We start from the raw sequence: 72,089 nt of genomic DNA on the forward strand, positions 1-72,089 counted from the left end.
TGTGTGTGTGTGTGTGTGTGTGTGTGTGAGAGAGAGAGAGAGAATGCCTAAATTGTTTACTGTATACCGTATACTAATTTAGATTTCTTTTTGCAGGCCACAGTTCTCAGGCAAAGACGAAACCCCCCTGTCTCAGCCCCACTGTCCCAGGCTACTCTGGAAATAATACACATCAAGGTGAAGTCTTGTGTTGAAGATCAGGTGTCCAAAGTTCAGCAAGGCCTCTCTGTAGTCCAGAGTGACTTGTCTGCTCTCCAGGAAGCACACACTTTATTGCTGAGTGGAGATCATTTTGCCAAGCTCCAACAGGACATAACGCAAGTTCAGATGGACCTGTCTGCTGTCAGGGAAGAAAATGGTTCTTTGCGGAGGGATGAAATTAATCTGCAACAGGACATGAGGCAAATGCAAAAGGATATGTCAGCAGTCCAGGAGCAGAATGCTTTTTTGAGGAGGATGGTAAATGATCTGCAGGAGAAAATGGACCACCGACCATCAGTTAACATGTCCTGTTCTCGTCAGCTACTATTTTCACCATCAATGCATTCTCCTTTGCAAATAGCAGCCTCTCCTGAACCATACGCCACTCATCCCAGCACATCCACTCCAGCTTCTCCTTCGCCACATGCTCCTCGTGCTCGGGACCGGGTGCGGCACCAGACAGCGTCACCCAGACTTACTGACATACCTTTTGAGACAGTTCATGCAGATGTGGAGAAAAAGGTGTATGATTCTTGTCGTGGCAAAGACACTCAGCCACGTTCCAGTGACTATGCTGCTAAGATGTTCTTGTTGATGGTGGATTTTGTGACATTCACAAGATGGGCTAGAACTGTAAGCTGGAAGGGGGGTGATGGCAAACAGGCTCTGCCAGAAAACATTATCATTGAGCTGAAAAAACATATAAGTATTCGCTTTGGTGATATCGGTTCAAATGGTTGGAAAGGAGTTCGTAATCGAATCAATGACTTGTTGAGAAATCCAAGAATGACAGATATAAGACTTGATGGGGATTACCTGAGTCACTATTAGAAATTATTAGTTAGGTTAAATGGACTATTGCACTAGCCTACTGATAATTGGTGGTTGTTTTTCTTGACAACACTGGTACTGATACTGCATGATACTGCATGGTTGTCTTATTTTGTACATAATATAGTTTTACCTTGAGTTGTATGTGTGTGTGTGTGTGTGTGTGTACATGTATCTTGTGTTTTATTTTTCTTATTTTTATTTGCATCTGTTCAATATTGCATGTTTATTATGTATTCTGTGAGTAAAATAAATATATCAATTCTACCTTTCCATTGTTTATCATTACTATTACTCTTGTTGCTGCCCTTATAATACCTGTGACTCCTTAGCAGTCACATGTATATTCTGCCCTGTTTGTTGTAAAATAAAAGGTAAAACTGATTCTGACTTCCCTAATATTATAGGTGGCCAGTAGCCGCAAATTGCAACACTAGATTGTTTTTTAATTTGACGAATCTAGGGTTGCAATACCTCCCATAAAATCTCTACAGTGGATTTTTAGGAAACAAACACTTGCAGATAGAAAGAGGATAATTCAAGCTTTCCATAGAGCCGCAATGTTGGTGAGTTTAACGTTGTTTAATACAATCAGATAGCAAACCCCTTTTTTTGCATTGGCTGCCTATGGGAGGTATTGCAACCCTAGATTCAACAAATGTAAAAATCTTGTGTTGCAATTTGCAGTTAGGTGGCCAGTGTCATGAAGAGGTAATTTTGATTTCCTCATTCACACTCTGTTCAAGAGCTGAATGGCCGAAGCAACTTTACATATCAAAAGCCCCCCAAAGAGTTGACTACTGAAAGTCTGAAAGCCTGACCCCCCCCCCCCCTCTTTGTCTGTCTGCCTGCCCTGTCTGTCTGCCCTGTCTTGTCTGTCTGTCTGTCTGTCTGTCTGTCTGTCTGTCTGTCTGTCTGTCTGTCTGTCTGTCTGTCTGTCTGTCTGTCTGTCTGTCTGTCTGTCTGTCTGTCTGTCTGTCTGTCTGCCCCCTCTGTCTGTCTGCCCCCTCTTGTCTGCCCTGTCTGTCTGTCTGTCTGTCTGTCTGTCTGCCTGCCCCCTGTCTGTCTGTCTGTCTGTCTGCTTGCGTCTGTCTGTCTCTGACACTAAATAATAATACATATTCAGAATAAGAAAAATAATACAAGGGAACAAGGACAAAATGATCAAAATGATCATTATAGAGAGAGAGAGAGAACTTGTAAACTTGCTACCCCTTGTGGCAGCAAAGGGAATCATAGATTTCAAAATAATTCAGCATTTTAAATGCCCTTTTTTGTCCCTCTTATTGCCCTGGGAATCCCCTGAAAATTTACTGTTTTGCCGATGGCAGGACATGTGAAGTTTTGAAGTGGCACATCTGTACTGTACTCGACTATTCCGACAACAATTAGAACGGTACAAACTGTACAGGAAAATAGGCCATGTGAGAACGCCTCTCCCACTGCAAAAATGCACAAAAGCTGTCTTTTATATTGTGTTTTTTTTAGTAACAGGGTCCTGTCACTAACTACGTGCCATAACAAATTATACAACAGGTAGTTCCGACCAAGCAATCTGATTGGTTGGGGAACTCGGCTCCGCCTCGTTCCTGACCGCATCACTGGCGTGCCAATAATGACGGTAAAGCACACCCTCTCGTGTAATATTGCTTAAGGCCCACCTGTACCTTTCCGGAGTTGGGCCGCGCGACCCAGAAATGACCGTAATAACCCTAAAATGGGAGCAGATAATATTGACCCGCTGCGGCCCACCGGGCATATGCCCGGTATGCCAAATGGCCAGTCCTCCCCTGGTAGGATCTGTTCTTATCATGAGATTAGAATTTGCGTCGTGCGGTCGACGTAGTGGGTTACAGTGGTGGAAAAAGTACTATTTTTGTTTTTACTTGTGTAGCAGGGCTATAAGCAATGACTACGCCACCCACATATAGGAGTGAGGGATCCTTTAAACAGATTAACCATATACTGTATATAGATAAATAGGAATGAACACGGTAAGGTTCCCCAGAAAGGTACGGGTTCAGAATGAACAGAACCAGAGGCTGATGTATCAAATGTGTGAAGTTTATTCAAACAGTTGGTATAAAAAATAGTCTGTTGAAATACAGTAAGAAGAAAGCGGTTAGTATTACTGGGAGTTCTGCAAAGGGACTAAACTCAAGAGGCAAAGGGGCATTAAGGAAGGGCTTCAGGGCCTACTTGGGCCTCTAAACTAAATATACCGAAATTAAACAAATCAAATCCAAATAATGCAAAACCAAAAGCAAATAAAGTAAATAAGTAACCAAAAGCAAATCAGCAAATAAGCAAATCAAAACTAAATACAAATACGCAAAACCAAAATCAAAATCATGCAATGCTACTTAATGGTCCAGTATAGTTCTGTCCTGAGTCAACCCTATTGCACACAGTCCAATAGCAAAAACCCAGTCTAAATAGTATATATGGCACGATGGGAAAAACAGTGATGGTTAGTTCAGCTCCTACAAAAAAATCAAATAATAAAGCATTAGACCAACCCTCCAACAATTCATCCCAGACATTAGGCCCCTATAGCAAGATGACAAAATACAGCAAAATAACAAACATACCCAATGAGTCAATATATGCTCATGGCTCCCATTGAGATACATGTAGGCCTACATAGCCACAGGGTACTGCTGCTCAAAGGCTTCTGGAAATACAGATATGCATTAGTATAATTAACTTATCTGTATTTCCATATCTGTATTTTCAATTAGCACAATTTTGTGTATGTAAGTAATGCATAGGCCTGATATTGTCAGCCTATCTAAACTCATATATATACTATTGCTACAATGAGTTATAAAAACCTTGTCATTTGTTTCAGATTGTCTTACCAATAATTAGTCTGTACTCTGTACCCCTCCCTCATGCCTCCAGGTCTCTCTCACAAACACTCAAGCCAGGCTTCTGGCTAGACAGGAGGCCACAAACCTGGCCACCCCTCTTTATGCACTTTCCTTAAAGGGCCAGTGCTACACTTCTAAAAGTATCCTATACTTATATATATATATAATAATGACATACTCTGTTTACAAGTAAAAGTCCGGAATTCAAAAGGCACTTGAGTAAAAGTAGAAAAGTAGACACTAGACAGCACTCGTTAGGCAGAATGTCCCATTCCACTAGTTTTCAAATGTGTAAAATGTATAAAAGATCTTTTGAAAATAGCAGATCTACAAGCTGTGAGCTTGTAGATTGGCTATTCTCAAATGGCCGAAATGTATAGGGCTGAAGTGGTTACTATGTTTTGTAATAATAAAAATCTACAAAGTCTACAAAATCTACAAAATCTGCCTAAACACTGACCCCCTCCTAGGGGTCAGTGTTTAGGCAGAGCACATCACACTTCTAAATATTTAAAGGCTATATTAAAGCTGGTATAAGTGGACTCATCTGACCTCTCACTACCTGCATCCTGATGTCTTCCCTGCTTATTACCTAAATGCACTTCCCTTTGACCTGTAGAAAGATACTATTTAGTTAACTGTAGTACAACTCTAATGACATATTAGTAGTTGTGCATATCAGGACATCAGAAAGTAAACTTTTACTACAAGGAAATGTAGATTTATGGCTGGAGCCAACCTTTCACAATGTCAAGCATGCACAACCTACTGTAAATATTACTGTTCAGCAGGAGTTACAATCATTCACCATAGAACTGAAATACCATGATGTGGATAAATAGTGACAAATGTCAGCATTGAACATTTTTATGCGATTTTATTTCAGGAACTTTAGCTTAGCATGTGACTATCTATTGAATACATAAGTAAAACTTAATCAAAATGTGTTGAACTAAAGAAATAAAACAAATATAATTATGCAAATATACAAATGTATATTACCACATTTTGGAGGGAATCAGAGTAGACGGCTGTTCCAACTTTAACTCCCTAACAGTTGACCTTGCTGACCTCTGAAATATTAATAATATAATATGAAATATTATAACAGCACTTTCAAGAGAATCTACCTTTTTCTTTTTCTTTTATCAGGCAGAGAGGAACAAAATAAAAACAAAAGAGCAGCTAAAAGTTAGCTAGGGGAATTGTAGACAATATATTGAAGGATCTTGCTAAACGCATCCGTAGCCTATATTTACTAATGTTTTTTTGTTATAGTACCTATCCACTAGTGATGCGCGGGTCGGGTTTTTTCATGAACCGCCCCGCCCCGCCCCGCGACGGAACCCAACCCGCCTCAACCCGCCCTGCGAACCCATATATAAATCTATGGCTCAACCCGCCCCGCCACCCGCGATTTTTTTTTTATTCTGTAAAATCATGGTTAGAAAATAATCCCCAAGTGTATTCAAACTGTTTTATTGTTATTAATCTTATTCTTATTAGGAATAAAGACAAAACAAGAGCATGCGATTTTTTATTTTTTTTTGCGCGTGTGAGAGCGGCTGACCCGCTTACCCGCAGCCCGCATAATTGCCTCCGAAATTCTGACTTGACCCACCCGCGCCGTGGGTTGACCCGTGGGTCCCGCGGGTTACGGGTCAACCCGCGCATCACTACTATCCACCCTAGCTCTGGGTTTCTTCATAACATATTTACCACATTATTTCATTTTTCTATTTCACCCACAACAACTCCTCAGCTGATTCCTCAATGTGTGTGTGTGTGTGTGTGTGTGTGTGTGTGTGTGTGTGTGTGTGTGTGTGTGTGTGTGTGTGTGTGTGTGTGTGTGTGTGTGTGTGTGTGTGTGTGTGTGTGTGTGTGTGTGTGTGTGTGTCTGTTCATCTTCATCTCTCCTCTCTGGTCAGTATGGGTGTGATGACTCTGGGAATCTCACTCTTTCAACACAGTTTTATGACAGTGTAAGTTTTCTATTTGTTCTGCCAATCAAATAACAAGCTAGCTGATCTTGGCTTCTCAACTGTATTTCAGTGTCCAGGCAGCAGACACTGATAAGCACCTGGTCTATTGTAAATGTAAAGGAACGTCTTCATGCTTCTGTCTTTCTTTACACGTTGCTTTCCTCTTCTACAACCCTGGTGTCCTGATCAGCAGAGGAGATGAAGCCTCGTCTACGACCAACACTTCCACTGATGTTCACATAATCTGCACTGTCCTCCTGAAACACAGTGAATCATATTCATAATCGTCAATAAATCATACTGTATAGTATTCATCATCAGTATAGATAAGTGCAATCAATTAAAATAATGTAGCTCTTCTTCTTTGTCCATGTCAGAATCTTGTTTCCTTTAAAAAAAAAAAAAAAATGTTTAAAACAATTGTTTTAAGTTGTAATGTGTTGCAATACTGACAAGAACATAACTTTCATTGTAGAGTTGACAGGAAACTCACCAGGCCCACCACATAACCAAAGGAAGCAGCAGCACTGCCAACACCTTGACTCCAATACCAACACGAAGAATGACAAGATGACCTGCAGTAAAATGACACCATATTTAACATTAATTATCACCAGAGAATGAAATCAATCAACATTACTTTAAGTGTGTTTTTTTGGTTCTTTATATGTTTTGAATCTAAAACTAAATCTGAAACTGCATTATACACTTTAGTATATTCAGTTATCAGGTTACAGACTGTAAAGTACATGTTATTACAATCATTCCTTCCAACATCTTCCTCTGTCTACTCACTGTCTATTGTGTCCATGTGCAGCAGCACCTCAGTAGAGTTGTTTTCTCCCAGTGAGTTCCTGGTGTGACAGAAGTACAGTCCAGTGTGGGAGGGCTGCAGAGAGGCCAGAACCAGCACCTGTCCTGACCCTACCTGGACCAGGGAGCTGGAACCAGGAGGCCCAGTCCTCTTGTACCAGGTGTAGTTGTGTACTGGTGGGTTAGCATCACTGCTGCAGGTCAAGTTCACACTGCTGCCCTCTGCTGGACTCTCTGGTGGACTGAGCTCCACCGACACATTTCCTGGTGCATCTTGATATAAACCAGGGGTCATCAACATGTCCGTACACAGACAAACGTGTCCGTGGCAAGACAAAAAAATATCCGTGTGCTCATTTTTTATTTAGATTTTTTTTTAAATATAGTCTATATTTTCTTCATTATAACATATTAAAATGTGTTTGAATAACTTCAGCGACTCGTAAAGTAACATGCTCATTAAAATGTTGCAGGATATTTGTAGTGTTGCACATTATACCTGTAAACACAATTGCATGAGGTGAAGACAACTGTTTAGGCAAAATACAAAACACAAAATAAGCAGTTATTGATATAATAAACACAATAATCGAACTTGGCTCCCACACTTAGGGTGCCACAGCCCCCACTTTGAGAAACCCTGGGTTAGAGGGCTATAGAGACACTGGATGAAGTCATTTGGGATCAAATACAGTAACTACAGCAACTACAGTTAATACAGTAATTACAGTAAATACAGTAAATACAGTAACTTAGGTTCATGATTTAAGCAACAAGCCAAGACGACATTAATGCAGTGTGGTTGTAAACACTGCCTGCCTGCCTGCCTGCCTGCCTACGTGCGTGCGTGCGTGTGTGTGTGTGTGTGTGTGTCGTAAAACGACGTAAGGTCCCCCTGGCATGTGGCTCGGATCCTAGCTTCCTAGGCTTCAGGAGGAAACCTAGTGGAAAGCTAGACAGTCGCTCTCCCGGCTTCGGTGTGTGGTCAGACTGGCCGGACTTAAACGATCTGTGCTGTTGGGCTGATATTACCTTGAAGTGGGTAGGGTCTAACTCTGAGGCGATGGCTGTCTCGGAGGACTTTATATTTGACCCCAGTATCTCTGTCAGAGCATCTATGACTGTGTGTGGAACAGAACACCAACTCCCACTGACTACTGCCCAAGGTCGCCTCTTATGGGCACAACAGCAAAGGCAGCGGCAGCATTGGACTGAACTGAGGTTGCAAGGGAAGACTGCATGTCTCCCTGCTGCGGACCATTCTGTCTCGCACTCTGTGCTCAAAAATGTTGCTTTAGACGAATGCATTGTTGTCCTTACTCTGAAAGCGAGGTTGCAGGTTTTACCATCTAAACTTAACCTCTCGATCTGGTTTCTAGGCAACCATGCTCCTCACTGTATACATCATGGTCGCGTGACTCCATAGTCTAAACCAGTTGTGCATGATTGGCCAATACGCTTGTGCAAGGACGCGCTGCGATTGGCCAGTAGCCACTTTGAGTGACAGTTGGGGCAAACGCTCTCACCAAAACATTATTTACTATTCTGTCCCTATCGGTACATAACTCGAACAGCGCTGAGTCGACTAGCAGACCATCGGCCGGTCGACGCGGGCACTCGCGCCTGGAGGCGCGTCTCCTCGGCCTCAAGGTCTGCTGAGTCGGCGCGCCTCCGTCATGGTCCAAAACTATACTTTATCGGCGAAAAAAAGAGTCCACGGTTGTTTGAAAAAGGCACTTCCGCGTTGGCCACAGAAGGGGGCGTGTTTATAGCACAACTGGTTTAGACTTTGTAATGTCGCATCATGGTCATGAACAAATAGCTGAAACCATGTCCCACATCTTAAATGGATGCCATGTATACAGGGGACTCTACATAAGTAGGCATGACAGAATAGTGGATTTGATATCTAAAGATATCACTTCTACTTCCAGGTCCTCCACCATGCTGTATAAGCATTCTACTGTGAAGCCGAGCATGTTTAACCTGTGTAACGATGATTCTGTGTTCTCTAACATTTCAGCTAACACCCCTGATGTCATTGTTGTTAATGAAAACCATAGGGAGGTGTTCATTCTCGAGGTCGGCTGTACTTTTAATTACAGCTTAGAGGAAGCCTTCCTAACCAAAGTGCTAAAATATCATCAGCTAGAGCAGACCATCTCTCAGCTAGGCTACAGATGTAAACTTTTGTTTTTTATCTTTGGTAGTCTAGGACACGTGCACAAGTTGGTTGTGAGGGGCCTGCAAATGGCCGGCCTCTCCAAAAGGAGGGCTAAACAATTAGCAAGGTAGGCTACTGCTCAATATCAGCTATTATAGGAAGCCGCTCAATTTGCAGGAGGCGTTGCTTCCTTTACCCATGATTGTTGTCCGCTGTGTTCGACAAGTATGCCATCTTTTGTTTTGTATGTAACAAGCTCTGCTTTACATGCACTTTGTAACTGGCTGTTTTCCCTTCATCTGACTGCACTGGCAGTATTTATGTCCTTTGTACATCCTGTACTTCTTATTATGTGGACATAAATAAATATTTCAAATGTGTGTGTGTGTGTGTGTGTGTGTGTGTGTGTGTGTGTGTGTGTGTGTGTGTGTGTGTGTGTGTGGGTGTGGGTGGGTGGGTGGGTGTGTGTGTGTGTGTGTGTGTGTGTGTGTGTGTGTGTGACCATTCTGCTATGTTCAGAATGTTGTTAGGTGAGTGACAAATTGCAAGCCTTTGTACACACACAAACAACTGGCACGCAGTCATTCAACCCTGTCTTATGGTAGACAGATACAGTAGAGATCTGATCTTTATTTTATGAAATAATGAGTGATGTCTGAACCTCAGTGAGCTCTGAACTGTCTACTGTCATGATAAACATGTATGTTGTATGAAGATGAAGCCATGACCCACTGCACACATTCAGTGATTTCTATATTTTTACACCAGTTGTTTTGACTTATTAACAAACTTCTCCACCAACAAATACCATGATGCTACGCCCCATTCTGCTTGTCCTTTTTCTTTTTTATAAACAGCTTATCTTTCCATCGTGCCTACCTGAATACACTCGCCACGCCTGATCAGAGCTCTAAACCAATCACAGTCTCTACTGATATGTTGCCTTTTATCAACAGGTCCTGTGTCCAATCATGTGAGAGCTATACTGTAAAACGTGTCAGTCTCTACAATACCTGCGCTGACACACTTCTCTGCAGCACAAGAACCCAGGTAAGACTTTGTGTGCTTGGAATGGAAAATATAGAATAAATGCACAACAAGATTTATATTAATATTCAACCTGGTTTTGTATCGTTTACATTATGAGTACATTTAGGGAAGTTTAGGGATGTGTAAATATGGATCAGCAGATCAGGTTTAATACTTTTTTGTGAAATCACTTTAATCAAAATGTTTTATTGTAGTATTCTACTTCTACATAATTATACACACAATCTCCACCCAGGTTGTATACAGAATGTGTGATAAATACCAGTTTTAATTATTCATGTATGTTAACATGTCACATTGCATGTTAGTTGACTGTGGTTGAGGTCTGCTATGGTCATGATCGTTTGTTGTTGAAGGACTCAAACAGTCTTACTAGTTTACATGGAGAAAGAAGACATTAGTGGATTAACTGTGACTGACTAGTCAGAGTGATCATTGTGTGACAATGTGTTTGGACTCTGTGGCATGGCGGAGGATTGTTGTCCGAGTTCCTCTTAAGTTACTCCAAATGCTGCTTTACAACAATTATTAATGCAATGAGGGGGAGTTGACTATTGCTCAGTTCAACTAAACCGTAATTTGCATTGTCTCTGTGTCATCACTCATCATTAACACTATGGGGGGGGGGGGGGGGGGGGGGCTTGAGTGTCATGTCAGCAACTAGAAGCATGAATGTTCAGAATGTGGGAGCGACTCAAACCTACTTAGTGGAAAATACAGATTTACAAACTCACAATGTGTTGTGCTGTGAGGAGTTTGGGTTTGTAGATCGGCTGTTCTATTGAGAATATTTAGATTAAAGGCTGTGTGTGTGTGTGTGTGTGTGTGTGTGTGTGTGTGTGTGTGTGTGTGTGTGTGTGTGTGTGTGTGTGTGTGTGTGTGTGTGCGCGTGCGTGCGTGCGTGCGTGCGTGTTACTGCCCCACCAGTGTAACCACTGGCCTAGGAACATTTCTAAAGAATTGACCTCTGTAATGAAGAAAATGAATTAATTTGAGTGAATAGTAATTTATAAGCACATTTATAATGCACATTATAAATCCCATATAGACTTGCCTAGTTGGGGCCCCAGGTGGGCCCCAACTAGGCAAGTCTATATGGGACCGAGGTGGGTCCCTCCCAACTGGGATGCCCATGTGGGCTTTAGGTGGGTTCTACCTGGGCCCCAGGTGGGCCCAACTAGGCAAGTCTATGTGGGACCAAGGTGGGTCCCAACTGGGATGCCCATGCGGGCTTTAGGTGGGTTCTACCTGGGCCCCAGGTGGGCCCCAACTAGGCAAGTCTATATGGGACAGAGGTGGGTCCTAACTGGGTTTGTTTGTGCAATGGTTCCTTTGATTTCCAACGTGGGTCCTAATAAGATTTAAATATAAATAAAATAGATTAAGCAGCAAACATGAACCATGTTAATTCTTGTAAACGCACCTAAAATAAAAATTGGGTATAACATTTTACACGTCTTCAGTTTTACCAGGACAATATATATTTTGACAAATGTATTAAAAACAATATATATAATATAGCTGCAAGCAGCGATAATACGGGGCCAGTGAATAGAGAGAGAGAGAGACATGGAAATGGAATAGATTGAAGAGAGAGAGAGTGACATGGAAACAATAGATTGATGAGAGAGAGAGATGGAAACATAATGGTTTGATTGGACATCTCAACCTACTGCCATTAACAGGATTCGAACTCTCAACCTTCAGACTAATAGGCTGCAACACTACCTATAGTGCTATAGCTTTGTCCAGGCTGATATTGTCTGTTGAAGATCATAAACTCTTGCCTTCTTTCATGAACCAAGCCCCTGTTTCACTAACACTAAGATCACTCGTTCACAAGCCATTTACCAATGAAGAAATTGTACATCTCCTCAGAACCAAAACTAATGAAAGTAGCCGATCTACAAGCTCACAAACCATGAAAAGTTGTGAGATTGTAGATCAGCTATTTTCAGAATGAAGTATGTCATACGTAAAAAACGTACTCTCAAATAAGCATTTCAGGTTATCTTTACCATTTGCACATGTATTCATTGATACAGTCATGTTGTTTGCAATTCAACTTAAATTAAGTCTACATCAAGTGAGGCTTGAACTGGCGACCTTTAGATTGTGAGGCATTCATTTAAGGGAGACGCCATTGGCCCAACAGACAAGTAACTGTGAAAAAGGAGATCACACAGATGATACAGTTTCACGCAAATAGCTGAAAAATCCTGGGTTTAAGTGTTTTTCAAACTGCTCAAAATTGCGGACAATCTAAGGGCGGAGCTTAATGGTCAAATCGATACGTGTGTTCCTCATGAGTCAAGGCACATGTGTAAGCAAGTTTCACGACTTTCGGCCAAACGAGGCATGACTTATGCCTGTTTAAAGTCTGCATTTTCAAAAAATTGCTATAGCGCCCCCTTTTGGCCAATTGGAGTAAGATTGGTTTCAGTGATATTTGGAATGACCCTGTACATTTCTGCAAAGTTTCAAAGAAATGTGAGTCTGCATGTATGTTTTGGCACAGATGAATAATTTTCATAAAACTGTAATAGTTAAAATCTATCTCCTCCTGGGATTTTTGAGCAATCTGCACGAAACGTTTACCACTTGAACTTTGGACCTTTGCCTACAAAAATTTCCAACGGATTTTCCATAAGTGAAAAAATGCAGAAGTTAGGAGCCAATGACTGTTTTTCATATAATTCAAAATGGTGGGAGATCTAAAGGTCAGAGGTCAAAAGTCAGACCACGAAAGTTGTCGGGCATGAAGAGACGCATGTGTGTATCGAAGTTTCATGGTTGTAGGTCAAACAGGGCATGAGTTGTACCTGTTCAAAGTTGGCACTTTCAATTGAGTGCTATAGCGCCACCCTTTGACAAATGAGTGTGAGAATTATTTCTTGGTAGTTTTTCATGAGCATCTACCATATGGCCGAGTTTCGTAAAAAGCGTATGCACGGTTAAGCCAGAACTGGCAAAAACAAGTATTTTTCAAACTGCTCAAAATTGCGGAAAATCTAAGGGCGGAGCTTAATGGTCAAATCGATACGTGTGTTCCTCATGAGTCAAGGCACATGTGTAAGCAAGTTTCACGACTTTCGGCCAAACGAGGCATGACTTATGCCTGTTTAAAGTCTGCCTTTTCAAAAAATTGCTATAGCGCCCCCTTTTGGCCAATTGGAGTAAGATTGGTTTCAGTGATATTTGGAATGACCCTGTACATTTCTGCAAAGTTTCAAAGAAATGTGAGTCTGCATGTATGTTTTAGGCACAGATGAATAATTTTCTTTAAACTGTAATAGTTAAAATCTATCTCCTCCTGGGATTTTTGAGCAATCTGCACGAAACGTTTAGCACTTGAACCTTGGACCACAGCCTACAAAAATTTCCAACGGATTTTCCATAAGTGAAAAAATGCAGAAGTTAGGAGCCAATGACTGTTTTTCATATAATTCAAAATGGTGGGAGATCTAAAGGTCAGAGGTCAAAAGTCAGAGGGTGAAAGTTGTTCAGCATGAGGAGACGCATATGTGTATCCAAGTTTCATGGCTGTAGGTCAAACAGGGCATGAGTTGTACCTGGTCAAAGTTGGCATTTTCAATTGAGTGCTATAGCGCCACCTTTGGACGAAAGATTGTGAGAATTATTTTTTGATCGTTTTTCATGACCATCTACCATATGGCCGAGTTTCGTAAAAAGCGACAGCGCGGTTCAGCCAGAACTGCGAAAAGTGGCAGAAGAAGAAGAAGAAGTGACAGAATACTGCCAATAACAATACGTGTACAGAGCAGAGCTCTGTCCCCGTAAATATAGCTGCAAGCAGCGATAATACGGGGCCAGTGAATAGAGAGAGAGAGAGACATGGAAACGGAATAGATTGAAGAGAGAGAGAGAGTGACATGGAAACAATAGATTGATGAGAGAGAGAGATGGAAACATAATGGTTTGATTGGACATCTCAACCTACTGCCATTAACAGGATTCGAACTCTCAACCTTCAGACTAATAGGCTGCAACACTACCTATAGTGCTATAGCTTTGTCCAGGCTGATATTGTCTGTTGAAGATCATAAACTCTTGCCTTCTTTCATGAACCAAGCCCCTGTTTCACTAACACTTAGATCACTCGTTCACAAACCATTTACCAATGAAGAAATTGTACATCTCCTCAGAACCAAAACTAGTGAAAGTAGCCGATCTACAAGCTCACAAACCATGAAAAGTTGTGAGATTGTAGATCAGCTATTTTCAGAATGAAGTATGTCATACGTTGAAAAAACGTACTCTCAAATAAGCATTTCAGGTTATCTTTACCATTTGCACATGTATTCATTGATACAGTCATGTTGTTTGCAATTCAACTTAAATTAAGTTTGCATCAAGTGAGGCTTGAACTGGCGACCTTGAGATTGTGAGGCATTCATTTAAGGGAGACGCCATTGGCCCAACAGACAAGTAACTGTGAAAAAGGAGATCACACAGATGATACAGTTTCACGCAAATAGCTGAAAAATCCTGGGTTTAAGTGTTTTTCAAACTGCTCAAAATTGCGGACAATCTAAGGGCGGAGCTTAATGGTCAAATCGATACGTGTGTTCCTCATGAGTCAAGGCACATGTGTAAGCAAGTTTCACGACTTTCGGCCAAACGAGGCATGACTTATGCCTGTTTAAAGTCTGCATTTTCAAAAAATTGCTATAGCGCCCCCTTTTGGCCAATTGGAGTAAGATTGGTTTCAGTGATATTTGGAATGACCCTGTACATTTCTGCAAAGTTTCAAAGAAATGTGAGTCTGCATGTATGTTTTAGGCACAGATGAATAATTTTCATAAAACTGTAATAGTTAAAATCTATCTCCTCCTGGGATTTTTGAGCAATCTGCACGAAACGTTTACCACTTGAACTTTGGACCTCTGCCTACAAAAATTTCCAACGGATTTTCCATAAGTGAAAAAATGCAGAAGTTAGGAGCCAATGACTGTTTTTCATATAATTCAAAATGGTGGGAGATCTAAAGGTCAGAGGTCAAAAGTCAGACCACGAAAGTTGTCGGGCATGAAGAGACGCATGTGTGTATCGAAGTTTCATGGTTGTAGGTCAAACAGGGCATGAGTTGTACCTGTTCAAAGTTGGCACTTTCAATTGAGTGCTATAGCGCCACCCTTTGACGAATGAGTGTGAGAATTATTTCTTGGTAGTTTTTCATGAGCATCTACCATATGGCCGAGTTTCGTAAAAAGCGTATGCACGGTTAAGCCAGAACTGGCAAAAACAAGTATTTTTCAAACTGCTCAAAATTGCGGAAAATCTAAGGGCGGAGCTTAATGGTCAAATCGATACGTGTGTTCCTCATGAGTCAAGGCACATGTGTAAGCAAGTTTCACGACTTTCGGCCAAACGAGGCATGACTTATGCCTGTTTAAAGTCTGCCTTTTCAAAAAATTGCTATAGCGCCCCCTTCTGGCCAATTGGAGTAAGATTGGTTTCAGTGATATTTGGAATGACCCTGTACATTTCTGCAAAGTTTCAAAGAAATGTGAGTCTGCATGTATGTTTTAGGCACAGATGAATAATTTTCTTTAAACTGTAATAGTTAAAATCTATCTCCTCCTGGGATTTTTGAGCAATCTGCACGAAACGTTTAGCACTTGAACCTTGGACCACTGCCTACAAAAATTTCCAACGGATTTTCCATAAGTGAAAAAATGCAGAAGTTAGGAGCCAATGACTGTTTTTCATATAATTCAAAATGGGGGGCGATCTAAAGGTCAGAGGTCAAAAGTCAGACCACGAAAGTTGTCGGGCATGAAGAGACGCATGTGTGTATCGAAGTTTCATGGTTGTAGGTCAAACAGGGCATGAGTTGTACCTGTTCAAAGTTGGCACTTTCAATTGAGTGCTATAGCGCCACCCTTTGACGAATGAGTGTGAGAATTATTTCTTGGTAGTTTTTCATGAGCATCTACCATATGGCCGCGTTTCGTAAAAAGCGTATGCACGGTTAAGCCAGAACTGGCAAAAACAAGTATTTTTCAAACTGCTCAAAATTGCGGAAAATCTAAGGGCGGAGCTTAATGGTCAAATCGATACGTGTGTTCCTCATGAGTCAAGGCACATGTGTAAGCAAGTTTCACGACTTTCGGCCAAACGAGGCATGACTTATGCCTGTTTAAAGTCTGCCTTTTCAAAAAATTGCTATAGCGCCCCCTTTTGGCCAATTGGAGTAAGATTGGTTTCAGTGATATTTGGAATGACCCTCTACATTTCTGCAAAGTTTCAAAGAAATGTGAGTCTGCATGTATGTTTTAGGCACAGATGAATAATTTTCATAAAACTGTAATAGTTAAAATCTATCTCCTCCTGGGATTTTTGAGCAATCTGCACGAAACGTTTCACACTTGAACTTTGGACCACTTTCTACAAAAAATTCCAACGGATTTTCCATAAGTGAAAAAATGCAGAAGTTAGGAGCCAATGACTGTTTTTCATATAATTCAAAATGGTGGGAGATCTAAAGGTCAGAGGTCAAAAGTCAGAGTGTGAAAGTTGTTCAGCATGAGGAGACGCATATGTGTATCCAAGTTTCATGGCTGTAGGTCAAACAGGGCATGAGTTGTACCTGGTCAAAGTTGGCATTTTCAATTGAGTGCTATAGCGCCACCTTTGGACGAAAGATTGTGAGAATTATTTTTTGATCGTTTTTCATGACCATCTACCATATGGCCGAGTTTCGTAAAAACCGACTGCACGATTCAGCCAGAACTGCGAAAAGTGGCAGAAGAAGAAGAAGAAGAAGAAGAAGTGACAGAATAATGCGAATAACAATACGTGTCCAGAGCAGAGCTCTGGCCCCGTAAAAATGGTCCAAAAAATAAATAAATAGTGTATAAGAGGTGCATCAAAAACTTCCATTGTCCATGTAACAGGGCCGAGGGATTCTGAGATCCAGTTTCATGTTGCAGATGAATCTGGGCCCTCTGTGTGCCTGGGTGTCTCTTGAGCCTTTCTGTTTAAATCCCCAGTGACAGAACCAACCAAGTATTGTGCTGCTAAGGGGAGAGAAAGAGAGACAGAGACTTTGTCTACTGGGGTGGTGCATCATCCAGTTGTGGAAGCTGTCTCTGAGCTCAAACTCTGTTTCCACTTCTATCACGAGCCCCAGTGAACCACTTGGAGAGAGCCTTCTCTGCATCCTTGTGTTCTTCAGTCCTCCTAATAGAAATGACAAGAAGCCAACTGTTAGAAATTATAGAATTATGAAACTTTCCATTACTGTATATGCTGTGGCATGCCTTCTACTGGTATACATCAAATGTGTTGCCAAATTACATGTACAGTTAGACAGATAAAGGAAAATTTATCAAACACACACACACACACACACACACACACACACACACACACACACACACACACACACACACACACACACACACACACACACACACACACACACACACACACACACACACACACACACACACACACACAATGATTCACCAAGACAAGCAGGAAGAATGCCCAAACTGAGCAGCATAAAACAGCATGAAAATAAAGTTTAGCTTGAGAACAGAGTAATGCACAATCTACTACTTAAAGAGATCAGTACTGCATTTAAATATTTACTTACTTAGTTATGAAAGCAGAAATCCATCACAAGGCAATCCTCCTCTCTGTTTTGCTCCTTGAGTCCTTTGTCAGTTTAAATTTGAATTTAATTATTAATAATATAATTATATTGTGGTAAAACAAAATAATTATTATGTTCATAATGCACTTTCTGCTTGCCAGTCATTGTCAGGAGGTAGAAATATACTGTAATGGTTATACAGGCTACTCTAGTGCTGTACTGGAATTATATATTGTGTGTGTGTGTGTGTGTGTGTGTGTGTGTGTGTGTGTGTGTGTGTGTGTGTGTGTGTGTGTGTGTGTGTGTGTGTGTGTGTGTGTGTGTGTGTGTGTGTGTGTGTGTGTGTGTGTGTGTGTGTGTGTGTGTGTGTGTGTGTGTGTGTGTGTGTGTGTGTGTGTGTGTGTGTGTGTGTGTGTGTGTGTGTGTGTGTGTTTACTTATTTACCAGGGACAATGCACATAAATCAGCATTTCAGTTTTCACATCAGCCAGTGAACAACAGTGTTGGACATGTTACTTATGACCTTATTGACCTATAGCCTTGACGACCATGTAGTCTTATGCAAAGGTTAAAATGTCATTTAGATGGCATGTTATGTAGACAGATTCTGACCTGGCATCCTTTATAGTTCATTAGTTCATAGTTTCAATGTACAGATGATTTATTTTTCTTTGATATAATGCTGTTTAGACTGATGATAGGTTCTTGCTTTACCTATGATCCTAGCTTACTATTTATATGCAGTTGATGTATTACCTCGTGTTTTACCTGCTTACTGTAATTCACTCTGGATTAAGAGTGTCTGATAAATGACCAGTGTTGCATTGCTGAATTGGAAGGTGGTTGCACTGTATTTTAATGACGTGACGCGCACGTCGCTTAACACCTACGCTACAGGTCACACAATGGACAATTGATATGCATCTAAGCTCATTCCTATGTTAATTCACCTGGTGTGAGTCGGAAGCCTTTGTAAACTTTGTTGAGGTGTGAATTTAATGTGGTTTTAAATCTATGTGTGTGCCTGCGCGTGCTCCTGGTCAAATAGGTTCCTGTTCCGGCGTGCAAGGCCGCCCCATGAGCAATGCAACCCTGTAAATGACCTACATTGTAAATAGTGAATTGTATAGACCCCTTAACAGACGACAGACGTCACACTGGCTCCAAACGTCACACTGACTCCAAATGAAACCCATTCTGTCAGGTCTCGCTAGGACGCGCCTCACTAGCCAACACACAAGAGGTGGTTGGGGTGTAGGGGGTGCCAGCTATCTAAGTGTAGTGCGTATATGGGGAGCCTCGCCCCGAAGGGGCGAGGCGCCCCCTTTTGGGCGCAGGGGCGCGGGCGGGGACTTCTTTCTTCTACAATAGAAGAGTTAGGACGTCACATTCTAGCTATCTAAGGGGTTTGAATCAATTTGGCATCCACAAGAGCACCATCGATAAATGAGTATAGGATCTCTACGTCACACACACACATACTGTGTACACACACACACACACACACACACACACACACACACACACACACACACACACACACACACACACACAGTGTCATGTCAGCCTAGAAGAATGTTCAGAATGTAGGAGTGACTCAAACCTACTCAGTGACACCGTCACGGCACAGAAAATACAGATTTACAAACTCACAGCATGTCGTGCTGTGAGGAGTTTGTAGCTTGTAGATCAGCTATTTCTGTTGTGTTGAGAATGTTTGGTACGCAACCACGATGAAAAGATAAACGTGCACTGTGCACGGCATGGTGTGTGTGTGTGTGTGTGTGTGTGTGTGTGTGTGTGTGTGTGTGTGTGTGTGTGTGTGTGTGTCTGTGTGTGTGTGTGTGTGTGTGTGTGTGTGTGTGTGTGTGTGTGTGTGTGTGTGTGTGTGTGTGTGTGTGTGCGTGCGTGCGTGCGTGCGAGCGAGCGAGTGAGTGAGTGACTATACTTGTGAGGTCCAAATGTATAGTAGATTGAGGAATAGACATTGTTAGGACCATTTTGCTGGGAAAGCTATTGATTCAAAAGGTTTTTTACAGTTAGACTTACATTAGATAAAGATTCAGGTTAAAGATTAAAGGTTGGTTAAGGTAAGGATTAGACATTTAGAGGTTAACGGTTAAAGGTTAGTGTAAGGGTTAAACCTTTAGAGGTTAGAGTTTGTCATTGTTTAGATATACAGACTAACATAAATATTAGTATTTGAAATGCTATATGAAACCCTAGAAAAAGAGTAAATAAATCAAATCAGTTCAACCTGTACAAAAACAAAAACAACATAAGTAAGAGACATACAATAAAGAACGATGATAACAAAAGTGTCCTTGTTTAAATTAAATCAAACGTATAAATGTTGTCAGGTGTTTCAGCGGCTTGGTATCTAACTGTAAAGTGTCCTTGTGTCCTAAAATAAAGCCACTTAAAGATCAGAAGATATTCTACAAGGATAGTTGTGTACCTGATTAGAGTTATGTCTGATTCATATGTAGAGCTGATCTACAAGCTCACAACACGAGGCAGTGTGAGGACAGGGTTACACGAGGACAGGAGGAGATCAGGTTGTACCAGATTAATAGTTTGATGAAGGAGAACAGGTTCTATGTTGATGAGAGAGTCTTAGACCAGGAGTAGGTGTGATGTAATGATGTTAATCTAACAAGGAAACAGATTAATGAAGGTATGACAGCTCTTAAAGGAATGCAGTGTCTCTATGGTTTGATTTTAGGTGTCTTCGGATATACAGCACTGAGCGCACTGGCCAGTGGTGGAAAAAGTACTCAGATATTTTACTTAAGTTAAAGTATCAATACTGCAATAGAGAAATACTCCATTACAAGTAAAAGTCCGCAATTCAAAATTTACTTGAGTAAAAGTACAAAAGTATTGGTATCAAAATGTGCTTAAAGTACCAAAAGTAAAAGCACTAAAATGTTTGAAAATAGCAGATCTACAAGCTCACAACTTGTCGCGATGCGACGCGTCGTGAGCTTGTAGATCTGCTATTTTCAAATAGCCTAGGTATAAAATAGCGCTAAAGTGGTTAATGTATGTTTTATGATGTAATATATATATATCGGCAAAGTAACTAGTAACTAAAGTAGTGGAGTAAAAGTATAATATATGCCACTGAGATGTAGTGCAGTAGAAGTAAAAGTACTGACAATTGGAAATACTCCAGAAAAGTAAAAGTACCTCAAAATTGTACTCAAGTACAGTACTTAGTTACTTTACACCACTGGCACTGGCCAATACAAACTAATATGTGAGTGCACTCCCGGTGCGCATTTCTGAACTCACCTGTAATGATGTTAATCTAACAATGGAAACAGATTAATGATGGTATGACAGCATTTAAAGGAATGCAGTGTCTCTATAGTTTGATGCCATTGCCAGGACTCCGGTTTCGGTCTATTTTTTATACATGTTGTAATATTTTTTTTTGCTGTTTTTTGTTATATACCCCACCAAAATGGACCACCCAAAAACCTGTTAGGAGCACGTTTCAGGCCATTTGGAGTTAAAATTTCGTAGGAATTTTGTTTCTAGTTATTATTATTATTATTATTATTATTATTGGATGAAGGGTTTCCAAAGATAGTTAATATTGTTATTATTGGACATTATTGGAATCACTGTCTCTCAGCTGATGAAAATAATTTATCTTCCTGTTCTGCCTTCTTTGTCTTGATCTCAACAGATGACATCACATCTGTTTGATCTTTTGAACCATTTTTCCCTGTGGTCATTTTCACACACTGTTGATCCATGTCTTATTTTTATTTATTTATGTATTTAAGTGAATTAATGAATATATTATTAGTATGTAGGAGTTCCACACATGTTGTTTCAACGTATGTCTCTTCAGTGTCTTGCTCAAGGACACTTCCACACTGACTAACATAGGGGGAGCTGGGGATCGAACCGGTAACCTTGCGATCCCCAAGTCTCTGCCTCCTGAACCACTGCCAACATATCACTCAAAATACACACACACACACACACACACACACACACACACACACACACACACACACACACACACACACACACACACACACACACACACACACACATAATGATCTTTATATATTTTTTTCTTTATTTATGATCTTTATTTAGTACTTTTTCCACCACTGCCCATTACAAATGGGAGGGACAGACTTCACGTGAACGCGCTCCAATCAGTCAGTGAGTCTGTAAGGGAGCGGATTGGAATCGGGCCAATCGGAAGGCTCTGGTCCCGCTCCACCCACAGACCAATCAGAATCCTTGGCTCCTGGGAGTCATGAACCGATCCGTTCACATGAATGGCTCATGAATCTACGGGGGGGGGGGGGGGCACGTCCTAGCGTGCACGCGTGTGAACGTGCGTGCACTGTACCGTGCCGTAACTTGCACGTGAAAAAAATCACTGGCCACACGCCGTCCTACTCCGTGTGGCCTCCATGACACCACTGCTTGCTGCCAAGCAGCACTCCTTGGTTTGGTACAATCTGGGAACCCAGATCTTACTGAAAATGAAAAACAGCGACCTCTGCTGTTTGTTCTATCTCAGTTTAGCTCTGGGCGGAAGAAAACGCAGCACACGTGCGCAAGAAAACCGGGTTTTGGTATGCCTTCACCGCTCCTCTTCCGGGTGGTTTTGTCTGCTCCGCGGACGCTATTGTTAAATTAGTTTCGGTTAGTTTCGAGGGGGGAAGGGTCGACAGACACGTGAATCCCGCCCACTACATTTGATTGGGTAAAGCGCGGCCTGCTTCCTGATCTGATAGCACGCCCACTTGAAACCAATGCGCACGGGTTGTCAACACGGCTACCGACACACACACACACACACACACACACACACACACACACACACACACACACACACACACACACCCACACACACACACACACACACACACACACACACACACACACACACACATAATGATCTTTATATATTTTTTTCTTTATTTATGATCTTTATTTAGTACTTTTTCCACCACTGCCCATTACAAATGGGAGGGACAGACTTCACGTGAACGCGCTCCAATCAGTCAGTGAGTCTGTAAGGGAGCGGATTGGAATCGGGCCAATTAAGGGAATAATAGTAGTTAAGGGAATATAACCACTTCCGGTTCCGGGTTAATGTAGTTGTTATTAGTGCTGCCTGCAGTGAATGAATGAATGTATGTACCTACGGTGAAGTTTAAGTAAACGAACTGTCAGAACTGGAGAAAGCGGACCACTTGCTGTCCCTCAACGGCCTCGGCGATCGCAGACCTTCAGAGTTAATGGAGAAGATGCTAGCTGTGCTGGGATCAGCTGATCCCTCCTTTCTGTTTACACACCTTTTCCTGCGGAAGATTCCAGTGCCGGTGCTCACAGCACTAGCCAGTTCCCCCCTCTCCTCCACCAAGGAGCCCCACCAGGACGCCTCAACCCCACCCCTGGAGGACTATACGGACACCGCGGCTTTACATTACATTACATTACAGTCATTTAGCAGACGCTTTTATCCAAAGCGACTTAAAATAAGTGCATTCAACATAGGTAGGGAACGAAACTACTAATCACCAGAAGTATTAAGTGCATTCTCTTTATTCTGCCCTCCCTAGGTGAATGACTGGCTAGTTTGGCAGATAGCGAACAGTCTTTCCAATGAGCACAAACAGGTTGTAGTTTAGGCTGTTTATTGCCACTGGAGAAGTTGTAAAACTGCAATACAGAAAATACAGAAAAATATAATTCTGTATTAATATTGTCAAAACATAATATGCACAAACTGCAATAAACATGGCAACACATACAGTCAATCTGCTATCACCACTGTAATGCACTTAAATGACATGCAGCTGTAGCCAACAGAGGTTGATTAGCTTATTTGGCTTCAGCCAGCTTCAAACATAAAACAACATCACATTTAGCTTCATCTAGTTTCAAAGTATTTGGATACACATCACAAAATAGACTAACAGAAGACTTAGATAAAACAAAACTTCCAACAAATGTGCTTACAGTCATATGTTTCCCAAGGTTTGTCACAAGAACAGGATCATAGCATGCTGTCTCCTCTGCTGTCTTACACATACTGAGAAACTATGGCAAGCTCAAAGGTTCAAAAAACATCACATGGTGCAAAACAAACCTGTATACAAAACCACCTAGGTGGCAATAATACACACTATCAGTGGGCAGAACACTCCTCGCCTGGTATAATGCTTTATACCACTTCTACACAGTCTCTTTGCTGAGGAGTAGCACTACTTCTGAGACAGGCCTTGTGTACATCTTCGGGGTGCCTTGTCTCATGACTCTCACTTCCACCTTCCGAACTCTGTTGTCTTGACTAGGGAGCACCTTAACGATGAGTCCGGTGGGCCACCCGTTTCTTTTGACTTGTGCGTCTTTCGGCAACACAAGATCCCAAACTTGCATATTGGGCTTGTCTGACTGCCACTTTCTTCCTCGTTGGAGAGTAGGAAGATATTCGTGTCTCCATTGTATCCAGAACATATTGGCCAGGCCAGGCTTCCATTGTTTGCCATGGGGGTCTTTGAGATCGAGCTCTCCAGGGGGTTCAGACACAGACACTTGTTCACCTTTGAGGAGACTTCCAAGCTCTTCTCTGTAAAAGTCCTGCTGACAAAGTCACCCATCTCCTCCATCTGGGTTGATGCTTCTGTAGGACTCTGATGACCATGCTATGGTGTTGAGGTGTCAAACTTCTCTTTGACTTCTCGTTGAACATTGGTTCTGTAAACAATAACGTTAGTTGGTTTATGGGCCCGTCCTAAGCACACATCGCTGATGATGACCCATCCGAGGTCAAGGCGTTGTGCATAGGGTGCGTCGTGGGGTCCATTATACCGCTCCCGAACTTTATGCACACGCAGGATGTCCCTGCCGAGGAGAAGCAGAATGGGAGCATCTGGGTCGACTTCTGGGATTTTGCCCAGAACTGGCTTGAGATGGGGGTAGTGGCGAGCTATCTCAGGAGAGGGAATCTCCGACCTGTCATCAGGCATCATGTTGCATTCGATGAGTGTTGGAAGTGGCAGTTGCATTTTTCCATCCATTGACTCTATGACAAAGTTGCTGGCTCGTCGCCCTGTTGTCTCTGTGACTCCTGAACATGTTTTCAGGGTGTATGGTTCTGCACCTGCCTTGATGCCGAAGAGGTCAAAGAAGTCTGCTTTAGCTAGAGAACGATTACTTTGTTCGTCAAGAACAGCATAGATCCTGGCAGCCTTCTCTCTATGGCCAGCAGGGTAGACTCGAACCAGACATATTTTTGCACATGGTCTAGAGTTGGTTGCATCCCCACACACTTCGGTACACTTTGAAATTACTGCTGGATTGTCATCCTCTTGATGCTTCTCGCCGTGATCGATATTAGGGTCAACCCTCTCGGCTTCCCATGGGGGTGGTCCTGGATGTAGTGCAGAGGGATGCCTGTCGCTGTTACACTCCTTACACTGTACTGCCACGTCACAGTCCCTGGCAATATGGTGAGTGGAAGCACAGCATCTGTAACAGATACGCTTGTCTTTGAGATAAGCCTTTCTCTCTTCTAAGGACTTGCACCGGAAACTGCAGCATTTCCTCAGAGGATGGAGCTTACTGTGTAAGGGACACTGCTTGTCTATGTCCTCTAACTTCTGCTCTGATGAGGAGCCTTGACTGGTTTCAGACTCTGAAGAGATGTCAGTCTTCTTTACAGATACTGGTGCTCTGTGTTCAACTCCACTGGTGACATAGGCGAAACTTGGATCATTGCGAGTTTGGGCTTCATCGCATACAAACCTCACAAAGAAGGTAAAAGGCGGGTATGAGACTCGATGCTCTTTCTTGAACCTTGACCCTGCGGTTACCCATTTCTCCTGAAGATAGAATGGGAGCTTTGCTAAGATTGGATTGACCCCATGTGCCGTGTCAAGATGTGATAGGCCAGTTAGATATCCATTCATTTTTGCTGCATCCAGCTCTAATAAAAGGTCTCCAAATTCTCTCAGTTTTTTGTTGTCTTTGGCTGAGATCCATGGGAAGTCTTCAAACTTTTTCAGCAGTGCGTGCTCTATAACCTCAGGGGCACTCCAAAGCACTCTTCCAGTCTTTGCCACACCATGTTGAGGCCTGCGGTTGCGTTATGGATGTAGGCTGCTCTTAATCTTTTGGCTTGCTCAGCTGACTCAGGTCCCAGCCACTTTGAGAGTAAGTCAAGCTCTTCCTGAGGTGTCAGGTTCAAGTCTCTGGTTGAGCTGAGAAAGGATGTCTTCCAGGCCCAATCATTTTCTGGGCGATCATCATATTTCAGTAGACCAGAGCTGACCATCTCTCATCTCATCAAGTACTTGGCTAAGTCAGACGTACCAGGAGGATTATAAGGAGAAGAAGAGGGTGTAGAGTAATGAGGCTGGAGAGGGTGCAATTCCTCTCTACTTGTGTGTGTTGTGTCACGTGACTCTCCTCTCACAATCCTATTCTCTTGCTTGGGGCTTACAACAGGAGCGTGTTGTGTTGATACCTTTCTTGTGGCCTGAGGTTCTGTACGAGATTGTGAAGGTACGTTTTTGAACTCTAGGTTACTGAATTCACCAGACTCTACTTCATCGTCATCCATTTCTCGCTGGCACTTTGATGGAGAGACAGGTTCTGATTTGGTTGCGTGAGGGAGTGAAGGTTCAATATGGTTCATCTTTGCGTGTTGTTTCACGTATTCCATGGTGCGCTGCATAGGGTTGAGTGACACCATGTTAGTCTCTAGCTGACGGCGTTGAGATTCTCCATATTCCTCTTCGGCGAATGCTTCCAAAACTTCAGCTTCAGCTAGTGTTACAGCGGCTGCTTTCTCCGACTGGAGCACTTGTAAGTCTGCTTGTAGCTCTGCTTTCTTCTTAACTTGATCAGCTTTCTTTTTTTGCAGCTTCCAAAGATGCATTTTCTTGTTCATATTCCATTTCTGCTTGCTGTTTTAACAGATTTGCCTCCTTTTGGGCATAGGCAAATTGGACCCGTGCGGCCTCTGCTTTGGCCCGTGCTCTGGCAGCACGAGTGCTGGATGTAGAGGTCCCACTTGACCTTGTAGAACCAGAGCATTCAGACCTGGTTACCAAAGTCTCATCTATAGGTTTAGAAGCCATGTTGAAACAGGCTTGTAGGGCTGCTGCAGAGTCAGTGCTGTTAATCCTCTCTTTGCTGGAAAGCCCGCTGTGATATATGACTTTTTACTATTCTGCCCTCCCTAGGTGAATGACTGGCTAGTTAGGCAGATAGCGAACAGTCTTTCCAATGAGCACAAACAGGTTGTAGTTTAGGCTGTTTATTGCCACTGGAGAAGTTGTAAAACTGCAATACAGAAAACAAGCAACCAAGAGTAGGCCTATACCTAGCGCTAAAGTAAAAGTGCAATATATCACCTACTTTCATAAACGGATGAGACAAAATAAGAAAATGAAATGAGCAAGAGCTAAAACAAATAAGTGTATTGAATAAACAAGATCCAAATAAACAATAAATCAAGAGTTTGTACAACTAGTTAACAACAAGTTGGCAAGGCGAAGAGGAAGGGTAGCGTTTCCTGAAGAGGTGGGTTTTCAGCCTGTGGCGAAAGATGGGCAGTGACTCTGCTGTCCTGACGTCAGTGGGGACTTCATTCCACCACTGTGGGGCCAGAACAGAAAAAATCTGTGACCGTGTAGATCAGCCAGAAGGACCACTGAGCGACGAGGCAACCAGTCGCCCCGTGGCGGCAGACCGAAGTGGTCGGGCAGTAGTGATGAGCGGGTCGGGTTTTTTCATGACCCGACCCGCCCCGCCCCACCCCGCGACGGAACCCAACCCGCCTCAACCCGCCCCGCGAACCCATATATAAATCTATGGCTCAACCCGCCCCGCGACCCGTGATTTTTTTTTAATTCTGTAAAATCATGGTTAGAAAATAATCCCCAAGTACATTCAAATTGTTTTATTGTTATTATTCTTATTCTTATTAGGAATACAGACAAAACAAGAGCATGTGATTATTTGTATTTTTTTTGCGTGTGAGAGCGGCTGACCCGCTCACCAACAGCCCGCATAATTGCCTCTGAAATTCTGACTCGACCCCCCCGTGCCGCGGGTTGACCCGCGGGTCCCGCGGGTTACGGGTCGACCCGCTCATCACTATCGGGCAGGGGTATAAGCATCGACCATAGCCCGGAGGTAAGAAGGAGCTGTTCCTTTCACTGCCCTATAGGCTAGCACCAGGGTTTTAAACTGGATGCGAGCCATTACGGGGAGCCAGTGTAGAGAACAGAGAAGGATAGTTGTGTGGGAGAACTTGGGGCGGTTGAACACCAGACGAACCGCAGCTTTCTGAACAAGCTCCTGAGGTCTGATGGCAGACGCCGGGGCACCAGCAAGGAGGGAGTTGCAGTAGTCCAGGCGGGAGATGACAAGAGCCTGGATGAGCACCTGGGCTGCCTTCTCCGTGAGGAAGGGGCGAATCCTCCTGATGTTGTAGAGGAGGAATCTGCAGGACCGTGTAAATGATGCGATGTTTGCCGAGAACGACAGTCGGTCGTCCAGGGTCACACCCAGATTCCTCGCAGTCCGTGTTGACGTCACCACATCATTATCAATGGTGATGGCCATGTCTCGGTGCGGATCGCCCTTCCCCGGGAGGAACATCAACTCTGTCTTGTCCAGGTTGAGCTTAAGGTGGTGCGTCGACATCCACACCACGGCTGCGGTGACAGCCCGACGCCAACCCGGCGACGGGCTCTGTTATTGCCATGCCAGGTTTGGGGCCAAGGCCGAGCAGTGCAGTTTCAGGGGGCAGGGAAACGGCAAGGCCGGCGCTCATTAGCGGCTATGGGCGCTGGCCAGGACTGCAAGCTGTTGTTCATCACCGACTCCTTGTCTGGCCGGTGGCTGCTAGTTGACTCAGGCTTTCAACACAGCATCCTGCCGCACAGGCCGTGGACACCATCGCCGGCAGACACAGGCCCCAGATGGACGCCGCTAATGGCACGCCCATACGTACTTATGGCACCAGGTATGTGGAGGTGTGTTTTGGCGTGCGCCGTTTCGGCTGGGACTTCGTTATGGTTGCTTTGTCCATTCCGCTCCTGGGCGCGGACTTCCTCTGTGCTTACAGCCTGCTGGTTAATATTAAGAGCTGTCGCTTCGTACCGCTGTATGCTTGGGGCGGCCGGAGCTCTCTGCCTGTTAAACACGCTTGCCACCGGGGATCCGTATCAACGCCTGCTCACCGGGTTCCCTGACCTCACCACACCCACGTTCTTGTCAGCGGTGGCTAAGCACGGCGTGGAACACCATATTACCACGAGGGCCCTCCAGTCTATGCCCGGGCCCGGCGCCTCGACTCGGCCATGCTGGCAATCGGCAAAGGGGAGCTTTCCACCATGGAGCGCCTCGGCATTGTGCGCCGCTCGAACAGCCTGTGGGCTTCTCCCCTACCCATGGTTGCTAAGGCTGGTGGGGTTGGCGCCCCTGCGGCGATTTCCATCGCCTGAATAACGCCACAACTCCCGACCGGTACTCTGCCCACCTTGTGGGGGCCATCATCTTCTCCAAGGTGGACCTGGTGCGCGGGTACCACCAGGTGCCGGTCCATCCACGTGATGTGCCTAAAACAGCTGTCATCACGCCCTTTGGCCTTTTTGAGTTCTTGCGGATGCCTTTTGGCCTCATGGGGGCGGCGCAGATGTTTCAGCGCCTGATGGACCTGATGGTGCTGCGAGACATGCCGTTCTTGTTTGTATACCTAGATGATGTTCTCGTTGCCAGTGTGTCCATAGAGGAGCACATGTCGCACCTCCGGCAACTGTGTGAGCGGCTCAGCGAACACGGCCTCATCATCAACCCTGCCAAGTGCCAGTTCGAGCAGTCTTCCATCACCTTCCTCGGACACCACGTCGCTCCACAGGGAGCCGCCCCCCTTCTTGCCATTTTGGATGCCGTCTCCAGTTTTCCTCGTCCCCGCACCGTACAGTCTCTACAGGAGTTTCTGGGCATGGTAAACTTTTACAACTGGTTCCTCCCCCATGCTGCCCACCTCATGCGCCCCTTGTACGAAGCCCTGCGGGGCAAGGCGCCCAAGGACGAGTTGGAGCCATGGTTGGGGCGTCAGCTCTCTGCGATCTCGGAGTTCACCACAGACATCCAACACGTGGCAGGCAAGGACAACTTTGTCGCCGACTGTCTCTATCGGGTGGTCGTCGGGTCCATCCACTTGGGGCTCGATTATGCCACCATGGCGGAAGAACAAGCCGCAGACTCTGACATTCAGGCCTACCGGACGGGCCCTACTGCACTGCAGCTGGAGGAGGTGGTGTTCGACACAGTCAACGCCACTCTCCTTTGCGACATCTCCACCGGCCAATGGCGGCCAATGGCAGGCGCCCTATGGTGCCTGCTGCCTCCACAGCCTCCACAGCCTTTCCCACCCAGGTGTGAAGGCCTCGACTAAGCTGGTGGGGGTCAGGTTTGTTTGGCCTGGCCTCCGGAAGGATGTTAAGACCTGGGCTGGCTCGTGCGAGGGTATGCAAAAAGAAGTGGTGATTTTACCAAATGGTGAAAAAAATGTAGATAAATATAAAAACTGTAGTTTCCACATAAGCAAGCAGGTAAACATTCTGCCCATTTTAACTGAGGCTAACAGAGGCAACAAAACAGAAATACTCTTCTGTGTGGCCGCTCCTGTGTCCTGGGGATGACTGAAGAGACAGAGCATGGACATAGCAGGTCTTTTATAGTCTTTGGGGAGACAATGGCCAGGTGTCTCCCCTTCCCTTGATTGTCTCCGACTCCACCCTCCAACCCAGCACTGCAAAAGACATGATTAGGCAGTAGGCACACACACCAGACAAAACCCTGGCAAAGGCCCCAGGACCCCAAAACTAGTGCCTATAAATGAATGAATATATTACGAAGGTGGTCTTAAAAAAATTAACCTCCACTGAAAGCAGCTCATCTCCATCAGCCTCACCCCCGATCAGCACCTGGTATCTGGAAGCCTTTAAGAGAGTGGTTAAGACATAAGGAAAACGGATAATGTGACCACATAATGAATAACATGGGGCCCTAAACAAAGCATCCGCACTATGCACTTTCTAATTAATGGAACAAAGGAGGCACGTATGTATTGTCAGCAGATAAGTACTGTACGTGTATGTGATAATTGGTTGCTTTAATATGGAAAGATTTCATAATAATTTGCCCATACTTACTGCCCTCTAGATTTGAACCTTTGGTGGTTCTGTCCTTTGGTGAGAGATGGCAGACGGGGGCAGAGAGACAATTGGCGATGAAACTCTGGAGAACTGGAAAGAACTTGGCTCAGGGGCCTTTGGATATGTCTATAAGGCCAACCACAAAGACTGGCAGTTTGAGGTGGCCATCAAGCTGCTTCTTCATGGGTATGATGAACATGATCAAAAAGCAAAATCATCGTGATAAGGAATTTTGGATGCAACTGAGAATTAGGCTGATTCTGTCATATTAATCACTCATTTCATAATATCAGTCGTATCAATGTCAGCTTCATGTAACTACTACGTTTCAACTGCTTTTTCTCTCTGTAGAATGGAGCAAGAGGCTGGTTACATGGAAGCTGTCGCCCACCACTTTGTGCCCAGGGTCTATGGGATGTACCGGGGCATTCCCCCTGTCCCTAAGCTGGGCTCTATCGAGAGGCAGGGTATAGTAATGGAGCTGATGGAGGGAGGCTCCCTGCTGTCCCTCCAGAAGGCCCTGTCTGGGCCTCCACCCTGGGCCCTGGCATTCCGTCTGGCCCACGAGGTGGCTCTGGCCATGAACTTCATCCACAGCAAGAAATCACCAGTTGTGCACTCAGACCTGAAACCAGGCAATGTACTACTGGATGCAAACTTAAATGCCAAGGTATACTGCACGCACGCAAGCACACACACACACACACACACACACACACACACACACACACACACACACACACACACACACACACACACACACACACACACACACACACACACACACACACACACAGACTCACTTTTGTATTCAAATTACGATCACCCCATTTGCTATATCAATTATGTCATGAAAACGTAACTGCAAGAGTTTGATTCGCATTTCAGACCACGATGCATATTATTACCACACCTTAGCTCTCACTGATTCCTTTTTCTTATCGTCTTTCTTTCAATAGATAGCTGATTTTGGCTTGTCTACGGTGTCCACCAGTGTTTTGAATATCACCAAAAAAGGTGATGAAGGAGGCACTCCAGCCTACACTCCCCCCGAGGCTTTTGAACAGCAGAACTACCATCTTGTCCGCTCTTATGATATTTACAGGTGAAATCTTGAAGAAATGTTGTTGATATACAGTAGAGTCATCAAATAATGTGAAAACCTTTCAAATCTTTTTTTTACTTTTTTTTTTTATCAGTTACGGTATACTCCTCTGGACCATTCTTACTGGAATGGAGCCCTATCCAGCAGGTAAATGATCACTATTCCATTTGAATGTATACAGCAGCACACAACTATGTACAGTACATATTATTAGATAATGGAGTTTGAACTTAAGTGGTTGTAGATGAGACTGTATCTCTCAAGTTCAAACGTGGGATAGGACAGGAAGGTTCGCGATCAGCCTTTCAATTATCTGTTTTTATTTGTCATATTTAATGTGTAAAGCAATGCATGTGTAAGCTTAAATGTGTTATATATGTTTATTATTATTATTATTATTATTATTATTATTGTTGTTATTTATAATACTACTATGTACCTAACATAAGAGTTATATCTATGCATTCATACATAACACGCACGTACGTACGCATGTGCGCATACACACACAAATATTTGTTCTGTATTTGTTGTAGGGGTGAATCATCAAGTGCTGACCTTCAGGATTATTCAGGGAGACAGACCTGATCTTCACAAAATTGATCAGAGCAAAGCAGATGGATTAGACGAGCTAGTTGACCTCATGAAGAGGTGCTGGGACAAGGATCCCACTGAGAGGCCCACATTCAGAGGTGAATCTTACACAGATATAACGTTTTTATGGGAAAGTCATGAAATGGGAGCACACTACGAGCTTCCTGCCCAATATTAATTGACTTCAAACACTTCAACATATATACTGTAATGTGTCCAACGTATATTTTTGTCATGTTTTGTATATTTAAAAACTTCAAATATGCTTTATGATATAAACACAAACAAGTATATTGTGTACACGTTATACAACTTGTAAAATGTAATTTTTGGTAGAAAAGAAAGCCAGATTCAGATTCTCTGAGATCGCCATGCCGGCACTTTATGTAGCTGAAAGAGGGCAGGATTAAAGTGGGATATTGTTTTGTATTTATACAGTAGTATCCAAATTGTACTATCTAAACTGATTTTAACATTTTCATACATAATTCATGTGAAAGAATTAGACCTAGTGTATATTGTAGCTTGTTATGTACGCACAACATTCACGCTGGTACAGAGGTACATCATTCTGGTCGTTTACATTGTCAAATGACTAAATAGCTTTGTCCTGTCATGGGGGTTTTCCTTTCAGGATGCATAGAAGTGACAGGTCGTGTTTTTTCAAAGCATAAGAAGGGAATCAAAGCTGCTGTCAATGAAACCTTGACAAAGTTGGTAGGTACACATTTTTCTAGCTTTCTTTTCAAACTCAGAACAACTTTAAGTATAGTTTATTGATGGAAGCCCACTATAACATTTTATGAAAAAGGCCTTAATTGTGAGTTTATGATTTATACATCTCAGAAACATTTGCATATTTTTCTTGCAATTGCCTTCCTACAAAAATTGGAAATGTGAGTAATGAAGTTAACATTGTGATAAAGAAACTCGGGCTTTATCAGTTTATTCATGGTTGGAAATGGGTTTCTATACTTTTGTCCTTAAATGTAATCGGTACTCTAATATGTGTGTAATGCCATTGCTCCAGGATTCAGTGAACAGACAGGAGGGTGTACGACCACCAGGTACGTAACTTAATACATACAGCAAAAATATTATTTAATTGTATAAATCATAATCATGTAATTAATTATATTTATTATATTTTCAATTACACAGACCTAGCCTAGTGACACAGTGAGCTATCGGTGTCACTTTAGTGTCTGGGTACTCAGTCGGTAGAGCACTCTTTGGACCCTAAGGTCCTGGATCCGCCTACTCAGTTTATGAGTAGCAGGGTAACTAAGTACTGGGAGTACTGGGGGATACTGTAGGTGTTGCAATCCATCTCCCTGGGGGTCTAGTACAATGAAAAGGGGATAGAAGGGTTTCTATCCCCTTTTCATTGTACTAGACCCCCAGGGAGATGGTTCTTACTTACACATGTACATAATTGTACAAATATGCAATTAATCATGTAATTACATGTATTATATTTCATACTGTATAATACGTGTGTGCTGCAAAGAGTGGAGATATTATGTGATATTGTGGATAATGGCTAAATAAATTCACATTGCCTAAAGGGGCGCAACGGCAATGTTGTCCATTTCTCTTGTAACCATGAGGTTGGCTCAAATCATTTTAATTTCCTGGTAGCAGTTAGTTATTTGCCAGCATTTTGCGTGCTGTATATTTACATTATGTTTTTTTAAGTCATTTAACTAGATTATATAGACATCATTGGAACTACTATTGACAAACAAGTACATTTTTAAATCTCTGTATGTCCAGGTCATGCAACTACAAAAGCAACAGAAGACAGACCTCCCACCAAACCAGTTCCACAGACAGATACACCTGTTCCACTGACAGATAAACCAGTTCCACAGAGAGATACACACGTTCCACAGACAGATACACCAGTTCCACAGACAGATACACCTGTTCCACTGACAGATAAACCAGTTCCACAGACAGATACACCTGTTCCACTGACAGATAAACCAGTTCCACAGACAGATACACACGTTCCACAGACAGATACACCAGTTCCACAGACATATAAACCAGTTCCACAGACAGATACACACATTCCACAGACAGATACATCAGTTCCACAGACAGATACACCAGGTCCACAGACAGATAAACCAGTTCCACAGACAGATACACACGTTCCACAGACAGATACACCAGTTCCACTGACAGATAAACCAGTTCCACAGACAGATAAACCAGTTCCACAGACATATACACCTGTTCCACTGACCGATAAACCAGTTCCACAGGCAGATACACAAGTTCCAAAGACAGATACACACGTTCCACAGACAGATACACCTGTTCCACTGACAGATAAACCAGTTCCACAGACAGATACACACGTTCCACAGACAGATACACCAGTTCCACAGACAGATACACCTGTTCCACAGACAGATACACACGTTCCACAGACAGATACACCAGGTCCACAGACAGATAAACCAGTTCCACAGACAGATTCACACGTTCCACAGACAGATACATCAGTTCCACAGACAGATACATCAGTTCCACAGACAGATTTATCAGGTCCACAGACAGATAAACCAGTTCCACAGACAGATACACACGTTCCACAGACAGATACACCAGTTCCACTGACAGATAAACCAGTTCCACAGACAGATAAACCAGTTCCACAGACAGATACACCTGTTCCACAGACAGATAAATCAGGTCCACAGACAGATACACCCGTTCCACAAACAGATACACCAGTCCCACAGGCAGATAAACCAGGACCACGGACATATTCTCCATCTACTACAGGCAGAGGTTCTACAGACCCTGCAACCACAGCTCTTCTCCATCACACAGCAGCTACAAGTATGTTTATTTCTATTTACATTTTAATGTTGATCTGAAGCCTGGACAATTCATTTCAAAACACAGTACTGTAATTACTCGTGCATATTTTTCATTTTGTCATTTGTTTTGCTCAAAACTCACATGAATGAATACACATGATCTCTGAAGTCATGTGATCCAGATGTATCCAGATCTTTGCATATTCCATTCTGATTAGCTACGATTGCTTTTAGGTCAGCCTCAAATTATAATGGGCTACTGTATAAAGTTAAAACTTTCAGGGCTGTTGGTAGAGCATTCCATTGTGTTGAACATCACATTGAATTACATCGAGGGGCCTCTAAAACAATGGTCGACCTTGAACTGGTTTTGAAACATTTAGAAACATCTTGAAAATATGTGAACAGTTTTGAATCATTTAGCAACGATTCTTCTCTTTTGGGGTCCCTGGCACAAAATCTTTTCAGATAGACACCGTTGCCAAATAGAAATCAATTTGGGGGTCCATTAAAATGTTTGAGAACCACTGCTCTAAACAATGCAGAGCCAAAAGTGATTTAATTTACCCTACTTACTTAGCACAAATGCTACAAATGGGGGGTGAGCTGTACAGAGCAAGGGGCCAGCTTTTGAGTTGTATTGAGTCTATATAGGAAATTACAGTTCATATGAATGGCCTTTAGTTTAGCTGTTTTACCCCTGCTGGTGTCAGAAATAATTTCTCTCCATTCAACTGGGTGGGTTTTTGCTGAACTTTAGATTTGATTTTATTACCTTAATAAACATTGTCATAAATACTATATGCTTCCAGTCGCTAGTTTAAAGTCTTCTTTCAATCACCATGATATGCGTTTTGGTAAATTATTTTCCCATTTATTTTAAAATTGATGATAAAGTAGGGTATGCTGTAGGAGGGGCGTGGCTACCGTGATTTGTTTGACAAGCTACACAACCAATAGTATTCATTCCCCACCCCCACTCTGGTCCTAACCGCGACATACTAAAGCCTATACAACTTGTGCTTCTTAATACACCTGTATAGTTTTTGACCGCGACGGAGGCGCGCCGTCTCAAGTGAACTTGAGCCACGTGAGGCACCACCGAGTGAGCTAAAGCGAGCGAGTTGCCGTGCCGAACGTTGCGAAGTTCGCTTTGGCCGACTCAGTGCCGTTCGAGTTATGTACCTATAGAGTTATGTACCGATAGAGTTATGTACCGATAGGGACAGAATAGTAAATCATGTTTTGGCAAGAGCGTTTGCCCCAACTGCCACTCAAAGTACTCCTTGCACAAGTGTATTGGCCAATCACAGCGCGTCCTTGCACAAGTGGTATAGGTTTTGGGATGACACATCCTAACCAATAGCATTAATTTCCGGTAAGCCTGAACTCTGTCCGGGCTCAGGGCATCTCAGAATGGACACAGAAGCTCTTGCTGACCGGGGAGAAATCCGGGACTGCCGCAGCGTGTTTCTAAACAAGCTATTAATTTCAGCCAATAAATAGATTACATAGTAGTTCAACATTGATTATTATAGACAGGGCAAAAACTATAACGATTTGAATGCTGTATGGGTCTCCGTCTCTCCGAGGGGGCTCTCAGAGCGGCCATGAGGACTCCTCAGAGCCACTCTGTGTCCCCGGCGCTCCCCGCTGGTCGACGCCACCCAGCTGAATCTCATGACATTAGTAGCTCTATGTGCCAGCCCTGCAGAGCTAACCCGGGTCCCATACAACGCCTCTGAATTCGACAACATGGCGGACTCGCGTGACACTAGTATGGTGTCTTCTGTTGAGGACTTTTCTCCTCCACCGGTCCTTTGCCTACGCCAACAGAACTCACTGATGTTAGTGAAAGTCCAATATGAATCTTTTGGTGTACAACCATATATGTTCGAGCCGACCCTCAAAGCTGGCAGCATCCTGCTAAAAGTGCTAAAAGCATCCTGCTCAAATTGGGCGTGTCTTCTCTGCACCTCGCTCACGGTAGTTGCAGGTTAAAGTTGGATGACTGACAGGGGGGCGGGCACATAACGTTTTTGCCCTATCTATAATCTATGATAATTAATGTTGAACAACTACGTGATCTATTTATTGGCTGAAATGAATAGTTTGTTTCGTTACCGCGACTGCCTTTACATTTTCCATACGATGTTCAGAAGAAGGGATCTTAGGTTCTTGATGCGGGACCAAATCCCATAGCTACAGCGGACAGCGAGGTAACATACGGCAAGACTCGAGTCAAACCGTATGCACGGACTGCGGGACTGCACTGCGGGACTGCCGCAACGCGTTTCTTTTTTTTTTCTTATCATTTTTATCCCACGATTTTGTAACCCTTTTTTTCACCCGGTGCCAATTTGCTAAGTGATCCTGGGCACTACACTCCCCCCACCAGCCTAGGGAGGCCAGGGCCGAGCTCATGCCTCCTTCATTGCATGAGAGCCAACTGACCTTCTTGTCACCTGACAGGGGGGAGTTTCCCTGGTTGGACGTAGCACGTGGAAGGAACACGTTATTCCAACCAGTTCCCTTCCCCTCCATCAGGCGCCCCGGCTGACCAGGGGGAGGCGTTATAGTGACCAGGATTACTACATGTTTTTTGTGAGGGTATTAACTACCCTAGGAGACACGGGGAGAACATGCAAACTCCACACAGAGTAGGCCCTTTCGCCAACCCCACCTAGGGTATGGGCGCTGGTGACGCGGAGGAGAAGACACACCCCCAGTGCCCCCCTGTCCCCGGCGGGAATCGAACCCAGGACCTTCTAGCTGTGAGGCGACAACGCTACCAACTGCGCCACCGTGCCCCCCGCAGCGTGTTTCTACAGATGTCTATGGTTCCGACGGCTCTGAAAACATGCATCGATGGGTTGTAACAACCTTTTAAACCGGGTTGTTTTTGTCAGCATGCACTGAATTAACATGGAGGCTAGTTCCTTATTGTGAGCGCGGCTCCATCTTAACCTGCTAAGATCGGCAACGCATCTGTGTCATTTTAAGATTTCTTAGGCTATTAAAAAAATAGCAGATCTACAAGCTCATCTATGAGCTTGTAGATCTACCATTTTTAACTCAAATCCCGACAATGAATCAACCTTGATTCAACGAGATATGATCAACACTTCCTCCTCATCTCACAACAAGAAGACAAGGGAGAAGAAGAAGCCCTGTGCTGCTGGGCCATTTTCCTTCTACAGGGGAAAAAGCCAGTCCAGTGGGGTGCGATGCCGCACCCCCACCCATACACACCAAGTCCTGATCTAGGATACTACAGAGACCCACAGGGTCGACACCATCCCGCTCAAAGGAGACAAGGGCCCACTTATTAGCCCTTCAGAGAAATGCTAGCACAATATGACTCAGCTATAAATTTGTTTTCTGCTAGAAACGTTTCTCATGCACTGTCTAGGTAAAAGCTGATAAGATACTAGACGCCCACGCTCAAGGTCACACACCAGCTGCAGCTATGATGTGTCACTGTGGGAACATGTGTACGTGCTCTGAGGGATGGGAGTTGACTTTGGTGGGTGGGAGGTGCAACTACATGTCTTGTAATATGACGCGACGGACTGCTCTTTCTATTACCCTGCCGCCCTGGGTTGGGAAAACTCTTCTTCCTGGACTTTGCATCTAGAGACATCTGTTTGCTCACGTACAGCTAATAGCCACCTCGGTGGCCTTTTCTCTCTTCAATACTTTATCCTCTATTTTTGTAACTCACTTCTTAATAAATCCTTTTTATTGAACTTAATTTTCATGTGACGACTGCCTCCCCACTGCCTCATTAGCCAAGAAAGATATCCGGGTTTTTGTCCTTTTCCTGTATTTTTGTGGTAAGATTGGTAACACATATTATTACATTAATATAGGAGCCAGCCTGTGTTTGAGAGTTTCTCTCTAACCGACACAGGTTGGGGCAGGCCCCTTCCACGGCCTAAAGTTTCACTCCCACGATATCTTCCAAGTGAAGAAATCTATCTGCTGTTTATTACTGAGTAAGGTGGTTGGTGCTAGGTTCATTTCTCAACGAGTGGCTCTCATTTATTTCCAATAAAAGCAGGATACAGAGCGCTACTCACGAGAGATCACTAGACACTAGCTGCTGGGTGATAACGCAGAGCCAAGAGTGAAATTAGGTCTGTTACAGTTGATGATGAAGCACGCAGACACAACGGCAGTTGTGTCCCGTAACTGCTGGTCAAAGACGCCAAGGTAATAGTATTGGTCTCCGATCACTGAGTGCTATTAAATCTATTTTTAGATTTATGCCTGAGTTTTGAGCAACGCAGTCTAGTCGTTGTCGGAAGCCACTTGTAATCTACCGAGAATAGGTCCTCTAGGTTGAACTCAAGAGACAGAGTTTATCCATTCTAGATAAAGCGATAAGAAGGAGTAAGGTTAAAATTCCAGTAACCGGAGAGGAATTAGCACGCCTCGAAGGGGTTCTGGTGAGGTAGTCTGGGTCTAGTTGGCCCAGGGTCTGATTCCCTTTACAGTATATTATGCATTGCATTACACAATGTTATTATTATGGGGCCATTTCAGCACTTTTAAATCTTCGTATGTATATTTTGAATATGCCTCATTCAAGCCAAAATGAATCACTTTATACTCTATTTGGTGTATAGTTCCACAGGGAGCATGGCAAAGTTGTCTACTAGTGACATCACTGCCATGATATGACTGAATAGCAGTGATGTCACTAATAAACAAGTTTGGAGTAGTGCGTTCACACGGGCAGATACAAAGATACATGCTACCATTCAAGTTGAGCAGGGTTCAACTTCCAGATACAAAGATACAACGCTACAACTGTAGCTCCGATGTCCGCACGTTTGATGACGTCAGTGACCGCGTTGAGCAACACAGATACAAAGCGACACAGAGACAAAGATGCGGTGTATTTTTGTATCTTTGTATCTTTTAATCTGCCCGTGTGAACGCACCATAACGCCTAAAGAACTTTAAAACACCAAATAGTTAAGTGATTATTTCAAACTTAAATGAGGCATATTAAAAACATCCAGACGAAGGCTTAAAAGTGCTCAAATGGTCCATTAAGTATGCTTTACTGCAGTGGTTCTCAACCTTTTTATACAAAGACCCCCATACTTAATTCTGATTATTATTATGTTATTATATAGGTGGAAATGAGTTGCGAGCTTATAGATATGAACAAAATATAGTTATTTATTAAATATTTCATAAGAATATTACACACATTTTGTACCTATTTCGTACACTTTAGCAGACAAGACATTTTTTGTAATCTTTTAAGGTTTCCTTCCTCTCCTTCAAGAGAATGATCTGGCCATCAACTGTGGTACAAATTTAACTATTTGCCCTGAAAATTCAGGGGAGAGTCAGAAACCTGGCGACTGCAAACAGGATAGTCATACTCAGTTATAGGACCCCAGTTCAACATGAACAAAACACAACAGTAGCTTTCCAATGATCCAACTCCCATCAATCCACTGGCTCTCGATTAAATTCATGAGCGCCTTTTTACTCTTTGACCTTCCTTTCCATTCTTATCTGGTGCATAACGCAGCCACTTCTGCACTGCATCCATGCATTGCAATTATGTCAACACAGGGCCGGACTGGGACCAAAATTCAGCCCTGGCATTTTGGCCCGGACCGGCCAAAATGCCGGTGGATTCAAACCCCCCCCCCTTTTTGTCAACGGGGGGGGGGGGGGGGGGGGGGGGGGGGGCGTTTCACTGTTTCAGCCCAGCCCTGCAAATGAACTCTGCGGCCGCACTGAGGCGCCTACTGGAAAGCATCCCAGCCTAAACATTAACGTAACTAATAATTGGGCCGCGCGACTCGGATATGACCGTAATAACCCTAAAACATTTTTAAAAATATATTTTTCAAAAAAAAAAAAAAAAAAAAAAAACTTTTTTTTTTTTTTTTTTTTTTTGGCCCAGTGGCCCACTGGCCCAGCGGCCCACCGGGCATTTGCCCGGTACGCCAAATGGCCAGTCCGCCCCTGTGTCAACAGAAACTATGCCTTTAACCCATGTAAACCAGGAAAGCATCTGTGTCATTTTAGATTTTAAAAATAGCAGATATACAAGCTCTCTGCGCGTCTGCACTTCGTGCCTCACTGCAAGCTTGTACATGTCATACCACTGCTTGCATTTGGGGTTGGTACGGAGGGGTGGCTGGATTCTGGCAGCACTGTATTAACACATAAGTGGAATTATACATGGCAATATGTACAATGGGTGTAGCAGTTAGTGCCATAACTGACTATATATGGAAAATTAACATCAGGTGGCGTGGCAAAATGTTCTCTTAAGACAGCTGGTTTCTGGCTCCCCATCTGACTCCACGTACACGGGATTTGGCCTTGAAAATAAACATAAACATTCAAGATGCCTAGCAATTAAAATAATGTTAAAGATAATTCAATTAACCCTTGGATTGTGTTAGAAACCTACATCCACTTGTGGTGTTAGCGGGTCAAATTTGACCCATGATTTAAATCAGCCCAAAATACTTAGAATAATTATTTTCATTTATTTGTTTCTCCCACCTCATAGCTGACTTGTAATGCATTCATATCCATGTAAACACTTTTTAAAATATTATGTTGGTTTAGGCTTTCATCTTTCAATATATGTCATTTTCAATTGTAAAAAGGTAAAAATTCACTCATTATATTTCCTATAATGAAGACAATGGATAATGATGTTATCTAGCTATACTAGAATAATTAAGAATAATAATTAGAACACACTTCCAAAAAAAATAATTAAAAAAAATACTTGTTTTTGTTATTTGACTTTTTTTTTTTTTATATATTATTAAAAATAGTGACACTAGTGGTGTTAGCGGGTCAAAATTGACCCGTATACCATAGAAGGTAAAAAGTCATTTATTTTTCATGAACCCAAACTTTATTTTACTCCTGATAGCAAATGCTAATTGAGGACAAGTCTCTCTCACTCTCAAACATGTAAACATTGAATATTGACAATTTTGGGGGAATTGAACCACATATCTCTACCGTGTCAAATTTGACCCGCTAACACCACAAGTGTCACTTTTTTTTTTCAAGACCATCAGAATTAACTAAAATGGTGGTAATTAATTGTGTTGCGTTAAAATAGCTGTTTCTGAGGATATCATGAAGCCTTGTTCCAATAAAGAAATGTAAAGGGTACTTTTTACCTATTTAAACTTGAAAACAGGTCAAAAATTACCCTACAACAATGGAAGGCTTAAGTGAGCAAACCTTGAGAGAGACAATCTCAAGCCCATCCCCTGTTTCTGTAGAATGAGGCAGCTTGACATACACATACACAAAGACATGACACTATGCTCTATCACAGGACTGACATCCAAAAGAGTGCCAAGTAGGGAGGAAATATGGGTTATAGTCTTTGTTATGACTTGGCCGGAGATCGAACCCTGACCAACTAATCTCAGGGTGGACACTCACCACAAGGCCGCGGTGTCTATGTGGGCTAATCAATTAATAAACATATTTGGTTGAGGAATTCATCTGTACTTTTAGCCCAACAAGAAGCCATCTTAATATTGGCTGCCAGAATTATTTATTTATTTTCTACAGTAGACTGCCAGACTTTTTCAATGAAAAAACAAAAGTACTCAGGAGCCGAGATACAGAATTTTTAAGTTTTAAGTTAACAAGGAAGTGGATGGGAGTCTAAATCTTCGAAAAATCTCCTTGTCTTTGGGTCAAATTTTTTTTTTTTCTTCTTTTTTTTTCAAAATAGAACGCATATCTGCGTCTTTGGCAGCCTGCGTTCTAAGGACTCAATAGAACGCAGATCTGCGTTTTTGGCAGCCGATAAATAGTAAAGAGAGGTGGTGCTGCGATAAGTATTATATTACTTGGCCTTGTGTATTGCAGTGAACAACCCTGAAAATATAAGTAAACGAAGAAGAAGAAGACAAATATTGGATAAACAAACAATAACAATATTTATCAGCCAAATGATTATTTTCCAACATATTTTAACCCCTTTAAGACCGGGAACGCATCTGTGTAATTTTTCAGATTTATTTGGGCTATTAAAAAATAGCAGATATACAAGCTCGTTGCGCGGCACTCTACGAGCTTGTACACAAAAATAGCACACACTTCAACATAATTATATAATGTCCAAAATATATTTTTGTCATGTATTTAAAAACTTCAAATATACTGTATGATATGAACACAAACAAGTATATTGTGTACACGTTATACAAATTGTAAAATGTTATTTTTTGTGGAAAAGAAAGCCAGATTCAATGGTCTCTGAGATCCACCTCCCAATGTCCCCCCCCCCCCCCCCCCCCCCCCGTATGAATGAATGAATGAACCATTGTAAAGCGCTTTGAGTAAGTTTGAGTACTTAGAAAATCGCCATAAAAATGCAATTCAGTATTATTATTATTAGATCGCCATGCCGGCACTTTATGTAGCCAAAAGAGGGCAGGATTCAAGCAGGATGAATTCACATTGCTTAACCCATTCAATCCGCTTGTAGATCTGCTATTTTTTTTAAATCGTGAACATTTGAGGAAATCTTTGAATATATATATTTTTAAAGCAAACATTTGTAAAATATGTTGTTCCAGGGACCCCCCAGAAGCAAAGATTTGAGTTAAAATGTTCACTTAAAAATATATATATTCAAAGATTTGCACAAATGTTCACGATTTAAAAAGAAATAGCAGATCTACAAGCTATGGGCTATGGCTATGAGCTTGTATGTCTGCTATTTTTGAATAGCCAAAGACATCTTAAAATGACACAGATGCGGTTCCTTCCCCTGTTGTCCATTTATCTTGTAACCGGTTGGCCTAAATAATTTAAATTCCTGGCAGCAGTTAGTTATTTGCCAGCATATTGCGTGCTGTATATTCACATTATGTTCTTAAGTAATCACTATATCATTTAATTAAATTATATAGACATCAAAGCATTGGAACTACTCATGACAAACAAGTACACTTTTTTAACACTTCTGGCCATCCCACACACAGCCTGAGGTAATGTCATAATGACCGATCGTTTCCTGCTATCCCATTGGCCATTGTCTCCCCCTCTGGCTTCAGACGATCCAAACACCTTCTCCCCTGCGCTGCGGGGCACAACGGGGGATTCCATTGTCTTTTAAATAGCCTACCTATTAACATACCAGCTCACATATATTGTCAGACTACATGCAGGCAGAACATTATAATATACAGTAACTGGGAATGTGCATGTGTAACTTCACTAACTTGCAATAGTAACTGCAGATCTATGTAAAAAAAAGCGTATAAAACTGCGCGATCTGTAGCTTACATTAAACTCTTGAGTTAATGTAAGCGTCTCCTCTCCTCCTTGTCAGCGCAACAAGCGAACACATCGGTATGTTCCACAAATGTGCTCATTCCAGCTCTACTCCTGCGCTAAATATCTGATCTACAAACATAAAACAGTCGCTGCCCTATGCTTGTAGATCAGATCTGTTGGCGCAACATTATAAAACAGCGCGATCTGTAGCAAACACATCGGTATGCTTCACACATGTGCTCAATCCTGCGCAAAATATCTGATCCACAATAACCTCGGTCCCAGCCTCACTCATCTGCGAAAAGAAGAGCCTGGTCACGACCTAAAGCAGCAAATGTCTAGGAAGTCCTGAGTGGACAGGATTTCCGTTTCCCCCGGAAACTATATTTTTGACCAATCACAACACTCGTTTCATTCACGGAGAATGTTAACAGATTTGTAAAGCATCAACGTCATTTCCTTGGGCGGTACTTCCGCCAAATTCAACCATTTCCGGTTGTCAACTTCCTAGACAACCAACATCCCAGGTCTTGCCCAGGGTGGATCCACAAGCATAAAACAGTCGCTGCGTGACGAGCTCTATGCTTGTAGATCTGGTATTTTTTCGCCGCTTCGCAGTGACAGGGAAAACATTGGGTTGCCAAATTTTGCGAGAGAAATAAGCAGTCAGGTTTATGAACATTTTACTGCATGCGTTGTGTCTGTCTGAGAAAACAGTGAGGCATGAAGCAGCAGTGTGTATTTCTGTCTGTCTCCTATATGTCATCATGATTTGTGTATGTGGGGATCTCATTTTAAACAAGCTTAGTGCTTTATGAGCCCTCCAGTTTAGTAGACCGTGTACAGATGTTTTTAATGGTGTGATGTTTGCACTTTGAGATTGTAGATTGGCTATTTTCAAATAGCCTAAGTATAAAATAGGGCTAAAGTGGTTAATGTATGTTTTATAACGTAATCATTTATATCTGCAAAGTATAACTACTAACTAAAGTTTTCAAATAATTGTAGTGGAGTAATGAGTAAAAGCACAATATTTGCCTCTGATATGTAGTGGAGTAGAAGTTAAAAGTATAAAATTGCAAATACTCCAGTAAAGTAAAAGTAACAGAACAGAAGTAGCAACACAGTGAAATAAAATGATTACCATTATAATTGAATTATATATATAAATGTAATAATAATAATAATAGGCTCTTAATTTAACTATTTATTTATATTTGTAAACTTCTGTCATGGGAGAAATCAAACCATGAATATAAGGAGATGTCTGTCCTTACAGATAGATAGCTCACAACGTGTCTTCATTGAAAGACGTGAAAAACAAGCCCAAAGTCGCTTATAAGCAGACATGGCAACAGCGAGAGATGAAGATAGGCTGCTAGTCGCAGCCTGTTCTTTCTCTCTCGCTCTCTCTCTGCTACACTATAAACATTCTGCGCACTGCTTAGATGAAATACAGCATTTAGAGGTTAGATTTACGGGAACAACACAGTTATACTTTTTATTTCATTATTAGTATTGGCCTAAAGGAGAGAACAGAGAAGTCCCTTGGCCAGGCTGAAAGTAAAATGCAAATCACCCATTAAACAGAACAATGACGATCGGCGGGCTAATGCGGGGGTCTCTGAGGTGTGAATGGCTGTTGCCTGGGGGAGAAAGGGTAAGACCGGTCGAAATAGCCGAAGTATAACGTCTGGGATGGTATATATTTACGGGGCCAGAGCTCAGCTCTGGACCTGTTTTGTTATTGGCAGTATTCTGTCTCTTCTGCCACTTTTCGCAGTTCTGGCTGAACCGTGCAGTCGCTTTCTACGAAACTCGGCCATATGGTAGATCGTCATGAAAAACGATCAAGAAATAATTCTCACAATCTTTCGTCCAAAGGTGGCACTATAGCACTCAATTGAAAATGGCAACTTTGAACAGGTACAACTCATGCCCTGTTTGACCTACAGCCATGAAACTTGGATACACATATGCGTCTCCTCATGCTGAACAACTTTCACCCTCTGACTTTTGACCTCTGACCTTTAGATCTCCCACCATTTTGAATTATATGAAAAACAGTCATTGGCTCCTAACTTCTGCATTTTTTCACTTATGGAAAATCCGTTGGAAATTTTTGTAGGCAGTGGTCCAAAGTTCAAGTGTTAAACGTTTCGTGCAGATTGCTCAAAAATCCCAGGAGGAGATAGATTTTAGTTTTATGAAAATTATTCATCTGTGCCTAAAACATACATGCAGACTCACATTTCTTTGAAACTTTGCAGAAATGTACAGGGTCATTCCAAATATCACTGAAACCAATCTTACTCCAATTGGCCAAAAGGGGGCGCTATAGCAATTTTTTGAAAAGGCAGACTTTAAACAGGCATAAGTCATGCCTCGTTTGGCCGAAAGTCGTGAAACTTGCTTACACATGTGCCTTGACTCATGAGGAACACACGTATCGATTTGACCATTAAGCTCCGCCCTTAGATTTTCCGCAATTTTGAGCAGTTTGAAAAACACTTAAACCCAGGATTTTTCAGCTATTTGCGTGAAACTGTATCATCTGTGTGATCTCCTTTTTCACAGTTACTTGTCTGTTGGGCCAATGGCGTCTCCCTTAAATGAATGCCTCACAATCTCAAGGTAGCCAGTTCAAGCCTCACTTGATGCAGACTTAATTTAAGTTGAATTGCAAACAACATGACTGTATCAATGAATACATGTGCAAATGGTAAAGATAACCTGAAATGCTTATTTGAGAGTAGGTTTTTTCAACGTATGACATACTTTATCTGAAAATAGCTGATCTACAATCTCACAACTTTTCATGTTTTGTGAGCTTGTAGATCGGCTACTTTCACTAGTTTTGGTTCTGAGGAGATGTACAATTTCTTCATTGGTAAATGGTTTGTGAACGAGTGATCTTAGTGTTAGTGAAACAGGGGCTTGGTTCATGAAAGAAGGCAAGAGTTTATGATCTTCAACAGACAATATCAGCCTGGACAAAGCTATAGCACTATAGGTAGTGTTGCAGCCTATTAGTCTGAAGGTTGAGAGTTCGAATCCTGTTAATGGCAGTAGGTTGAGATGTCCAATCAAACCATTATGTTTCCATCTCTCTCTCTCATCAATCTATTGTTTCCATGTCACTCTCTCTCTCTTCAATCTATTCCATTTCCATGTCTGTCTCTCTCTCTCTCTCTCTATTCACTGGCCCCGTATTATCGCTGCTTGCAGCTATATTCATATTTATAATACGTTTCAGATAAATAAATAAAAAAGACATGATTTGAATCGAATATTTAGGAAAAGTCATGAAAGGGGAACTTCCTCAGAGCTTTATGAGAGAAGTTAATCCACTTTACATTCTCAAAATCGGCCAGATTGACTGGTTAGACACGTGAGTGTTAATAGATCTGAAACTACTGGTTATATTTTAAATTAAGCAAATAAAATAGTTGGAAGACTGTTGGCATTTTAATCTCATCTCTGTAGGCCTATGTCCAGGTCATGCTGCCACTAAAGCAACAGAAGACAGACCTCCAACCAAACCAGTAAAACCAACCAAAAAATGTAAAACAGCACAATTACATTTACAATACTTTGTCTAACAGGTCCGATCGTGGAAGGCTTTGTGGGCTTGCTTGGCTGGCTTCACCAAGGCCTAACGACCTTCGTTCCACCGGCAAATAAACAAGGACCAAGGAGGACCAGAGTTCCAAGTATGTTTATTTCTATTTAAATGTTGATGTTGATCTGAAGCCTGGACAATTCAATTCAAAACACAGTAATTACTTGTGCATATTTTTCATTTTGTCATTTGTTTTGCTCAAAACTCTCATGAATGAATACACATGATATCTGGAGTCATGTGATCCAGATGTATCAGTCAGACTTTTGCATATTCTGATTAGCTACGATTGCTTTTAGGTCAGCCTCAAATTGTAATGGGTAAGTATCAAATTTGAACTGGCGACCCCCCAAAATGATCATATTTGAACCTGGGGACCCCATAAAATGATCATATTTGAACCTGGGGACCCCCCAAAATGATCAAATTTGAAATTGGGGACCCCATAAAATGATCATATATGAACCTGGGGACCCCCCAAAATGATCATATGTGAACCTGGGGACCCCCCGAAAATGATCATATTTGAACCTGGGGACCCCCCCAAAATGATCATATTTGAACCTGGGGACCCCCAAAATGATCACATTTGAACTGGGGACCCCCCAAAATGATTTGTACTTTCACTCAAAGAAAATGTTGACTGTAATTTTTAAGATTTATTTGGGCTATTCAAAAATAGCAGATATACAAGCTCATAGCGCGGCACTGAGTGCCGCACTACGAGCTTGTAGATCTGCTATTTTTGAAAAATCGTGAAGATGTGTGCAAATCTTTGAATATATATACATTTTTAAAGCGACCAGTTGTAACTCGAATCTTTGCTTCTGGGGATTCTACAAATGTCTCCTAAATCCTAACAGTTTTCTGAAAAACGTATGTTGCTATAATATCAGTGGTTCTCAAACCTTTTCATATCCCCAAAATTATATGTATTTGGCCGTGGACCCCCATCCCAAAATATTTTTTTCCAGGGACCCCCATGAAGCAAAGATTTGAGTTACAAATGTTCCCTTTAAAAATATGTAAATTTTCAAATATTAGCAAAAATAGCAGATCTACAAGCTCGTAGCGTGGCACTCTGATTAAAAGGAGGGGGGGAGATCATGGTAGGTTCTTCTCTCTGTTTGTTGTGAGGATTTTCCAGTTGCAATGATAAAGTGCCTGTTCTGTTATATGCCCCCCCCCCCCCCCCCCCTCACACACACACACAAACTAAATTACCTCATTGTGTCTTCATTAAAATTTGCTGTGGCAAAAGGATTACCCCAAGCCCTGACGCGTTGCTAGGTCTCTACTAGCCTCGTTCACAGCCTCACTCATCTGCGAAAAGAAAAGCCTGGTCACGACCTAAAGCAGCGAGTGTCTAGGAAGTCCTGAGTGGACAGGATTTCCGCTTCCCCCGGAAACGATATTTTTTGACCAATCACAACACTCGTTTCATTCACAGAGAATGTTAACAGATTTGCAAAGCATCAACGTCATTTCCTTGGGCAGTACCTCCGCCAAATTCAACCATTTCCGGTTGTCAACTTCCTAGACAACGAACATCCCAGGTCTTGCCCAGCGTGGGTCTCTACTAGGTTGGGGGCTTAGCCCCCCAGGCAATGGACGCGCGCGTGCATGTGTCCCTCCCCCCGCGCGCGCATTTTTTTCAGTGGATTCCGGCGGATTTGGGTACTTTTCCCCCCGTTTTTTGTTTCTTTATTTCGGTTTTAGGGGTAGGGTTAGTTTAGGGTTGTAGATAGGCCTAAATAATTGAAAAAAATAAAAAACGTTTTAAATTGTTTTATTTTAATTTTTTTATTGGTGGCTTTGGATAAAACATTGGTGGCTATAGCCACCGAAGCCCCCGCGTAACGACTTCCCTGATTTTAAAGGGTCTACACCATGAATTTGAACTTTTTCTTCATTTTTGTGTGTTTTTGGTCTCCCCCACCTCTCTTCTGTTCCAAAAAATACCTGACTTCGAGCATGCAGGCTTTCATAGGCTATCTGTGGTTTTTATGTAAATTGGTCTGAAAACAGTCCGTCAGATTTGTTCCCCCTGCCTACGTCACGTCAGGGAACAATTCCTCCCGTTTTTCAGTTCCAACCGAAAAAAAAAAAAAAAAAAAAAATTAAATATATTTTTCTTATTTTTTTATTTTTTTTTACTTTTTCCACACAGAACCAGGAGATAACATGCATACAAACTGGCTCAATAGCGCCCCGTGCCAAACAGGACAATGTGGTATTGCAGGTGAAAGTGCTTTATAAGCCAGAGAGAAGTTAGTTGGAATGAGTATATCTGAGGATTGATTTAGGCTCAAACCTTTTGAAAAACGTTTGAGGGACATAAACAATATGATATTAATTATTATTATTTTTTAAATTCATGCTGTAGACCCTTTAAGCCGTTTCCATTGCATACATTGCATTAGTAGTGTATGTCATTGTGTATTTTAGTGAATGTTTCATATAGATTCTTGTAAACCATGTTTTTTCTGATCTATAGACCCAGTAGGACACAAAAAAAACGGTTTACATTTTTTTCGGCCCATAGGTGGCGCTACAGCAACCAATTCAAAACGCTAATTAATGATTACTTACAAACTACTCATCAAATATTTATCAAATTTGATGGGTTGTTGCATCATGAGCTGAGGCACAACCTCTGAAATTTGACCACAATCCACCTATAGGTGGCGCTACAGCAACAGATTCAATATGCAAAGCTACCTGACGATTTTTAACAAATAGTGTATGTAGTTATGTAGCAAAAAGAAGTTAAGTGAATGTTTCATATAGATTCTTGTAAACCATGTTTTTTTCTGTTCTATGGACCCAGTAGGACACAAAAATAGCGGTTTACATTGTTTTCCCCCGCCCTGGCACTATTTTGGCACCATGGCAACATTTGGCAATGTGACGCAGTATTTTATGTCTGTCTGTATTTCTGTCAACATCATTTCTTCAAATCTGCATGGCCAATCTTCACCAAATTTGGTGCACAAATGTATGATGTGTCCCAAAAGACACCATACAATTTTCACCATGATCGGCCAATAGGTGGCGCTACAGCAACCAATTCAAAAAGCAAATTCATGATTACTTACAAACTACTCGTCGATTTTTTTTATCAAATTTGATGGGTTGTTGCATCATGAGCTGAGGCACAAACAAACAAAAATTTGACCACAATCCACCTATAGGTGGCGCAACAACAACAGATTCAAGAATCAAATAGAAGATTTTCAGGACAATTTTCATGAAAGGATAACTTTTTTTTTCTTTCATGTAATTCTGTAATTGCAACGTTATTTCTCATGTATGTACTAGCCAAGTAATATGAAAAGCTATAGGGAGGAATGAGATAAGAGACACTCTGCGGATCATGTGACAAGTCCAAGTCCTCTAGAGAACTTGACCTGCAGAACGTTGTGGGAACATACGAATTTGCGGATCACAATGCAAGCCTAATGAAGTCTGATGGTTCTCTGTTTCCGACTTCAGCCAAGTCTGCTCTTATCCATGAATTGGAAGGAGTGGTTTCAGGGACTGCATCTCCTGAAGAATCGCTAGAAATGCAGAGTAGCCCATCAGCACACATGTTGACCAGTATCTTGATTGATGGCATGGCAGTCGTGCAGGAGATGGTTGTCCGGAAAGGTGAAATAAAATGTTGCCGAGATCTTGCAGAATGTTTTACTCGGAGTGTTGACATGAAGGCACGAGAATACACAGATATATACCTGCTATTTGACAACTATACAGTCACAAAATCCATGAAGGACCGAACAAGACAAATCCGTACAGCAGGAAGAGCACAAGACAAGGGGTACAAAGTAGAAGATTCCACACCGATCAAAGACTTCAAGGCTTTTCTGGGAACCAAGGAAACCAAGGTCAACCTTGTTCTCTACCTTGCACAAAAAGCTGTTGATCTTTGCAAACTGCCAATCACAACACACACACACACACACACACACACACACACACACACACACACACACACACACACACACACACACACACACACACACACACACACACACACACACACACAAGGGTGTCATGTCCACAAACACAAACATGGTGAACATCACAAGTACACAAGAAGAGGCAGACACATTACTGGTTCTGTATGCAGTAGCAGTGAGTCGTTTAGGTAAAACACCACATATATACTCATGTGACACTGATGTGTTGGTACTTGCCCTTCGAAGGGTACCAGACCTTCAACCAGAGAGCGCAATTATCATGGGCAATGGAGATCAAAGACGGATGATAAAACTGAGACCCATCTACATGGCCATTGGTCCTGAACGAGCAGCAGCTTTGCCAGGATTTCACACGCTTACTGGTTCCACTGGTCACATCAGAGGAAAAGGAAAATCTACCTACTTCAAATCATTCATGAAGGCTGGTGATGATGTACTCCATGCACTTGCTGAGCTTGGTGTTGGCCCTTATCCATCCTCAGAGGTGTTAGCTGGGTGTGAAAAGTTTATGTGTCAGCTCTTCAAACCTGGCTATGAATCAGCTGAAGTACTTCGGTGGCACATACAGCTCAAGGCCAATCAGGGTGTGGAAAAGATATGTCCAACACAAGGGTCCATCATAGAACATATCCTGCGAGCACATTGGCAAGCAAATGTATGGGCACAAGACATTGTGGCTCAGCCAAAGGTTTTAGATCCACTATCTTTGGGATGGAGGCAGCAAGAGGATGGAAGTTGTGTCCCTGTAGTCTCAAAGGTTCCACCTGCACCAGAGGCAGTCGTAGAACTAGTCAAGTGTGCATGTGTTGCCAGCAAGTGCAGCGGCCGCTGTTCTTGCAAAGTCAATAATCTTCCATGCACAGAGCTCTGCAAATGTGAAGCTGCAGAAGATTCATGTAATAATCTTCAAGATGATGATGCTGAGAGTGATGACGATGATGCCTACAGTGATTCATTCTTTGTTGATTTGTTAAGTTGAGAATGTGTACTGTTGAGCATTCCTTTATATATTTTTTCTCTGGAGGGGGGAGTATTATTATTTTTGTTTTCTTATTAACAAGGATCCATGTTCCATTTTATCAAAGGTTTAAGAATAAACCCTTTGAATTGAAAATAAACACTTTCTGTTTCTGTTTAAATAAGGTTTTTGTTAAAACTCGTCAGGTAGCTCTTGCACCATTGTGTATTTGCATATTGAATCTGTTGCTGTAGCGCCACCTATAGGTGGATTGTGGTAAAATTCTCAGAGGTTGTGCCTCAGCTCATGATGCAACAACCCATCAAATTTGATAAATATTTGATGAGTAGTTTGTAAGTAATCATGAATTAGCGTTTTGAATTGGTTGCTGTAGCGCCACCTATGGGCCGAAAAAAATGTAAACCGGGTTTTTTTGTGTCCTACTGGGTCTATAGATCAGAAAAAACATGGTTTACAAGAATCTATATGAAACATTCAGTTAACTTATTTTTGCTACATAACTACACTATAGCTAGCATGCTAGCTGATAGAAGGCTCTCTGTGTGTGTGTGTGTGTGTGTGTGTGTGTGTGTGTGTGTGTGTGTGTGTGTGTGTGTGTGTGTGTGTGTGTGTGTGTGTGTGTGTGTGTGTGTGTGTGTGTGTGTGTGTCAGTCACTCAGTGAATGATGTGTTTAATGTTTATTGTGTTGTTTTCTCATCAGATTTCTCTAATCTCACGCTGAACACATACACAGCACACAGTGACCTCTCTCTGTCTGAGAACAACAGGAAGGTGACACAGAGGAGAACAGGTCCTCGTCCTCATCTTTATCATCCTGACAGGTTTGATGCATCGACACAGGTTCTGTGTACAGAGGGACTGACTGGATACTGTTACTGGGAGGTAGAGAGGAATGGAACGGTTTGTATAGCAGTGACTTACGGAGGAATCAGTAGGAAAGGAGGTGGTGATGACTGTCTGCTTGGATACAATGATAAGTCCTGGGGTCTGTACTGTGATGATAACAGTTACACTGTCAACCACAATAATAAATGGACTAACATCCTTGTCCGTCCCTCTGGCTCCAACAGAGTAGCAGTGTATCTGGACTGTCCTTTAGGGAAACTGTCCTTTTATGATGTCCGGTCAGACTCAATGACTCGCCTGTTCACCTTCCACAACACATTCTCTGAACCGCTCTATGCTGGGTTCTGGTTAAACCCCTCCCCCTTCTCCTCAGTACGTCTGTGTGAGCAGAGATAGAGTCACCGTGCTAAATCTGACATTATAGAACTCCATATTTGGGCATGCATGACTCATGGTGACATCCCTAGTGATGTCATCATAAATAAAACAAGCAGACAGGTATAGAAGCAGCACACTGACATAAGAGAGGGTTTGTGTTGTTAAAAATGTTTATACACAATTATAACACATTCCTTTAAGGGGACGCGTCTGTGTCATTTTACATTTCTTAGGCTGTTCAAAAAAAGCAGATCTACAAGCTCATAGCGCGACACCGAGTGCCGCACTATGAGCTTGTAGATCTGCTATTTCTGAAATTGTGTGCAAATCTTTGAATATATATATATATTTTTTAAGCAAACATTTTTAACTCAAATCTTTGCTTCTGGGGGGTCCCTGGAACAACACATTCTGAGATGGGGGTCCGTGGCCAAATACATATCTACAAGCGCTACAAGATGTACAAGCTCATAGCGCGGCTTTTGGTGCCGCGCTATGAGCTTGTATATGTGCTATTTTTGAATAGCCATAGAAATCTAAAATTACAGTTCACAACGCGACGCATCGCAACGCATTTTGAGCTTGTAGATCTGCTATTTTGGAATAAAGATTTGCACAAATTTTCACAATTTTTCAAAAATAGCAGATCTACAAGCTCATAGCGCGGCACTGGAAATCTATGAGTATATATATATTTTTAAGCAAACAGTTTTAACTCAAATCTTTGCTTCTGGGGGGTCCCTGGAACAACATTTTTTTTTTGATGGGGGTCTGTGGCCAAATATATATAATTTTGGGGGTCCTTGACATGAAGAAGTTTAAGAACCACTGATATTATAGCAACAATACAGTAAGTGTTTCAGAAAACAGACATGTAGAATCCCCCAGAAGCAAATATTTGAGTTACAAATGTTCGCTTTAAAAATATATATATTCAAAGATTTGCACACATTTTCACAATTTTTCAAAAATAGCAGATCTACAAGCTCGTAGCGCAGCACTCGGTGCCGCGCTACGAGCTTGTATATCTGCTATTTTTTAATAGCCAAAGAAATCTAAAATGACCCAGTTGCGTTCCTGGTCTTAAAGGGTTAATCTCAATAGCCGATCTACAAGTTCACAACGCGCCACCATGCAACACGTTGTGAGCTTGTAGATCTGCTTTTTTGGAATAGTGAAGTATAAAATGGTCAAAGTGGTTGAAGTGATTTTTATGTTTTATATTTAATAATTTTGCTTAGGACCCCCGGGGGTCCCTGGACCTTACTTTGAGACCCATTGTGTGTGTGTGTGTGTGTGTGTGTGTGTGTGTGTGTGTGTGTGTGTGTGTGTGTGTGTGTGTGTGTGTTCTCAAAGTGGGGTCCAGGGACCCCCAGGGGTCCTTGAGGGGGTCCCAGGGGGTCCCCAGCTAAACGTGTTAACATAGCTACACAATTAGTTCAACCACTTTAACCTCTATATGTACATCAGCTATTTTAAAACAGCAGATCTACAAGCTCAGTGACTTGTAAAACGGCTATTTTCACAACATCTTGAAGAATCTTTGACACATTTGGAATATTTTCACAACACAAACAACACAACTCTTGTACGGGGGGGTACCTGGCACAACATATGTTCAGATGGGGGTCCACAGACACATAATATGGGGGTCCTTGATATGAAAACATTTAAGAACCACTTATCTACTCTATGCTTTAAAATCTACAATGTGTTTGAGTCATCACCACAGGAAACTATAGATCTGAGATTAGATCAGATTAGATTAGATCAGATTAGATTAGATTAGATTAGTATAGATTAGATTAGATTAGATTAGATTAGATTAGATCAGATCAGATTAATTTAAATCAGACAGCGCTGCTCAAACCTCCACTCCACACATTTATAAATATGTATCATAAATACTTTCCATCAACACTGATGATGATGATGATGTAAATATCACAGTATCATACTTGTGTCTCTTATGTAAACACATCTACTCTATTATTTGACATGTGATTGTTTTATATTGGATATTTGAGGTGTTCCTCTGTGTATATTTGATCATGTAATTATCACAGTATCGTTGTTTCTTGTATATAAACCTTTATACTGAACCACTTAAACCCTGTTGACTTTACTGCCTGGGGTCATTGTGTGTAGATCTGCTATTTTCAGCTCATTGTGATCTTAAAGGTAGGGTAAGTGATATTTTTTGGTTAAAACAAAAAGTATTTTGTTAAAAGGTTAAAGCACTATATTCTGATAGTAATCATTGCTATAGAGTGTTTGTTCAGTAACAGCAGTCTCCATGTCTCTCTCTAATAAACAGAAAATACATTTTCCGGTAGGTGTCAAAATCTCAGCCAATCAGGAGAAAGTACCCATTTTTAAGCTTCATTTTTATAGTGTTCCAGTTCCAATTCTGCCTGCTCATTTCTTAGTGTCATCACTTCCAATTTCACTTGTTTAATCTGTATCCTGATTGAGTTCTCTATCCTGATTGGATAAAATTGGAAATGAAACTGAAACTGAAACAAAAATGCATTTTCTGTTTTATAAAGAGCTGGAGAGACAAGGAGACTCCTTTTACTGAACAAACACTCTATAGCAATGAGTACTATCAGAATATAGAGCTATTTAACACTTATTTTAACCAAAGAAAATCACTTACCCTACCTTTAACTCTTTCCTCTCCTACTGCTGTGAGCATGTTGTTGGTCGACTAGACTTCATGTCATTTACTCTCATGTTGAACTTTGTAAATCACTCTGGATTCAAACATCTACTAAATGTCTGCATTCATTCATTAATCACATTCAAATCATTCATTGTTCATCTATTGATTCATTCTTTCCTCAGTCATTCCATTGTTTTGTTCTCATTGAATATTCATTCCATATTATTCTCATTATTCACATGTTATTGTATGATCATCTGTAGATGTTTAATTGTTTAATAAATTCTCTTAAAAGTCTGATATTGTTCCTGTGTATTAATAGTGTATTTTCGAGTGGTTAATTCATAATGTATTTTTGTATGTTTGGTTCAGGGAGACACTATGATTTATAATTTGGGGTTCAGCTGAAAAGGTTTGTGAACCAATGTGCTATACCAGTGGTCCTCAAACCTTTTCATGTCAAGGACCCCCCAAATGATACGTAATTGGCCACGGACCCCCATCTGAAAATGTGTTGTGAGAAAAAGAAAAAGAAACCTGTCTAAAATAGCAGCAGCGCGGCACAGAGTGTCGCGCTGTGAGCTTGTAGATCTGAAATATCACAGTATCATATGTGTCTCTTATGTAAACACATGTGATTGTTTTATATTTCATATTTGACACAATAGACAGAGGAACAGTGTATATTTGATCACGTAATTATCACAGTATCTTTGTTTTTTGAATATAAACCTTCACTACTTGCCCACCCCCCTCACCAAATGGGCACATTGGCCCTCATTTATCAACGCGGCGCAGACCAAATAATGGGCGTACGGCGAGATCACCGTAACTTTCGGCATTTATCAATATATCCTGACGTTGGCTTCATCCTACCGTACGCTGAGATCTCACGTCTGGTGGAGACCAGTTGTTGACTTTGGCTGCGCCTGTTTATTCCATTGTAGACCTACGGAGCAGCATTGTCTAACTGTCTGACATCTGGACACATAATCCACTCCAAAATGTGTACATCTACACTAATAAATAATCGCTGTGAAAATATATAATTTTTTAAACTAATTTAAACAAACTGCTTTAACAGTCATTCGGTTAAGCTTGCAGATCTGGCTGCATTGGCTATTTGAAAATAGCAGATCTACAAGCTCACAACAGGTCGCATCGCCACGCGTTGTGAGCTTGTAGATCTGCTATTTTCAAAATATACGAGCGCTTCTGCGAGATAATTTTTGGGAGTCTCGACCATCTTTTCATGGACAGTGAGGTCTACAAACTTACAGTAGCTTGTCCTATGTTATGGAGTTATGTCATAGAGAGTGATGTAGGCTACACAACCTGGCTGGGTTAAGGATATAAACCCGACGCTCCAATATTAACGTGGCGGCACGGAATCACTGCATTCCGCCCGAGTCTCATGACTGCTTTATTTAGTGTAACTCGAACACGCACTGCTCGGTATGGGTTAAATTAATGGGTATACAAACGTATTCCATTCATGGCGATGTGATTGGTATCATAATATGTCATTCATGTAGGCTACAAGCCTGCCTATGTGACAACATAGAGTGTACCGCTACGGATTACATGAAAGTTGTGTGTGTGTGTGTGTGTGTGTGTGTGTGTGTGTGCGTGTGTGTGTGTGTGTGTGTGTGTGTGTGTGTTTGTGTGTGTATGTGTGTGTGTGTGTGTGTGTGTGTGTGTGTGTGTGTTTGTGCGCGCGTGTGCGTGCGAGCTAGAGAGAGGCGTGTGTGGCGAGGCGAGCGGGGGGGAAACTCTTTATTGGCTTTTCATGCTTTTTTGGGTCGTATTCTGGTTCTTCATGTCGTGAAGTCGGGGCGTTTTATGAATATTTAAGGGCGTGTTACTTAAATGACGCTTGTATTGTTATGGCTAGTGTGTGTGACCCAAGCGCACAGCAAGGAGGAGACGTAGGTAGGGTGAAGCCCGTGAGTATTTTTCGGGTGGGAAGTGGAGTTGGTGTGGATAGGTGGCTCCGCAGGTCGGCACAACTCAGCGTTGGAATCCGGGGTACTGGAGAGGAGAGGAGACACAGGATCAGTGGAAATAATCACAGGGCAAAAAGCAACAGAAAGCTGGCACTGCAACTGCATGAAGTTAAACAGGCTGTTAAAGTAGCTGTGTAAGTTAAACTGGAGAAGCACTACAACTAGAGTAACTAAACTACTTGTAGGCTGGCCTGTACTTTACCGTACGGGTAGACTGGTGAAGCTCTGGCGAGGAGTGAAGTGCAGACTGGGCTTTTGTAGTGGCAGCAGAGTGTAGAATGGAAGGCAGGTGTGGAGATTGGTGAGGGAGAGCATGTGCGCTGAGTTGAGCCAGGGAGTAGTCAGAGAGGGGGGAGGAGCCGTGAATGTGAAGGTGAGGAGGACTGAGCCGTAACAGGACCCCCCCTCCGAGGGGCGCCTCCAGGCGACCGCCCGGGGGCGTCGGGGTTGGCTTGGTAGAAGTCCCGTAGGAGAGAGGGATCCATGATGAGCTTCCTAGAGATCCAACAGCGTTCCTCAGGGGGGTAACCCTCCCAGTCCGCCAGGTACTGGAAACCCCGACCCTGGCGCCGCACCTTCAGCAGTCGTCGAACCGTCCACTGAGGATGTCCGTCGACCATCTGAGGAGGCGGAGGAGCTGGGGCAGAGGGCATGAGAGGACTCGAGGAAACAGGTTTGACCTTGGACAAGTGAAACACGGGATGCACCCGCATGGAGGCAGGGAGCTTGAGACGTACCGCCGCAGGACTCAGGACGCGGTCAATCTCAAATGGGCCGATGAACCGTGGGGCCAGCTTCCTGGAGGATACCTGGAGCGGTAGATCAGCAGAGGAGAGGTACACCCGTTGCCCAACCTGGTACACCGGTGCAGACGAACGGCGACGGTTGGCCCCGCGGCAGGAGCGCTCGTTGGAGCGGAGCAAGGCGGTGCGGACCTCCTTCCACACCCGCCGACATCGACGGAAGTGAGCCTGGACAGACGGGACAGAGGCCTCCGACTGCTGGAGGGAGAACAACGGGGGCTGGTAACCCAGAGAGGCCTCAAATGGGGACTTGCCAGTGGCGGAGCAGGTTAGGGCATTGAGCGAGTACTCCACCCAGGGTAGATCCTTGCTCCAGGAGGTGGGATGGAGAGCAGAGACACAGCGGAGGGCAGACTCCAGGCTCTGGTTGGCCCGTTCAGCCTGGCCATTGGTTTGTGGGTGGTAACCCGAGGAGAGGCTAATGGTAGCGCCGATCTCCTTACAGAAGGCCCGCCAGACCTGGGACGTGAATTGGGGTCCCCGGTCCGAAACAATGTCGCAGGGGAGCCCATGGAGTCGGTAGACATGCTGGGTGAGGAGTGCAGCAGTCTCTGCCGAGGACGGGAGTTTAGGGAGCGCCACCAGGTGCACCGCCTTGGAAAACCGGTCCACCACGGTGAGGATGATGGTGTTACCATGGGAAGAGGGAAGACCGGACACGAAGTCCAAGGCGATGTGAGACCAAGGGCGGGTGGGGACAGGGAGAGGACGTAGAAGACCAGCTGGTGGCTGATGTGACGCCTTGGCACGGGAGCAGGTGGTGCAGGCAGCGACAAACTCCCGGACGTCAGTCCTCATAGACGGCCACCAAAACCTCCGGCTCAAGGAAGTTTTTGAAAGGAAAGGACAGAGTCCGTCCGTTCTCTAGATATATGACGTGACACTCACGGGTGGCAAAATCGCACCGGAAGTTCGATGAATAACATTGCAGTGGATGGAGCCGGCTGGAGCAGCTCATGAACAAACATTATTTGTGAATTATTGAGACCATTGTGAAATAATCGCTTCAGGAAAATAAAAGAAAACATATCACACATTTCTTCCTGCTGTCTTGTTTTTCCATTTACACTCTACATCATTTTATGTAGGTATCCAAAGAGCAGAGAGAGAGTAATCTCTCATAGAACAAACAGCAGAGGTCGCTGTTTTTCATTTTCAGTTGGGTCTGGCTACGCGAGACTACAGAGAGAGTAAAATTCTCACTGGGCACCTCCCAACTCCCAGGTGTTCATAGATTGATTGACAGGCATTGATTGACAGCTGTCTGCCAATCAATCAGTCAACACCTAATCACAGCTAATACATTTTCAGTAGGAGTTTATGTAATTTCAGTAGGAGAGTAGGAGTTTCACAAGCAACAAAGTAAGTTGTCCTATTGGTAATTGTGTTATGGAAATGTTTGTAAATACATATGAAATTAATTTAAAGGACTGACCTGCAGTGGCAACTATAAGCACATTTACTAAGGTCAATTCATTGTTTTTTTAATATTAAAAATAAAAAAATACTGTATGCCTACTATTGTGAGGGACTTGACACTTAAATCGTTTTATATTACCACTACATCTCAGAGGAAAATATTGTACTTTCTACAGAACATTATTAGAAAATTTAAGGTACAAGTTACTTTGTAGATTTAGATCAGTGGTTTTCAACCTTTTTCATGCCAAGGACCCCTAAATGGATATACATTTGGCCGTGGACCCCCAGCTGAAAATGTTTTATGCCAGGGACCCCCAGAAGAGAAGATTTGTGTAAAGAAAATGCAAAATTCTACAAAATCTAAGGTGTGAAAAAGACTTTTCGAAAATGTTCAGAAATAGCAGATCTACAAGTTTGCGGCACGGCACGATGTGACTCGCTGTGAGCTTGTATATCCGCTATTTTTGAATAGCCAACGTATACAATATGGATAAAGGGGTGAAAATGTATTAACACATTTTGCTGGGGTCCCCTGGAACCCCCTCAAGGACCACTGGTTGAGAACCACTGATTTAAACGATTACAAAACATACATTGAAGGTACACTAAGTGATTTTCTTTGGTTAAAATAAGTGTTAAATAGCTCTATATTCTGATAATAATAATTGCTCTAGAGTCTCTTCAGCTCATAAGTAAAACAATGCAGTAATACTAATGTACAATACAACTAAAGTACAATATTTGCATGTGAAATGTAGTGGTAATATAAAACGATTTAAGTGTCAAGTCCCTCACAATAGTAGGCATACAGTATTTTTTTATTTTTAATATTAAAAAACAATGAATTGACCTTAGTAAATGTACTTATAGTTGCCACTGCAGGTCAGTCCTTTAAATTAATTTCATATGTATTTACAAACATTTCCATAACACAATTACCAATAGGACAACTTACTTTGTTGCTTGTGAAACTCCTACTCTCCTACTGAAATTACATAAACTCCTACTGAAAATGTATTAGCTGTGATTAGGTGTTGACTGATTGATTGGCAGACAGCTGTCAATCAATGCCTGTCAATCAATCTATGAACACCTGGGAGTTGGGAGCTGCCCAGTGAGAATTTTACTCTCTCTGTAGTCTCGCGTAGCCAGACCCAACTGAAAATGAAAAACAGCGACCTCTGCTGTTTGTTCTATGAGAGATTACTCTCTCTCTGCTCTTTGGATACCTACATAAAATGATGTAGAGTGTAAATGGAAAAACAAGACAGCAGGAAGAAATGTGTGATATGTTTTCTTTTATTTTCCTGAAGCGATTATTTCACAATGGTCTCAATCATTCACAAATAATGTTTGTTCATGAGCTGCTCCAGCCGGCTCCATCCACTGCAATGTTATTCATCGAACTTCCGGTGCGATTTTGCCACCCGTGAGTGTCACGTCATATATCTAGAGAACGGACGGACTCTGTCCTTTCCTTTCAAAAACTTCCTTGCTCCGGCTCAGGAAGGAGAGGGTGCGGTGGAACCCAGGATGGCAAGCGAACTGGCTTGTATGGCCCCACTGAAGCACTTGGGACCGCACCGAGTCGGGTACGAAGAGCCTATTTGGTGGGAAGAGCCGGTGATGAGGAGCATCGCCTGGACCGGGTTCGGCGTGTTGGGCCCGTTCAACCACCGCTTCGATGTCCATGGTGACCACCCCAATGATGCGAGAAGCAGGAATAATGGGCTCAGGCTCGGCTGAGGACTTCTCCGGTGCATGGAGTCGGGACAAAGCATCAGCCTTGGTGTTACTGGAGCCAGGCCTGTAGGTAAGGGTATAGTTGAACCTATCCAAGAACTGAGCCCACCGTGCCTGGCGAGAGTTGAGGCGTTTGGCAGCACGGATAAAGGTTAGGTTCTTATGGTCAGACCAGACAAGTGTGGGCTCTTCAGCGCCCTCCAGCCAGTGACGCCACTCCTCAAAGGCTGCCACCACAGCTAGCAGCTCCCTATTCCCGATGTCATAGTTCTCCTCCGCAGAGTTAAACCGGCGAGAGAGAAAGGCGCAGGGGTGTAGCTTCTGGTCCTCCACTGATCGCTGAGACAAGACAGCCCCTAGACCTATGTCAGAGGCATCTACCTCCACTATGAAAGGCCTGGAGGGGTCAGGGTGGAGAAGGACTGGGGCTGTGGTGAAGTGCTCCTTGAGGGTAGCAAAGGCAGTACAGGCAGCAGGTGTCCAGACGTAGGGACGTAAGGTGGAGATGAGTTGAGTAAGGGGGGCCGCTATGCGGCTGTAGTTCCGAATGAAACGGCGGTAGAAATGTGCAAACCCGAGGAATCCTTGGAGCTGTCTGCGGGTGGTGGGTTGAGGCCAGTCAACGACGGCTTGGACCTTGCGGGGGTCAGGACGGATACAGCCATCCTCCACAATCAGTCCAAGGAACTCCACAGAAGGCGAGTGAAAGATGCACTTTTCAGCCTTAATGAAGAGCCGGTTCTCCAGGAGGCGCTGGATGACCATGCGGACGTGCTGGATATGCTCCTCGAGGCCCCGGGAGAACACCAGGATGTCATCTAGGTACAGGACCACGAATACCTCCAGCATGTCCCTGAGCATGTCGTTCATGAGAGCCTGAAAGACTGAGGGGGCATTGGTGAGGCCGAAGGGCATGACCAGGTATTCGTAGTGTCCACGGGGGGTCTTGAAAGCGGTCTTCCACTCATCCCCCTTACGGATACGCACAAGGTGGTACGCGTTCCGGAGGTCCAACTTGGTGAAGATGGTAGCACCGACGAGGGGTTCAAAGTTAGAGCTCATGAGGGGGAGAGGGTATTTGTTCTTGACTGTGATGTTGTTGAGTTGTCTGTAGTCAATGCACGGCCTCAGATCCCCACCCTTTTTCTTGACGAAGAAGAACCCCGCAGCCACCGGGGATGTGGATGGGCGGATAAGACCCTCAGCCAGACAACCATTAATATAACTGTCCATAGCCCCCTTTTCAGGCAGAGAGAGATTGTAGAGGCGACTGGCTGGAAGCTGAGCGTCTGGACGGAGCTCAATGGCGCAGTCATAGGGTCGTTGGGGGGGCAGGGTACAAGCACGCTCTTTACTGAATGCCTCACCCAAGTCGTGGTACTCAGAGGGAACCTTGGTGAGGTCGGGGGGAACAGGACTGGGTCGTTCCAAACTGGAGGGCATCTGGGCGGACCGGAGGCAGCGGGCGTGGCACGGAATGCTCCAGCTGAGAATACGTCCCGAGCTCCAACAGACGTGAGGGGTGTGGAGCTCCAGCCAAGGTCTGCCTAAGATGAAAGGCGTGTCAGGGGAGGTGATAACGTAGGGGCGGATGCTCTCTACATGGTTACCAGAGACCGTGAGGGTGAGAGCCTCGCACCGGTGGGTGATGGGACCCATGGGATGGCCATCCAAAGCGAAAACTGAGATAGACTTCTCCAGAGGCGTAATGGGAAGGCCCACCTCCCGGGCGTATCCTTGGTCAACAAAGCCCTCATCAGCCCCGGAGTCAATAAGTGCAGATATGGTGAGAGTCTGTCCCGACCAGTTAAGAGTGACAATAAACCTGGCCTTGTTAGAGTGGGACTGGGGGTTAGATAGGCGGCTCACTCTGAACCCCCGAAAGGGTGAGCCCTGTCTTTTGGCAGCCGGGCTGAGGAGGGTCTGGAGGGCAGGAGGGGACACGGTGAGTCAACTGAGTGTGCTGAGCTGGCACAATACATGCAGAGCCCCTGTAGCTGCCGGTGCATACGTTCAGCAGAGGTTAGGCGGGCTCGGCCCAACTGCATAGGCTCCTCACCAGCTGAAGTTGAGAGAGCAGGGGAGGCTTGGACAGGCCGGTTAAGGCTGACTGGAGGAGGTGGAGACGGCCTAGCGGCAGCATGACACTGGTGAGCCCTCTCACGCTTACGCTCCCGGTGACGTTCATCAAGGGAAATAGAGAGGGAGATGAGCAGACTCAGGTTGGGAGGCCTCTCCCTACCAGACAAGGCATCCTTCACGGGCTCTGCAAAACCCCGTCGGAAAGCACTGAACAATGCGGCCTCGTTCCACTGGCAACGGGCTGCGAGAATGCGAAACTCTGTGGCATACTCCGCCACAGAGCCAGATCCCTGCTGGAGGGTGGAAAGAGCTGAGTCTGCATCCTGTCCGTGGACATCATGATCAAAAACTGTCCTGAACTCCTCAGTAAACGCTAGTCTTGCATGTAAGGTGCAGAGCCCTCACGACTAGCCATAACCCATCGGCGAGCCTGCCCCGTGGTCAGATTAGCTATGTAGGCTATGCGGGCGGTGGCAGTGGAGTACATACTAGGTTGCAGATCGAAAATGCACTCACACTGCATAAGGAACTCCCGACAGAGAGTGAAGGACCCGTCAAAGAGGGCCGGGGCCACAAGATGGGGCTCCCGAGTGGGAGGTATGTCTGGCTCAGGGACTGCGTTTGGCACAGGAGCTGGCTGGACAGGAGCGGGGGCCGGGTGGCCCTGAAGTGGAGTGAGTCGAGCGCAGAGCGCTGCGACCTGGTCCGAGAGATCCTGGACCAAAGTAGTGAGTCGGTTAATCTGGGCTTGCTGCTGAGTGGCCTGGGACTGCTGCAGAGTTGAAACCCCCTGGAGCTCATGTTGCACATTAGAGACGACAGCAGATGCTTCCTGTAGCAGGCGGGAGTGCTGCGCTAAAACCTGTCCCTGGGCCTGAAGTGGATTGAGAGGTGGTGGTTTTCCTTCCATGCTGGCTGGGTCCAGATGGCCAGAGCTTACTGTTATGGCTAGTGTGTGTGACCCAAGCGCACAGCAAGGAGGAGACGTAGGTAGGGTGAAGCCCGTGGGCGTATTTATTGAAAAGAGTATTTTTCGGGTGGGAAGTGGAGTTGGTGTGGATAGGTGGCTCCGCAGGTCGGCACAGCTCAGCGTTGGAATCCGGGGTATTGGAGAGGAGAGGAGACACAGGATCAGTGGAAATAATCACAGGGCAAAAAGCAACAGAAAGCTGGCACTGCAACTGCATGAAGTTAAACAGGCTGTTAAAGTAGCTGTGTAAGTTAAACTGGAGAAGCACTACAACTAGAGTAACTAAACTACTTGTAGGCTGGCCTGTACTTTACCGTACGGGTAGACTGGTGAAGCTCTGGCGAGGAGTGAAGTGCAGACTGGGCTTTTGTAGTGGCAGCAGTTGATTGTAGAATGGAAGGCAGGTGTGGAGATTGGTGAGGGAGAGCAGGTGCGCTGAGTTGAGCCAGGGAGTAGTCCGAGAGGGGGGAGGAGCCGTGAATGTGAAGGTGAGGAGGACTGAGCCGTAACATGTATGGAGTTACATTTGTGTCTTTATTAACCAAACAAAAGAAAAACATCTGAGAGAGAAAAAATATAAACAGAGCAAAGAATAGTTTTAATGAAAAATAATTAAAACAGCAAGCAAAAAAATAATAATTTGTAAGCAAAGGAAATTATATAAACAGAACAAAAAAATATTTTTAATTAAAACAAATTAAAAACGCAATCAAAAAAATATATTTGCAAGCAAAAAAATATAAGATTTGAAAGAAAAGAAAAAATAATTGAGAACAAAACTTTTAAAATTCAAGAGTAAAAAAATAAGGAAACATTGTTTAAACTACATAAAACAAAATACTTAGTAAAATATTTGGGTAATAAAATGTGTTGTGCTAAATAAAATGTTTTTAATGTTTTTTTTCCTCATTTGCGAATGAAAGTTTTTTTTTTCTGATTGCAAAATTACTTCTCTCTCAAAACCTATGTCTTTGGTCTCGATTTTTTTTTCTCTCTCTTGGATTTTTTTGTGTGAGGGGTTAAAGTTCAGAAGGCGGGTCCTACGCTGAGATGGAAGAAACCTGGCCACTTGGAGTCTGAGTGACAGCTCCCCCTTCCTTATGTAGTTTGTTGAATGCAGGGATGGAGGTGTGTTACAGCCAGCATGGTTTTTTGATTGATTGAATTATTAGCAGTTTGCAAAAAAAACATGAAAGTATAATGCAAGGTCAGCTAAGAGTATTTAAAACCCAAGAAAGATGACTTGTTTCCATTGGGGTCCTTAATACTCAATTCATAGAGACATTTAATGACAGACAGTATATACACTAGGCTACTATGCAAAACACCATAAAAACAAAAACAAAATATAGCTGCAAGCAGCGATAATACGGGGCCAGTGAGAGAGAGACAGACAGACATGGAAACTGGAGAGAGAGAGAGAGAGAGAGAGAGAGAGAGAGAGAGAGAGAGAGAGAGAGAGAGAGAGAGAGAGATGGAAACTGGAGAGAGAGGGAGGGAAAGAGACAGAGAGAGAGAGAGAGAGAGAGAGAGAGAGAGAGAGAGAGAGAGAGAGAGAGAGAGAGAGAGAAAGAGAGAGAGAGAGAGGGAAACTGGAGAGAGAGAGAGAGAGAGAGAGAGAGAGAGAGAGAGAGAGAGAGAGAGAGAGAGAGAGAGAGAGAGAGAGAGAGAGAGAGAGAGAGAGAGAGAGAGAGAGAGAGAGAGAGATGGAAACTGGGGGGAGAGAGAGAGAGAGAGAGAGAGAGAGAGAGAGAGAGAGAGAGAGAGAGAGAGAGAGAGAGACATGGAAACGGAATAGATTGAAAAGAGACATGGAAACGGAATAGATTGATGAGAGAGAGAGAGATGGAAACAGAATGGATTGATTGGACATCTCAACCTATTGCCATTGACAGGAATCGAATTCTCAACCTTCGGACTAATAGGCTTCAACATTACCTATAGTGCTATAGCTTTGTCTAGGCTGATGTTGTCTGTTGAAGATCATAAACTCTTGCCTTCTGTCATGAACCAAGCCAACACTAAGTAAATAAGCTAAGATCACTCGTTCACAAACCATTTACCAATAGAGAAATTGTATGTCTCCTCGCAACCGAAAACAGTGAAAGCAGCTGATCTACAAGCTCAGAAACACGTTGCTATCTGAAAAGTTTTGAGATTGTAGATCGGCTATTTTCAGAATGAAGTATGTCATACATTGAAAAAGCGTACTCGCAAATAAGCATTTCAGGTTATCTTTACCATTTGCACATGTATTCATTGATACAGTCATGTTGTTTGCAATTCAACTTAAATGAAGTCTGCATCAAGTGAGGCTTGAACTGGTGACCTTGAGATTGTGAGGCACTCATTTAAGGGAGACGCCATTGGACCAACAGACAAGGAACTGTGAAAAAGGAGACCACACAGATGATACAGTTTCACGCAAATAGCTGAAAAATCCTGGGTTTAAGTGTTTTTCAAACTGCTCAAAATTGCGGACAATCTACGGGCGGAGCTTATTGGTCAAAGCGATAGATGTGTTCCTCATGAGTCAAGGCACAAGTGTAAGCAAGTTTCACGACTTTCGGCCAAACGAGGCATGACTTTTGCCTGTTTAAAGTTTGCATTTTCAAAAAATTGCTATAGCGCCCCCCTTTGGCCAATTGGAGTGAGATTGGTTTCAGTGATATTTGGAATGACTCTCTACATTACTGCAACGTTTCAAAGAAATGTGAGTCTTGCATGTATGTGTTAGGGGCAGATGAATAATTTTCATAAAGCTGCAATAGTTAAAATCTATTTCCTCCTGGGATTTTTGAGTAATCTGCACGAAACATTTTACACATGAACTTAGGACCTTTGCCGACAAAACAAAAGAGGCGGATTTTCCATAAGTGAAAAAATGCAGAAGTTATGAGCCAATGGCTGTTTTTCATATAATTCAAAATGGTGGGCGATCTAAAGGTCAGAGGTCAAAAGTCAGACCACGAAAGTTGTCGGGCATGAAGAGACGCATGTGTGTATCAAAGTTTCATGGTTGTAGGTCAAACAGGGCATGAGTTGTACCTGTTCAAAGTTGGCACTTTCAATTGAGCGCTATAGCGCCACCCTTTGACGAATGAGTGTGAGAATTATTTCTTGATAGTTTATCATGTGCATCTACCATATGGCCGAGTTTCGTAAAAAGCGTATGCACGGTTAAGCCAGAATTGCCAAAAACAAGTATTTTTCAAACTGCTCAAAATTGCGGACAATCTAAGGGCGGAGCTTACTGGTCAAAGCGATACATGTGTTCCTCATGAGTCAAGGCACAAGTGTAAGCAAGTTTCACGACTTTCGGCCAAACGAGGCATGACTTATGCCTGTTTAAAGTTTGCATTTTCAAAAAATTGCTATAGCGCCCCCTTTTGGCCAATTGGAGTAAGATTGGTTTCAGTGATATTTGGAATGACCCTGTACATTTCTGCAAAGTTTCAAAGAAATGTGAGTCTGCATGTATGTTTTAGGCACAGATGAATAATTTTCATAAAACTGTAATAGTTAAAATCTATCTCCTCCTGGGATTTTTGAGCAATCTGCACGAAACGTTTAATACTTGAACTTTGGACCTCTGCCTACAAAAATTTCCAACGGATTTTCCATAAGTGAAAAAATGCAGAAGTTAGGAGCCAATGACTGTTTTTCATATAATTCAAAATGGTGGGAGATCTAAAGGTCAGAGGTCAAAAGTCAGAGGGTGAAAGTTGTTCAGCATGAGGAGACGCATATGTGTATCCAAGTTTCATGGCTGTAGGTCAAACAGGGCATGAGTTGTACCTGGTCAGAGTTGGCATTTTCAATTGAGTGCTATAGCGCCACCTTTGGACGAAAGATTGTGAGAATTATTTCTTGATCGTTTTTCATGACCATCTACCATATGGCCGAGTTTCGTAAAAAGCGACAGCGCGGTTCAGCCAGAACTGCGAAAAGTGGCAGAAGTGACAGAATAAAGCGAATAATAAAACAGGTCCAGAGCTGAGCTCTGGCCCCGTAAAAAAATATGTACAGTAAACAGTTTGAGTAACCAGATTAATGGAATACTTTATTAACAGTAGGATACAGAGGTACAATTGTACAATGATTGTTATAAGGATAACACAAAAAGGCTTGTTTCCATTGTGGTCCTCTGGGACTGAGGTCAGAGCTCCATCCCAGCTCCGGGGGCGCTACACTATTCGTTACAATATTGAGCATTTTAGGCTATTAGCAATTCAGATGATTCCCTAATGTTAGGTTTCTGTTCTACTTACAGTTTGTGATCTGTATTCAAAATTGTTGTATTGTCATTGTTACTGTTATAGTAGGCCAGTGGTTCCCAAACTTGGGATCGGGACCCTCAGAGGGGGTCCCCAGATTAGCTTAATGGGCAACATTGTTTTCTCTCTCAACAGTAAACAAACCAACCTATACAGTATAAGTGTATACAGGGTAACACATTTCTAAAGTGACAATTTAATGACTTTTAAGACCTTTGTAAGGCATTGTGCGCTTGTAGTTTGACTATTTTCACAATATTTATCTGTGGAACCGAGTCAAACTAAATCTAATGCCTACAATTTCAAGTGCTTGTCAGGGTGGGTGGTCCCCAGTTCAAGAATGATTATTTTGGGGGGTTCCCAGTTCAAATGTGATTATTTCAGGGATTCACAGCCTGAAACATTTGGGAACCCTTGAAGTTATAAAATAAAGCTACATTATTTTATGTTATATTCGTTATTCTAATTAAGGCAAGGCTGAAATGACTGGCCTACTGGCCAGGCCCATTCCAGATAGACTGCTTTGGAAATGTTTAGTCTGATAGTGTGCTTACTTTATGATCCATCATCCAAGGCTTGAGGGTTCGAATCCACTGCGGGTCACTTCTTTATGATAGCTTAGTTAGTGTCAGGTTAAGGTAAGGTATAGTTTTTTGTGAGGCTATGGAATTACGCTGGCAGCATCACAAGAGCAGAGGTGAGGGACCCACAATGAGTGCAATCAATGAAAATACCTTAGCTCTCCTCACTGCTTTGTCCAAGCCAGAATCTTGTTTCCTTTAAAAGTAAGACATATTATTTTAAAACAAGTATTTTGATGTGGCCAAGCCCGCCATTGTCTTGAAGGTGCAAACAACACAGGTATCAGCATTATGTTTGAGAGATTGATCTCAGTGATCTTTTTCTGTCCTAGCCTTAAGTATCATAGTGCAGGGTCCTGCAATGTGAAAAAATCAGGACGTCCAAATATCTTTTTCAAGCTCCCGTCCCGAGCCACAAAAAGGAGCCAAATCCATGGAAGAAGTGCCTTTGGTTGCACCTCCAGCACACTCACATGACTTTGATCAATTCCCTTCCCCTATTTCCACACACTAGGGCATGATGTCACAAGAATAGAGCATTGGGATTAGACAGTCATTTTAATGAGATATAATGATTGGAAACTCACCATGTCCACAACATAACCAAAGTAAGCACCAGCACTGCCAACACCTTGACTCCAACACCAACGCTAAGGATAAGAACAACTGCAGAAAGATTCATTAAAATGAATTATCAACAGTGTCACAGTGTGTGTCAGGTGAGAACTCTGAAACAGGCGACAACAGCAAAACGGATCATGTCCAGAACAAAATAACAGGCAAGGGTAAAAAGGTAGAGAATCAAAAGACGGGTACAAAGTATCAAACTAACAGGCATAACAGGGTATAAGAGACACACAATAACAATGTCAAGGAACAGGTAGACACCTCAGGGAGTGAATGGTGGCGTCCCTGTTTTGTTTTGAAATACAAAATGACTATCCTTTTTTTCTATCAGTGGTAGACTTGGTATGATCAGGTGACCAGATTGAATTGGTTGAGGTTGAGGGGAATGAGGTAAAATGAATAGATTGGCAGGTCTAACGAGAAAGTGGAAATAGGTGTGCAGGTAACAGTGACTAGATTAGACTGTGGGGGTCTATTCAGACACACACACAATTTAGGCAT

At 43.0% G+C, this 72,089-nt stretch overlaps 1 protein-coding gene across 3 annotated transcripts; it reads left to right on the forward strand.

Moving 5' to 3' along the window:
- The first annotated feature begins 9,888 nt into the window (after positions 1-9,888).
- LOC311051921 (uncharacterized protein) lies at positions 9,889-54,640 on the forward strand. Of its 3 annotated transcripts, none has more exons than XM_084066648.1 (11): positions 9,889-9,914; positions 30,769-30,947; positions 31,113-31,431; positions 31,721-31,866; positions 31,961-32,013; positions 32,403-32,558; positions 33,095-33,177; positions 33,491-33,527; positions 34,237-35,316; positions 48,209-48,316; positions 53,889-54,640. In XM_084066648.1, the coding sequence occupies exons 2-11, from the start codon at positions 30,805-30,807 to the stop codon at positions 54,428-54,430; spliced, it is 2,667 nt and encodes an 888-aa protein (XP_083922774.1). In that variant the 5' UTR covers positions 9,889-9,914; positions 30,769-30,804; the 3' UTR covers positions 54,431-54,640. The 3 variants fall into 3 exon arrangements, with proteins under 3 accessions (XP_083922774.1, XP_083922775.1, XP_083922773.1); XM_084066649.1 differs by lacking the exon at positions 9,889-9,914 and having other exon boundaries at positions 30,566-30,947; positions 34,237-34,578; positions 35,209-35,316; XM_084066647.1 differs by lacking the exon at positions 9,889-9,914 and having other exon boundaries at positions 30,566-30,947.
- Positions 54,641-72,089: the final 17,449 nt, after the last annotated feature.

Source organism: Gymnoscopelus microlampas (genome assembly GCF_963454915.1).
Source record: "Gymnoscopelus microlampas genome assembly, chromosome: 9".
NCBI classification, from domain to species: domain Eukaryota; kingdom Metazoa; phylum Chordata; class Actinopteri; order Myctophiformes; family Myctophidae; genus Gymnoscopelus; species Gymnoscopelus microlampas.

Excerpts from the sequence above, each read along its gene's own strand:
- LOC311051921 (XM_084066648.1), top strand. The coding sequence starts at position 30,805 with ATGGCAGACGGGGGCAGAGAGACAATTGGCGATGAAACTCTGGAGAAC. Across the intron at positions 31,867-31,960 it reads CGCTCTTATGATATTTACAG|TTACGGTATACTCCTCTGGA; the intron begins GTGAAATCTTGA and ends TTTTTTTATCAG. Across the intron at positions 35,317-48,208 it reads CCATCACACAGCAGCTACAA|GTCCGATCGTGGAAGGCTTT; the intron begins GTATGTTTATTT and ends TTTGTCTAACAG.